At 39.2% G+C, this 72,089-nt stretch overlaps 2 protein-coding genes across 3 annotated transcripts; both read right to left on the bottom strand.

Annotated features, from left to right (window-relative positions):
- Positions 1-12,329: 12,329 nt before the first annotated feature.
- Positions 12,330-37,709, bottom strand: LOC148036866 (putative apyrase 2). The gene is made up of 9 exons (XM_087675787.1): positions 36,899-37,709; positions 32,071-32,199; positions 31,930-31,986; positions 31,731-31,820; positions 13,699-13,904; positions 13,497-13,591; positions 13,152-13,366; positions 12,885-13,074; positions 12,330-12,789 (listed from the first exon to the last, which is right to left on the bottom strand). Exons 1-9 carry the CDS (start codon positions 37,217-37,219, stop codon positions 12,683-12,685), a joined length of 1,410 nt encoding a protein of 469 aa, XP_087531913.1. The 5' UTR covers positions 37,220-37,709; the 3' UTR covers positions 12,330-12,682.
- Positions 37,710-49,402: 11,693 nt separating this feature from the next.
- Positions 49,403-52,167, bottom strand: LOC148036867 (uncharacterized). 2 transcript variants are annotated; one of them, XM_087677197.1, is made up of 3 exons: positions 51,726-52,167; positions 51,371-51,443; positions 49,403-49,640 (listed from the first exon to the last, which is right to left on the bottom strand). In XM_087677197.1, the coding sequence occupies exons 1-3, from the start codon at positions 51,775-51,777 to the stop codon at positions 49,571-49,573; spliced, it is 195 nt and encodes a 64-aa protein (XP_087533323.1). In that variant the 5' UTR covers positions 51,778-52,167; the 3' UTR covers positions 49,403-49,570. The 2 variants fall into 2 exon arrangements, with proteins under 2 accessions (XP_087533323.1, XP_087533322.1); XM_087677196.1 differs by lacking the exon at positions 49,403-49,640 and adding an exon at positions 50,407-51,278.
- Positions 52,168-72,089: the final 19,922 nt, after the last annotated feature.

A 72,089-nucleotide genomic window follows, 5' to 3' on the forward strand; every position in this document is an offset into this window, starting at 1 on the left:
AGGCATAGGTCTACAAACATCAAAATGAACAAGTGCAAGAGGCTCACCCATGCGTATAATGCCAAACTTCTTGTGTGGGCTATGAGTCTACTTGCCATAAAGACAATGATCACAATAATCGGAATACTTATAGTCAAGGGGTAGAAGGTATCACAAACATGTAAGTATTTTCATTCCCTTTAATATCTGATGGAGGTGGAGAATATATATCCAAAGAGTTTGACAGGTATCTTGCTAAATATGGCATAAAAAAGCAGCTCACATGCAGTTACACACCTCAGTAGAATGGTGTAGCAGGGAGAAAAAATCAGGTGCTTATGGAAGCTGCTAGGGCAATGCTTAATGAAAAGAATTTGCCAAATTCTTATTAGACTGAAGCAGTGGTTACTGCAGTTTATCTGCTGAATCGAACACCTACAACTGGGATTCATGATTTGACTACGTATGAGAAATTGTATGGGCACAAGCCTGACATTAGTCACCTAAAATTATTTGGCTACATTTCCTACATACATGTGCCTAATGAAAAGAGGAAGAAGTTAGACCCGAAAGCTATCAAAAGTGTTTTCATTGGCTATGCACAGGAGAGAAAGGCTTACAAATGATGATGATGCCATAATGATACATGTGGTAATATAGCCATTGCCAAAATATGGTTGATAAATCTAGGTACAAGTAAGGGGTAAAGAGTACCAGACTTGGCATTGTGTGCAAGATTCCTATGGGTATGCTTCCATGAGGAATCACCAAAACAGATAGTATACCTTCAATCATCCAACTATATACTTGAAAGTAGGCTTTTAGTCAAAGCCAGAACATGGCGTACATTATGCAAACTAAACATATAACCTAAAGGAAATTGGAGCTAGACATCTCCAATAGCAACAATATCCAATGTCAGATCATTACCCAATTTGACAGATCTTGTCATTCTGAGATAGGAGTGGAACCACTCTCAATGAGGGATGATATGAAATGAAGCCCTTGAATCAAGCAACCAACATTAAGCAAAGGTAGAGGAGGCATCAATCAATTGTGAAACATCAAGAGAAGAAGTTGCAAGTATGTAGTCATCATCAGAAGCCATCTACGTGACATTAATCTCTTCAATCTTAACATTGGACTTGCTAGGGATAATGCTGCGATCATCATTCTTTTCCTACAATTTATCATTTTTTCTTTACGCTTGTCATCATGCATTTTATGGCATTGCGGCCAAATATGGCATTGCTTTCCACAATAGTGACAAGTCAATGCGGACTTACGGTCATGGGACTTGTTGCGAGACTATCCACGTGACTAAGAATGAGACTTCAAAGAGAGTCTCTCCCTCCTATGATAGTCATTATTGTTCCTATCATTATTTCCCTTTAACTGTCAAATCATGAGAGGTGTAGGAAACATCGATATTCTTTCTAGTAACCTCTTCATTCAAGAGTGCACTCTCTACACCCTATAATTTCAGTTTGTCAATAGACATATTTGTACACATAGCAATACAGAATGTATCCCATGTCTCAAGTAATATAACTTGCAAGAACAATGGAGGAAGATTGCCCTCAAATTCAATTCCTTGCAAAGATAAGTAGCTAAAAATATAATGAAACTCATTCAATTGTTTAGATATGGAGGTCCTCTTCTTGATACTACCAAGGTCCATGAGTTACTTCAACCAATACATTTGAAAGGAAAGGCTCTACTTATCATAAACATTGCAAATCTTATCCCATAACTACCAAGATGTTTGCCCGTTGGAGAAACATTATAGTAGACCTACTTAGAGAGTAACAAAATGATTGTAGATTCACATAACTCATCTAGTTCAACCCAATCCTTTGCGTCAAAGCATTCGGGTTTTACATCCTCATGTCTCAATAGCTTTATCTGTAATTTTTGCACTAGAACCTACCATATTTGTGCCTTCCAATAGCTATGATTTGTGCCATCCAACTTCTCAATGTTAAAGATAGCACTATCATTTGACCTACCAGCCATAATTAAAGAGATGAAAGCACAATCCAAGACAGACACGTTGCTATAAATGATTGCAAAACAGTCATAAAAATGAAATGACAAGCTGTTGTAATAAACTGCAACAATATGCCAACAACCATGTATGCAACCAGGAAAGAAAGACTAGGAACGATCAATACTGAAGAGGCTGTCACAGCTGTAGTACATCAGTAACCATACATGCGGTAGACATAGATATCATGCACATAGGAGATCTCAAGGTAAAGAGAGGAGATTTGCCAAATGCATAACCCATTGAGCAAATCTCAATACATAACCTAGAAGCTTATAAATATTAATGACAACACACTAATAGACATAAGTGCCAAGTTCAAAATAAGTAATTAAATCAGCCCACTGTAGGATAATTGCATCCAATACATATCAAGAGAGCATGTATTTGAAGTAAGTGTCCCACGAACTCAGTGAAAGTAAGCTCAAGCTCAACTGCATAAATCCAAAGCTCTATGGAACATTCAACATAGTATAGGTAACTCCCACTAAAACAAAATTGAATGCCAAATGAGCAATGCAAGCTCAAAACGTTAAGGACATGACATTCGAGTATCTACAATACATGAAGCATAAGTCGGGAGCATAAAACCTAATAGATTCTTTGATCTTGAAATAGCGTAAGCCATTGAAGTGACCAAAGCATATAACCATAGCCAAGATTAATGTAACGGAGCCCAAATCTCAGCTCAAAAGCATATCATTGCATATCGAGAAGTATACATAATAATTGAAGTAGCGGTACATCCATTGAGTATCTCGTAAAGCATTAATAAGCATTAGGCATAAGCTTTTCGCTGATAAATTCTTGATGACATGTTATTGAAGCAGTGAAATGACAATGAAATTTGAGTTATTTCAAGCTTAAATTAGTCCCAAAAGCATAACCATACCATCCATGCACCAATAATAGCATTCTCGAAGCATCAAACATGCATTATGGAATTTACTATTTGATGTCTATCCTGTTTTGTGTAAAACAAAGAATAGAAAATTTCATAGAATCAACTTGATGAGTACTCAATCTTGTAGCTCTCATTGAGCTCTTTGTTTCTAGCTGTAGAATGCATGAATCTGATACCATATGCAAAAGTTATGGCCAAAATACAATAGTACTGTCAAGCTACCATAGTTGTCCACGACTTCTACAACATGCTCTGTATCCACTCAAAATGGATAAAATTCTTTCTCCTCAGCTTAGGTTGCACTCAACAAGGCTTAGATAAGCCTTGGGAAGCTCCTCAACAAGCGTGGAGAGAGTTTGAATAAGCCGGAAGAAGGAACGACTTAATGCATACCTCGAGGAGGAAGAAACAATGGCTCCCATCAATAAATTCGAGCTTATGAAAATGATGAAGAAGCTCCTTGAATGGTTAGCTCTGATACAAGTCAAAAGGTAGAGCACGAGTGGAAGCACACAAGCGAAAGCAAGAGTAAAGCAAGAGCTATGATAGAGAGAGAGAGAGAGAGAGAGAGAGAGAGAGAGAGAGAGTGTGTGTGTGTGTGTGTGTGTGTGTGTGTGTGTGTGTGTGTGTGTGTGTGAGTGTGTGTGTGTGTGTGTGTGTGTGTGTGTGTGTGTGTGTGTGTGTGAACTCCAACAGTCACAATGTGTGACCAACCTTCCCTTATTCAAATGTCAATGAAAGAATAAAGAATGAAGTGATAGTAATGGGCACCCACCACCTACAGTGTACATGTGTGCGGGTACAATCTATGTAATGAAAACATGGGTAGTTAGGCATAGGTACATTTAGCCCCAACACATACTGATGCTTGTGCCACCTGCTATATTCTCGCCTTCTTTCTCTTTCTTTTACCATGGCTAAGATGAGTTAAGAAGGTTCAAAAGCTACTCGTCAATCCGCATTGTTAGTAGCATGATGATATTGGTGACCTTGATTGGAGCAATAGTCCGTTGGATTGATCCCTTCAAGACATGATGATCTTTCAACTCCAAAATTAGTCCAAATAGTGATCAGCATACACCTTTTCTAGATTGTACCATTTATATTGATACTAATGATGCGATTATCCAAGCTTGCCTTATGCAAAGGCCTTCTTCATTATGCAGCATTGCAATGGAGCCAATGGTCCAACAATTCTTATGTCATAGCTCAAATGGATATGTTAAGAAAGATAGGGAAGGTGGGTAGAAACTTGAATTTACCCCTTCAATTGTTGGTGCTATTTTTCATCTTGTATTCAATGGTAATGTTAAATGTTAGTGCTATATTGAAGATGCAATCATAATTCAGGTAGCTTGTAAGTACAAGGAATCAATACATGCTTTGTCAGGTTGATCCTCTCTCTGCAAGCATCACATAAAATAGTTTATGGAAAGTTTCCTTCTCTTCATAAATACTAATGCTATTGCTCAAGATACCTATGGTATTCTATGGTTTGTAAGAAAACATGGATGTGTCTAATTAGGTTGAAAATTTGCATGATAGACTTATGGCTAAGATCTATGTGCCTACAGTCAAGAGAATGCATCAAAAGAGTAAGATTGGTCATGTTCTTGTAGCCTTTTATGCTTGTCTTGTTGACATGTATCCAAAGGTAAGAAAAAATCTATGGGAAGGACAAAGTAGTGATATTCATAATGTTCATGCTAAGCAGGGGAAAATAAGCTAAGAATGTTATTGTGGATGCAATTGGGAGTCAAGGTGAAGAATTGCAAGTTATGCATGATGGAAATAGTGATTATGATGCACATAAGCAATTGGCATGCTATGATTAAGATATGCATGGCCCAAACATGGTTTTGGATGCCTCTTTGTAGGATGATGTTTCTCAATGGTTGGATATGGATTCAACAGAACAGGAGGAATAGGATGTAATCATTATTGTTATACAAAAGAAAGGCTATTTTTCAAAGACAAAGATATAGTCTTCTCTAGGGGAATGAATGAGGCTTCCATTTATACTATCTCCATTATGTCTACTATGCATGAGAGTACAATGCCTTCAAATTCTTCTATGCCATTGGGCATTTTATTATAAATTGTTGGAATCGTATGAAGTGTAGATATCAAGCTCTTTGAAACTAGCAAATATTATCTATGTATGATGTATCTTACCATACTAGTCCTACAAATTTTAGCATATTTCCACACCATGGCCATAACAATGTGCACGAGACTATCATATTTTCCAATGACATAGGCTTAAGAGCTAACAAATGAAACATCTTATATATGCCTCTTTCCAAATTGGTTATCTTTAGATGAGACATCTCGTATGTCTAGCCTTATTAAGTATATCTTTTGGTTTGTGAAGCTAATGCTTTGGTTGATTCATAGGATTGTTGCATTGGAGTTGTCTTTTTAGTTTGGCAAGAGTAAACTGTCAACGCCTATAATGTTCAAGTCAAACATACCTACGAAGATTCTATTGCTTTTGTTATGTGTATCTTATTCTAGCAGGAAACATTTGATTAAACTTTGTAACAGCAAGGTTTCTTGATCTTTAGTCTAAAGTAGATTAAGAACATCAAGAAGAAACCTTAACAACAATATTTTGGTGTAGCATTGCATAAAACAAAAAGAAGGCTTACAATATTTTGATGCACCATGATGATGACGTGGCCAGAGGGTTGTGAAGATTTGAGGAGGCACAGAATCTATTTTCTTTGTAAAACTATCGATGTTTTGCATCAATCCTAGAATAGAGTGGGAAAGAAAGTGAAATCTTTCTTGAATCTTTGTTGGGAAAATGTACACCTTTCATGCTAAGTATTTTTTTCTCAAGCTCTTCTTATTCTATTCTTTTCATGAAATTAGGTCCTTATAAATATTTTTTAAAGTAGCTATTAACATTTTTCAATAGTTCTAAGAATAGGTCCTCACATAGCATCCATCAATTATGGGGTTTGACTTTCAAAGCTCAAGGTTGAATGTTCTTGTATGTGGTAGTGATTTTTTATAGAAACTTAAGACATTAATTAGAGATAAACATTTGTTTACACATGTTGATAGTGGGCACACAGTAGTAGCACCACATGGGATGTAAAATGTGAACACCAAGTGGAAATGTGTAAGTGATTGCAAGCTTTAGTTCATCAAAGTGCCTTATTCCATCTGACACTCATTCTTTCTAGAGTAATGTTGAGATGACTAGTCTTCACTCATTCTTTCTAGAGTAATGTTGAGATGACTAGCCTTCACTTGTACTTTTGACTAGTGTTCTCTATTTTAACATTCTTGTATGGCGCTCAAACCAACATTAAATGTTTTCGCTTGTATTAGCTCCTCAAAATTACTTTAGCAACTATGTTTCTAAGAGTTTTGGCTTGTTTTAGCTTATATATACCCTTTTATTGATAAACTTTATTTTGTGCAATTATTTGTTGATTGCGCCATATGTGATAACTTTTTATTCAATCCTTTTATTGTTTGAAACATTTTTTTTGAATATATGTATTCGTTGTGCAGAGTGTAAGGTCTCTATATATAATATAGCATGGAAACATTCATAGAGTGGATGCTTAAGGAAAGTGACAATTGCACATGGAGAAAATGGGAGGATGGATATCATGTTATCTAATGAACATTGCTTGCCAAAAGTTATATTGTATTGCACAGATTTCTATAGAAGTGATAGAAACCACTTACTTTGATGGATGCACAAGCATCTAATTTGAAAGGGGACCAAGTTACTTTTGCTACATATCTATCGTGTAGTTTTCTCCATGTTAGGCACATTACATCCTTAGGTGAACCATAAAGCCATTAAGATGTACTAAATTAGAGTGGTATGGTTTATTGACATGCAAACTTGTTCAACTTGTTTACGCATCATATATGTGAATATTAAAATTCATCTAGATGTGCGAAGTGTGTCTTGAAGTATATATTCAATAATAGCCGCAATCATAATCGTATTGGTCATGGCATAGAAAAATTGCACATTTGTAATAAAATTTACTTTAGACTTTGTTAGTGGCTATCATAATCATTTAAACCTTGTTGTACTCATCTCCGATGAATGTATTATCTTGTTACAACTCTACAATCACAATTATAGCTGATGTCCATTGAAAGTCTAGATCGTAGTAGTATATGTGCTACAAGTAGATTATCCTTACAAGGGGGAGAAACCCCAATAACTCTTCTTTGCCCTGGCAAGTGGATCTCTTATTTTTCAATAAATCTTTTGACTTGAAAATCCAATGGTTATAGACATGCAAACCGAGCTTCTCTGTTCTACCACTAAAAAGAGCTCCATCTTCTCTCTCCTCTCGAGATTGATAGCATAATTCTAGTCTACACCTACACGTAGTCTCATCACCACCAGTTGTCAACTAGAAGACAAAAAATAGTCTTCTTAGGAACAATTAGTCATCAACATATTCTTCTATCTTGATACCTAAGGAATTAGCTCCTCATCACCACCATGGTGGCTAGAATACCAACATCAAATTACAGCTTAATTATTATTTCATGAGAAATAGTCTAATAGACCTAATTGAAGCAATATCAACACTTCATCAATGATCTTCAATAATTACACCTACCTTCAAGCCCACTAGCATGGACTATTTATAGCTTTTTTACCACCATAAACTTTTAGTAAGTAAAGCAATATGAACATGTCAACTATGATGTTTAATGATTAAGGCCTTCAAGAACACTAGCATTGTGACTACTCATAGCTTCTTTACCACCATGGAATCATAGATGACATGTTGATATTACTTCAACTAGTTATTTTGAACTGATTATCATGCAAGGACTCTGTGCATAAATAAGGTGTAATTATGATATTGGTATCATAGTCACATGATCGTGGTGAGATGGACTGATTCCTTAGACACAAAGAACAATAAAATTTAGAGACTTGAGTTAGCGTGACTCAAAATTTGTGAGTTTTTTGGATTCTTTTAAGAGTTGGAGACTCTATATCCTACTGGGACTTAACTTGCATCTTGTAATGCTCATGAAAGTAAGTGAAGAAGCATTCGATAGAAAAGGTTTATAGTCAGTAACACAAAGATAAGTGATGAATATAAATGGAACAACATGGGTCATCACACTTTAGATAACAAGAACGAGCATCATGAAAATGAAAATCCCTTTTGTCGCATGCTGCTTCACTTCCTTCTACATGTAGGATATTTAATCATAAAAACTCGCAGTTTTTTGTCATCATGACTCAAGTCTCTATATACAAATTTGAAAACTGTTGAATTTACAACTTCCACAATGTGGGAAGACAATTATTGAATTTAATAACTTATATAATTATTTAGAGCATCTACAAAGTTTAGAGAAGGCTGTAAAATATGTTGTAATGATAAAGACAACTCTATTAGCTCTCGTAACACATGAAACTATGATGAATAGTATTACTATTGGCTATGTTGAAAAAAGTAATTGTCTATTGACCTTGAGACCTAGCTTTGAGACCTTCAAACCTTATGTTGAGATCTTGATGGCTTAACACTTTCCATCAAAGAGATGTTGATCAATCTATAGAACATATTGATTTTTTGAGCACGTTGTTGCATCTTTTGCTTTGCTCCTTCTACCTATGTTACTAGCCTGTATGCCACCATTCGATATCCTTTATAATCACGTGCCTACTTTATCTATCCCTTAAGTAATGCAATATGAATAGTGATATTTTTGTCAAATAATCAACCATAAGGCACTAGAACAGTCCCAACAACAATGCTATAACAAATGAGATTGTTGTCTATATAAGAGCACACACTGAGAACATCGCAAGTGTGTAACTTGTGGAAGCACCTTCATTACTACTTTGTTATTATCAACCATCTAACAAAAATATCATAGTTCATCGTACATTATTTGATGGTTGATGAAGAGGGACACCCAATGGTGCCTTATTGTGCTAGTAACCTATATAGAAGGGGAAAGCCATAGATGTGGTGGTGTGCTAAGGAAACTAGCACAACTTATAGATCGATCAATATCTACACACGAACCTAGTCTACACCTACACTTAGCCTATGTCTATATCTACACTTAGTAAAAATAGATTTGGAGATTTGAGTTAGCACATCACAAAATCTATGATTTGTTATTTTTCTTTTGAGAAGTTGAGGCTCTATATCCTTATGAAATTGAGCTTACGTCTAGCAGTGCTTGTTGAAGAAGGCAAAGAAGCATTCGACAAATGAGATTTATAGTTAGCAACATAAAGGCATACTGTGAATCTAGATGGAATAACATGGGGCATTGCACTTCGGATCAGGAAAACAAGCATCATGGAAATGCAAATCCCTTATGCCACACGCTTTTGTGCTTCCTTCCATGTGTAGGATATTGAATCATGAGAACACATGGTTTTTCAAAAAATCATCATGACTTGAGTCTCTATATATTTTTTCTTCTAAAAAATATATACTATTTTGTAGAATGTGTACTATAGCAAATATGTATAATATTGTGCAATAATCTTCATATATACTTACAATTGATTTTTTAAGTAATGCTTGAAGTTACAACTTTTGATGTGTGCAAAGACAACTTGCAAATTGCAAGGAATGACCTTCCACACAAAAAGTGACATAATGGGGAAAGAAAGGAATTGATGATTTAGTCTTGCTTATAGAGGGTGATGTGTAGACCCTAAGAAGTTGTGCATCTATCATGATGACAATACCTTATATGGCACAGTAGATGCCATTAAAAAGCTTACATAATTGTTTGATTGCCTAACTCATGCAACCCATGATGGAAAATTTTACATCCTAACCTTGAGTATTTTCCCTCCTCACAACATTCTGATCTTGGGCTAGCCATATTTAGAATGTTGGGATTGAGAGAGATACTCAAGTTAAGTTGTAGGTTTTCGAGGCATGGATTGGCACAGCTTATGTTTCCATATAGCAATCCACTATGCCATACAAAGTATACCTGGTGATACAAATGTATAACTTCCTTAGGTCTACACACTTCTACGAGCCGAACCTATCAAGGCATCCAACTATATCACAAGCCTATGGTAGAATGGCTTTATAGTCAACAACACATTGGGACATGACAAAGGCAAATGGAATGGCTTGGATCATTACACAAAAGAATCTATAGGACGAACATTATTGAAAGCTCACTCTACAAGTATTTAAGATCTAATTGAGTAAGCTTGTGTTTTTCAAATGTTAGGCATTGTTTTTCTTTTTGCCAATATATCAAATATCCCTTTTGTGTAGACACAAGACAATAAAGAGGAAGAAAACAAAGTGAGAACAAGCAAGTCTAATAAGGCTAATGCATGACATGGGGCACCTGAGGTTAAATTGTTCTACTTTCTAATGCAAGCCAAAATTTGCATTTCAAATGGTTAAGTATACTAATTGTTATTTGTGCTGTAACAAGAGAGATTGTTTATATTCCCTTGTCTTATTATTCAAGCCAAAATTTGGCTTCTGAAGCTTCATGTACACCCTCGTATATTTATAATGCAATAAAAACTACTATTTGGTCATTCTCATTCTTCTTTTACTCACATTGTACATTTTATATTGTCAATGCATATTCTTTCTTGTAGTTTGTGGACTCAATTCATATAAACGATGCTTAATGTATATGCAAGAAGCAACAAAAAGAAACCTGGTTGTGCAAAATTGTGGCTCTAACCATAGTCATGTAATCAATGCTCCCTTTTTTTTTTCTATAAATGCCATGTTTGTTTTACAAAAGTTTGCATTCAATAATCCATAACAATTGCAAGTACGACATGCCTAAATTGACATTTAATATAATATGAATACACCAAATAAAGCTAGTTTAAATTGGTGTTTAATGCCATGTAAAATTTATAATTAAAATATTTTTAAATATTTAAAACCATGCTTATTGTTCACAAAATACACACAAATTTAGTCATAGGTCACTTGGTGCACAACTTGAGATCACTTAGTGCCTACAAGTCTTTTAAAGTCCTCAAACTACATCTATTTGCCCACCTATGAGCCTAATCCGTTGTAATGAGTAGGGAAAATGGGTAGTTTATCATGATGGAAAACCATCGTAGAGAGGTTGGGAAAGCCCACGTATTGACCTAGTCTCGTAACATGATCTATTAGTAGCATTTACAAGTTTAGCAATTGGTTCGCTTTTTATGCCTATTGCACCTTGAGGTGGGTTTCTTTTTGTACCAATCGCACCCTAAAAACATAAGATTGTTCCACATGTTATAAAGGCCTAATAACATATTTATAACTTGCCCTAAGAATTTGAAAATCCCTCGCCATCCACACACCTTGACCTATATTCAACCATGTATCCATATAAGCTTTTGATCATAGATATACCCTTATACCCTTGCACAAATGCTCAAATGTTGCAAAAACACCCAATCTATAGAAATATGCACACACAATTTGAACATAGATGCCACAAACTACACATTTCCACAATGTATGAATGACAATTGTACATATCAAACTTAGATTACATTAGCAAGTCCTTAAATAGGTCTTAAGTTGGTTTCACTTGGATAAGTAATGTAGATTGAGTAATATAGATCAATGGCCAGCATATTAATTCAAGCATGATTTTTTACTTCAAAGAGTATTTGATTATGGCTTCTAGGAAAATGTGAGATGCAATATGGATCCTATAATGGGTAGGATTTACATTATCTTAGAGGGTTGGTGGAGGGCTATGCGAGTGCAAGTGTGGGGGTGTGTGTGTGACAAGAACCAATATTGATGAAGCCAACTTGGTGTAACTTCATGAGTGCAACACATTGAAAAAGAGGGGTCTAGTCCCAAGGAGTGGGTTGTACAAGTGAATTGTGCCATATCCACTATCTAAGTTTAACCTCCATGGGAAAGAAACAACCCTAAAGCGATGCAAATGCTACGACCAAGAGTGCAAATCAAATATTACAACATGCTACTTATGGCAAGTGTGGACTTGCATGCGCTAGAGCAATGCCCTGTTGTTTCCAATGATTCCAGGATTTTTCATTTTAAAAAAAAGGAGTTAAGGCAACAAAAAAAGGGAGCTTAATTTCTACTAAATAGCTTCTAACTCAATAAGACCAACACTAATTTGTGAGTGGCGATTTACCATGCCATCACACCATTGTAAGAGCATACGCCCTAAAGGGCAAATGCCAAAAGAGCGAATGCAAGTGTTTTCAAGAAACAAAGAATACATAATATTCCTGGTGGTGATGTTTGGGGCTTCTATTACGAGATTTGTAGTAACATCTCAAAAATTGCAATGCATGCGATCGTATTTTGTTTGTTATCAGGGACTCAATTTAAATGGTAGAACTTAGCAGTTCGATGCAGAGCAGATAAGCAACTGGAAAGAAACAGGAAACAAGCCAATTACTCTTCGTAATGTATCAGACCAGCGGAAGATAATTCTCTGTAGAAATGAGCTTCAGCCACCTCGTAAACATTGCCACTTCCAGAGAAGAATTGCTCTGGTTCCGGCACACTGCCTCAACATCGCATCATGAGACAGTCGAACACTGAGGAACAATCGAAAATGCCTCTGATATTTTAGGCAATCCCAATTGCAGAGCGAGTATCCAGCCTGTGCATTTCACCATCATCGCAGCCTCTCATATAACCTCTGTGCTGCTGAATGGAGATCGACAGCAGGCTTTGTCGATATTACAAAATTTCAGTTTCCTACTACAGATCCCGATGAAGAGCCTAAGACTACACTCAAGATATGACTTCAATTGCACTACCCAGAGGCCATGCTGCCTCAACAAATGAGCTCTTGTACTTCAATTTTTTAACAAGTGTGATATCCTGATCTTTCTGAACACCTGGTCAATCAAAACAAAAGATTGAGAAGAAATGCAGTCATCTGAGGAAGCAAATCATGGTGCCTAGAAGTGTGAAAGAGCTAGGAGAAGCTCACCAAATCCATCCACAAGAAGAGTGTACTCATATGTAAGATCCAAACAGAAATAAGCACGGTCGCGCTCTGTGTTCGGGTATTTCTCACCAATCTCCTGCTCAGTTAATCTGCACACTCTTTTTCCCACCGTTTCAAAGTCTGAAGCCTTAAGCTTCGCTTCTACAGCCTCTGGATCACGAACTATACCGGCCTGCAATTCAATTTAAGTCAAAACACTGAATATATGCTACACACTTCAACACAGAAATCCACCCCAGTGACACTCACTTGTAAAGCGCGATCAAAAAAGAACGAAGCTACAAAGAGCTGCTTTTGACCATCGCCAGCACCCCCATTCCAAACACCACCGAATGTGCACTGCATATGATCGCATGCATGATCCTTATTCAAAGCCTTCACAACCAACCTTCGGCACTCATTAAAGTCACCACCAGATGAGACCCCCACAGCTTTGAATGTATCAGACCCATATTCGTATTTTCCTGCAAAGATGATTTGATTCATGAGCTTTACCAAACATTTACGAAGTTACCTCTAAAAGATTTGCAGTTCAACAAAGTAAGATATCAATGGATCTGTTTGTTAGCTTCATACAATGCTACAACTTCTTACCTTCAAATCCCTTGGCTAAGCAAGGGCAGCTCTCATCTTTATTGACAAGTTTGAGAACCTCTGCTCGAGCTGCCAATAAACCATAATGCAAATAACTGCAATAATGAAAGAGGTAAAAAGCTTGAACCTGCTGTTCCTTTCGTCAAGTTTACAACACAAACACAGAAGTATATCATACACAACCTTGCAAAATGAGTCATACCTGTGCACATACAAATGGTAAGACTTGCCCAACAGGGTCAAATCTTTAATATAATGATCCTCTCCAGCCACTGGCATGGGAGCATTTCTAGCCTCTTCGTCTGAGATAGCATATGCCATTTGCACTGAACCTCCTCCAAGATCCACAACACCCACCGTTCTACCATATTCTTGCCCAATATTTCCCAACAAATAGTTTATAGTTACCTAAAAAGCAGAAAACAGAGTCAGCAAGGTGTATATGTAACTGCTTGCTTTGGCACAAGCAAATAAAGCCTTAAAGAAACAAAGCAGGCTTGGTGTGAAACAAAATACATCAAAGCGGAATGATCTGCTTATTGTGTGAGTCATGAAGGGGAAAATTCCCATCACAACACATACATGTGTAAGGTGGTCCTCCTACAACATGTTATAAATATGAGACGAGTAGTTTTTGGAATGTACAGTACTCAATGGCTCAATGCCTGGCTTTGAGCTACAAAGATTCCTTGCAGCCACCCAGAATCAGCAAAGATAATGATATTGCTAGTGCAAGAGCTAGCAAAGAACCAACAGCAAAGCTGTCATCTGTCACCACAGAAATGGAAAGGGATCTCTTGCAAGGTCCATAGTTCTGTAACAAGGAGAGAACTCAGAAGACCCTGAGGCTTGAGACATATATATTGGGATGCCTGGTAGTCCTAAAGACAAAATCCCTCTGGCAGCATTTTAAGGATAATAGGGACCAGGTGGCAAAGTAATGAGGATGTATCAACAAAGCTGTCTATGCAAAACCATCAAGTTTAACTGACAGCAAGATAATGATTAATTCTACGTGCCAGTAATTACATAATGTAACGCGATCTGACTTGACTTAGCTGATTCAGTTGCTCATCATCTGCTGCACATTGGGGTATTCTAAGTACTGGCATGATTTCAAACTGCTTGATGAGAGGCTTTGCATGACACGACATCATTCTTGTAAACTAGTAGACTAACCAACTGGATAGTTATTATGCAAAAGAGCTTAGATTGCCTAACACTGTAAGTGGCAGATGCAACAATGGGCAACAACCAAAAAATGAAGGATTCAAATAGCAAACGTATCAAATTTCTAAGTAGCTCGCTTTCCAATGTATTGAATTCCTAAGTGGCCCAGATGACACACAGTTTGCAGTCAAACCACACAACTTGACTGCTTTGATTCTTATGTTTGCTCAAATTGAAGAGTAAGGCTGATGGTAGTGTTGATTATAACAAAGCCCATCTTGTTGCCAATGGTTATGCTCAGCAGCAAGGCATCGACTTTGAGGAAACATTTGCTCCCACACCTCGCATTACTCCCATTTAGTGTCATAGGTATTTGTTGCTCATATGCATTGGGCTATTCATTATCTTGACCGAGATCTTGACATGGAGACTCCATCTCTTCATGATGACTTGATTGAGGAAGTTTATGTCACTCAACCTTCAAGTTTTGAGGCCTTTGCTTTTGAAACTAAGGTATGGCAGCTGTGCATAAGGCCCTCTATGGCTTAAAGTAGGCACCTCATGAATAGCATGCAAATATACATGCCTATTTGCTCAGCATCGGGTTTTACAGTAGTCCTTTAGAGCCTACCCTGTATGTCCGGAAGGACACAGCAGATTTACTCCCTTCAATTTTATATGTAGATGGCATACTTTTGATTGGCAATTCTACTGAGCTGGTTGCTCATTTTAAGGAAATCTCCAACAATCTTTTGCCATGATAGATATAAGATTATTGCACTATTACCTTGGCATACGGTTTGTTCACATTCAAGGGGGCATTATAATGAGTCAGTCCAAGGATATTGGACAGCTTTTACATCATTCTCAGTCTAAGGATTGTAAACCAATTCAAGACATTTGGACTTTGGCTGCCATTTCTCCTCAAAAGTTGACAATGCCATCAGAGCCAATCTCTAACAATTCAAGACCTAGTATGCGGCATTGGCAACATAGTCACCAAGGATGGGATGGGGGGACAAGGGAACTGGGACAAGGACCTAAAAACTATATGTTTTCTAGACATAATTGGAATATCCATAAATAAACTAAACAAATACAATAGCTTAACTCAAAAACCTTCTAAAAATATCCATAAAAGTTTAAAACAATACATGAACCATAAAAGTTGAAACATAAATAAATAATGTATCAGCAAAGTGCGCAAGGATCGAGACACGCAATTCGGTGGTTCGCACAATAAGAGAGAGTGACATAACACAGGTTCCTATCCTCCACTGTGATAGTTGGAGTGCTATCATGCTAGCACGGAATCCTGTCTTTCATGCAAAGACAAAGCACATACAGGTGAAGTATCATTTTATCGGTATGTACCTGAGCTTGTCAAGGTACATACCGATAAAATGATACTTCACCTGTATGTGCTTTGTCTTTGCATGAAAGACAGGATTCCGTGCTAGCATGATAGCACTCCGACTATCACAGTGGAGGATAGGAACCTTTGTAATGCTAAGCTCTCTCATCAGACGTGAAAGCCATAAAGCCTCCTTGCATGCCTCAATGGAAGCCACATCCTCTACCTCCGTAGTAGACAATGCAACAAACTTCTACATCCTGGATATCCAAGAGTCTGCTCCCCCTGTGAACGTGAACACATATCCTGATGTAGTCTTCCTGCAGTCAGAATGACCAATATAGTTTGCATTCGTGAAGCCAACAACAAATGACTTTTGCTTCCCAAAGCACATGCATAAGTCCTTTGTGCCCTTAAGGTGTCTCATGATATCCTTCACTGCTTCCCAATGCTTTTTTCCAGGATATCTCGTGTACCTGCTAACCACTCCCACCGCAAATGCAATGTCAAGACGTGTAGCAACCATAGCATGCATCAAGCTACCAACAGCTGAAGCATAAGGAATCTTGGCCATCTCAGCCTTTCCATCATCAGATGTAGGGCTGCCATCTACACTAAGTTTCACATATGGAGGCAACGGTACACCAATGGCTTTCCCCCCATCCATATTGAAATGCTACAAAACCTTAGTAACATACTCCTGTTGTGACAAATAGAGAAGACCCTACAATCTGTCCTTGAGTATATGCATGCCAAGAATATGATTTCAATTAGCATGTCATCCATATACAAAACCAAGAGAATAAGGCTGCCATCTGTTGCCTTCTTGGTGTATAAGCAATGATCAACTTGAGATCTATGGAATCCCTGAGATTACATAAATGTATCAAATTTATGATACCATTCTTGTGGTGTCTGTTTTAGGCCATATAAACTCTTGTTGAGTTTACATAACATGTGCTCTTTCCCCTTCGCAACAAAAGCCTGAAGCTGCTAAATATAGATCTCCTCATGCAGATCACCATGTAAGAAAGTTGTTTTTACATCCATCTATATGAGTTCCATATCTTCAAATGCAACCAAGCCCAAAATGGTTCGCAAATTAGTCATTTTGATACAAGATTAAAAAATTCATCAAAATCAATTCCATGTTCCTGATTATACTCTTTAGCAACCGGTCGTACTTTCTACCTTGGCAAAGAACCAAAAGTGACTCTCATTTTGTAAACCCATTTGCATGGTAGCAATTTCTACCCTTTAGGCAAATGTACCAAATCCCAAGTGTCATTCTTCATGAGAGATTCCATCTCTGACAGCATAGCTTTATGCCATTTCTTGCTGTCTTTTCTGTCCATTGCTTCCTTAAAGCAGAACGGCTCACCACATTCTGTCAACATGACATAATCAGCCACGACACCAAGAACAAACCTATTTGGCTATCTTTGCATTCTGGTCGATCTACAGACCCAATGATTAAGATTTGTTGGCTGTTCAATCTACAAATCTGCATTAACAGCTTGTTGTTCTGCAAGTTCAACATGCTGTACAGCCAGTTCTAGTTGTTTCAAAGGCATCTGTTCTTGCTGAAATTGTAGTACATCATGGACAATATCTTGCTTATCATTTTCAGCATCATTCCCTGCATTTTCAAGGCCATTTACAACCAGTATTTGCTGCTGTCCAACGGGCATTCTTTGCTGTCCTATCGGTACATCTTCCCAGAATACAACCCTTTTGACTTCCTCACTCTTGTCAAGCTGTTTGTGCATGCGATCTTCCCAAAAGATGACATCATTGCTGCATACAATTTTCATTTTTTTGGGATCCCATAACCTATACCCCATTTCACCCTCATCACCATATCCTAGGAAAATACATTTGCAAGACTTTGGCTCAAGTTTGTTGCGTTCTTCCTTGGGAATGTGCACAAATACCTCGCAGCTAAACACTCTCAAGTGAGTATACGAAAGTGGCTTGCCCAACCACGTTTGCAAATGTTCTGAAAAGAGAGCACGCAACAAGTCTTCTGGCAAAAATGTGGAGTGTTATCATTGTGGTAGGAAAGGGCACTACAAACGAGACTGTTTTGAAGAAAGAGAATGCAAAATAAAAAACATTGAAGACGACAAGGCTGAGAAAAAGGATAGCCAACCTGCAAAGAAAAACAGTGTAAAGATAGAGGAGGTAAATGTAGTCACTCATGAGAATGACAGTGACGGTAATGTACTCCTTGCTTCTTCTTTGAGTACACATGCATTGATTACAGATTCTGATGATGACATGCACACTTGGATACTTGATTCAGGTGTATCTTTTCACATCACAACACATCATGAGTGGTTTTTTTACTATAATGGTAGTACATGTGGTGTTGTCCACTTCGAGGATAACTATGCATGTAAACTTTGCACGTATTGGCAGCGTGAAATTGAAATTTCAGCATGACTACGTGTTTGTTTTGCATAATGTGAGGCATGTACCTCAGCTCAAGAAGAGCTTGATAAGCACAAGGCAACTAGATGATGAAGGCTATCATACCACCTTTGGGGATAGCAAATGGAAAATTTGTAAGGGGTCTCGCATTGTTGCCAAGTGCTCTAAAAGTGATACTTTGTATTCTTTATATGTGTCTAGGGTACACTATTGTGCCGCTACGCGGACACAATGTGAACAACTCTAGAGTGCATCATCATTCGGCTTTCTTATTAATCTAGAGAGTCAATGCAATATTAGTCATTAGTGTCAATGCCCGTAGTGTGGATGGTTCAAAAATACTAGATTTTTGGATAAGTTTAGCTTCTTTTTTTTATATTGAATATTATTTCTTGTAAATATCCAAAAGCTGTAGACAACTTCTAGAATAGGATGACATGTAAAAAAAACAAGTGGCTTTCAGCCATTTTTGGAGGATTTTATGCAAAAAGAAGGATTGGAGAAATTACGCGATGCGCGATCGCAGTTTACAGGCAATAAGCAATACTTCGAACTAGGAGAAAAAGGAGTGATCTCCGAGAATTCTGACCAAGTGTTCGAATATTTTACCCCCCTTTCAAAGCCAACGGAAGCATCAGATTGGCGGTCTGGGGGCAGCACAGAAGAAGCTATTGCTTAATGCATGTTTTTGGTCTACAAGGAATTTATCTTCTTAGGATGCAAAAATAAATTGACAAGCTTCACCTCTATGAGTATTTTCCTATATCTTCTATTTCTACAAACCCCTTCTCTTTTATCAGTTGCTCTCCCTAAATCTCCCTTCACCCTACGGTCTCTTATCCCTGTGGTAGACTTTCGACCCCAAATGCTCCAATAGTGGTGAACCCGAAGTGAAAGTCGGTAACAAGCATGTAAAGATGGGGGATTCTGCAAGTTCAAGAGGTGGTGATGCTTTACAACAGATGATTGCTTTGTTGCAACAACAATTGTTGTTACAACAACATATGCAAACTCAGCACGAAGCATAAAGAATTGATTCCTTAGCTGTGAATGCATTGCGGGCAGTGAAATAGGAATTGAAGCACTCTAAGGGTCAAAATGTTTCAACCTTCATCTGGTTGTATGAAGAAAAGATATTATTTCATGGGATACCGTAGTATGCATGGAGTCGGTATTTCTCCCGTTTGGCCATGCATGCATTGCATGATCAGATTGATGAGTTACATAGAAGAGATGCTAATTGGGCAACTTTTAAGAAAGCTTTGAGAGAAGAGATTTTCTTGAAAAATGTAAGAATGGTAGCTAAAAAGACATTTACAAATTGGATTCAAAAGCCTAATAAAGGATTGGCTGCTACAGCTTTGCTCCGTTAATTTAAAAGTCAGTATGCACAATTGGATGCCAATGAGCAGCAATCATTGGAAAGTCAGAAAATTGATTTGTTTCTGAAGGCTGCAAATCTTGTCTTGCAGGAGAAGCTGATTGATCATTTAGAAAATGCCTCTTCTAAAATGGAGCCAAAATCAAATTGGGCTAATGTAATTGAGGCAGTGCATATGTTGGTAAAGAGAGAGCAGATGAAATTAAGATGGGGTATAGGCACCACACCTGCCAATGCTCAAAAGGGAGACTGAAATTGCAACTAAGGCGCTTGTGACTATGGCAGACCAACTGGCTATACCTATTGGTCCAGCTCTTAAAGGTAATGCTGTGGATGAATTAATCAAAGACATGCGTGATTTGAGACTGAATTTGACAGAAATCTATGCAAAGGTCGAAAAGTTGGATGTTAAGGTAGAAGAGAAGGATCGAGTAACAGCCCAAAGACCGTACAAAGAAGGATACAAGTGTCAGAGTACAGTGATGCGGAAGCATAGGACAAAGACTGAGAGAGAGTGAACACAGAGGGAAGAGAGAGAGAGAGAGAGGAGACAGTGAAACGCAGAAAATCTGCAATATAGTATATTGTATAGGAGTGCAGAAATATACTCAGTTGCACAGAAAATATCTGCGCTTGTCTCTGCCTTGAGGACCTCGATCTCCATCAGCCCACGTGCCGTCAGTCACAACAGAGACTCTCTATCAGATCTCAAGATTAGAATGTGATCAAAGTGTTGGACTGGAACTACTATAAATAGTAGTGGAAAAATACCACGAAAATGATCAAAAAACAGGTCGGCTGCATAAAATAGTCTGACTACTCTTGTCCCTATCCACCGACTATGCTAACGTGGCACCTGTCCGACTGTACTGCGTACTGACGTGGCTCCTTTGCATTGTCTGTACTACTAACATGGCACTTTGATGTCCAAGAAATGACTCTCTAACACCCTTTCTCAGATCTTGGACAAGGCAAAAGACTCAAGGATCTGGCATGTCTCCAAAAAAGAGCCAGAGAAGCCAATTCTTGAAGTGGAAGAAAGTCTCCGACTTCAATGTCGAGAAATAGGCCCAAGTCACCCTGCTGTAGTCATCTACGATCAACATGAACTACAAGCTCCGCTTCAGAGACTCGGTCCTCATCGGACCACAAAGATCCATAGATACAACCTCCATAGGTAAAGTAGACTGCCTCGAAGCTTTGCCGGGAATCGCATCCCGATGCAGTTTCCCACGAATGCAGGAGACACATGGCTAATGACTCACCACTATGTCCGGCAAACCTTGGACAAACAATCCTCGCAACGCCTTCCGAAGGTGCTCATAGTTCAAGTGGCCAAATCGAGCATAACATAGCTCTCGACTATGTCTAAGAGGTAAGAGCTATAGAAGACTTCAATTTATAGATGCCATTCTCCTCATACCTTGCAGAGAGCACCTGCCTCGATCCACGATCAAGAACTCAAACAACATCACTGTCAAATTCCACAGAGACCAAGAGAACAAATCTTATGGACTGAAAGTAAATGATAGCCCAAGCCTAGCACATGCAACTGTTGAGCTAAAATATGCATCACTTGCTGATTAGCCTCTTAAACAGCCCCAAAACACACTAAAAATGCTCTTTTAGAGTAAAACCCTAAAATGGAGAGCGGTTCAAGAGAGTTTAGTGAAAACCCTAAAACGAGGAGCGGTTTGAGAAAGTTTAGTGGAAACCCTAATTTTTGGGGTGCCCTTCCACATCTATAAATAGACAGGCTGCCCCCATTCAGTAATCATCCTTGTTTGCAGATTACACTAGTCCACACACCCTTTGCTGCTATTGGCGCCTAGTTTCCAGCCTGCAGCCCGCCTCCATCTGCTGTCCAGCCATTATCGCCTACAGCCTACCTCCATCTGCTGTCTAGCCATCATCGACTGCAGCCACATCATCTTCAGCCTGTCCATTGCTGTAGGCAACAGCTCTCAGCTGCTGGCGACTGCTCCAAACTATCCCAAACTGCTGTTCAGCCTACTGTCCATCATCTCCAAGGTCAGCCAGCCTACGCTTTCAGCATTGCAAGCCCTACCACTCTCAAACATTGTTTCAGCCTGTTGTTTACAGCAGATTGTGCCCAATTTCCAGCCCTCGATAGGTGGTACACTGATGCGTTTACCAGTTTCCAGCCTCCAGACTGCTGCGTTTTGGTGGCCAGCCTACTGCCATTCACTATTCAGCACTCCTACACTCCGACTGGTGGTCACAGACTTGGGATCCATCTTTGGTGGAAGTCACACTCCAACATTGCTCTGCCCTTGAGCACATTGTAGACTCTTACATTCATTTACAGCATTCATTCACTTCAAAGTTGTGTTCTCTCTCTCCCTTCTTCTATTTGTGTTTGAGTTTTGAGTCTTGCGTTTAGGGTTTGAGTTTTGCCCTGTGTCTGTGTCTGCGTCTTTGTGTCTCTATTGTGGTCGTACACTCTGTGTGTCCTCAGTGCAAACCCTAGCAATCTTCTTAACATGGTATCAGAGCCGGTGCTCTTGTAAAGAGTATCCTGCGGATATTGTTGAGAGCTAGTCTTTGTGCGAGGCACACAATACGACTTGTAACCGAATCACAATGTCCCAAACACCTTCTTCTCCAGTTCTTATGATGTCTTATCAGGCTTCTCCATCATTGGAGGCCTTGAGACGGTATTATGGACTCAGTGAAGAGGACGACACTCCACCTTCACCAGATTTCACTAACATGACAGAGGAGGACTTTGAGAAGTACTATCACAACAAGTACGGTGATGTTTACACCCCTCCTACCAGTTTTGTTACCACATCCAGACCGATTAGTGAAGCTGACCACCTCTCCGATCATGGAGGACATACGGCATTCGGAACATTTGGCGATCCATCTTCATCATCTCAGCCAAGTCCAATGTCAGGTTTGTACAACTCTTTTGTGTTACATGAATCAAAACCCTCACCTGTTTCTTCTTTTGAGGTACAGAATCCAGATGGCTTTGCGTATGTGAACTTCAATAGAGGGGGCTCACGAAGGAGACGGAATTCAGATACATCTACAGCTTCTGTTTCATTTGAGCATATTACACACACTTCTCACTTCCCTCCCATCCCACCCTCTTCTATATCATACCTTGATCATCTCTCATCATCTTTCCAAAATCTTGGATTATACTCCACATCTGCATCAGACACCCTAGGGGTTGGATCTACATCTCCGCTCCTAGCACCTTTTCCTTCTCCACCCCATTCTCTACCTCTTTGCACCATGGTACTTCGTTAGGGGGAATGCCACCCTTTAACACAGTGCCTCTCACCTTTCAGGAAATGAGCACACCCATCACTCCTAGGTCGACTGTGATGGACATCCCCCTCACTATCCCCATCTTCACATCTCCCATGACCACTCATACGCAGGGGTTTCCATCCTCAGCTTACGATGCGTCTTCACACTCTCCTTGGGTTACACCTACGCAGGGATTCCCATCTTCTGCTCCCCCTGTTCCCATCCCATCTCCTTGGGTTACTCATGTGGCTACCATGCCCATGCCTAGTCAGCCCATCCCTACCTATAGATCCACCTTGCACACTACCCGCATGCCTGGTGGGCACTCTGGGGCCCATTCCCAAGTGTACTCCACTCCCCCATCCTACCCCCACTACACTTTTTCACACTATCCATCTCCGAACACTACCACTCCTATTGCAACGGCCAAGAATGCCTTCACGAAAAAGACACATTTTAACGGGTCAAATTTCACTACTTGGTCGAATTTCATGCAACAAGTGCTTGAGTCTCAAGGTCTTTGGAACCTCGTCATTGGTCTAAAGCCGATGTCGGACCCTTAACTAGCTCACCCTGACTACATCCGTCAATGGAGAGTCCGCAATGCTACAACCAATGTTGAGCTGATGCAAGGATTGCTTCCTGAGTTTCACTCTCAGTTGCGGCACTTCCCGCTCGCGTCAGAGCGTTGGAGTCACCTTCTCGACCGCTATGCGGCTGTTGAGCTAAAATATGCATTACTTGCTGATTAGCCTCTTAAACAACCCCAAAACACACTTAAATCTCTATATGCAAATGATACTTGGGATCTTATGTCATTGCCAAAGGGAAGGAAGCTTCAAGCCACTTCCAAACAAATGGGTGTACAAAGTCAAGACCGTTGATGGGAAATCCAAGTACAAGGCAAGGCTAATTGCCAAAGGTTATGCACAAAAAGAAGGGATTGACTTCCAAGAGGTCTTCTCACCTGTTGTGAAGATGACCACTTTACGTGTGCTTTTTGCTCTTACTATTGTTTTGGATTTAGAGTTGTATCAAATGGATGTAAAAACAGCTTTCTTGCATGGTGACATTGATGAGAAAATCTACATGAAACAGTCTGAGGGCTTTGTAGTTCTTGGAAAAGAGCAAATGGTGTGTAAGCTAAAACGCAGCCTATATGGGCTGAAACAAGCACCACGGCAGTGATACAAAAAGTTTGACACTTTTATACTATCTCATGAGTTTACACGCAGCCATGCAGAACATTGCTTGTACATGAAAAAGAATACAGATGGCAGCCCCATCATACTTGTTTTGTATGTGGATAATATGTTACTAGCTGGGAAAAGAAAGACTAGCTTGGATGCTCTAAAAAATCAGCTGAAATCAGCTTTCTCCATGAAAGATTTAGGGAATGCATAACATATTTTGGGCATGAGGATTCGTAGAGATAGAATGCAGAAATTGTTGTTTTTATCTCAAGAAAAGTACATCGGAAAGGTACTGGACAGATTTAACATAGCTGAAGCTAAGCCTTTTGGGGTACCCTTACCTCCTTATCTCAAGCTTAGCAAAGCCAACAGCCCGAAAGATGACGTGGAAGCAAATGCTATGAAGGGAGTTCCTTATGCGTCAGCTTGTGGCTCTCTCATGTATGCTATGGTTGCTACTCGTCCAAACATTGCTCATGTATTGGGAGTTGTTAGCAGGTTTATGTCAAATCCTGGCAAAGCACATCGGGAGGCTGTCAAGTGTATTCTTCGATACCTTAAGGGTACACAAAGAAAAACTATTTGCTATGGGCAGGGTGCACTTAGTTTGCAGGGTTATTGTGATGCAGACATGGCAGGTGACTTGGACACTCGTAGGTCCACTAGCGGGTATGTCTTTACAGTTGTTGGTGGGGCTGTTTCTTGGTGTTCCAGGTTGCAGAATATTGTTGCACTGAGTACCACTGAAGCTGAATACATATCAGCTATTGAAGCTTCTAAGGAAGCTATATGGTTGAGCAGACTTGTAGATGATCTCAGCATGTCTATGGGTACTGCAGTTTTGGGATGTGATAGCCAAAGTGATGTGTATCTGGCTAAGAATGCCATGTATCATTCACACACAAAGCATATAGATGTGCGATATCACTTCATCAGACAGATTCTAGAAGATGGTCAAATCACATTGACCAAAATTAAAACACAAGATAACCATGCATTTGTTCTCACTAAAAGTCTAAGCAAAGCTCAGCACGAGCATTGCATTTGACTAGTGGGAGTTGGTTAGCTAGAGGTTCATATCAGACCTTTAAGTGGGAGGTTGTTGGGATATAAAGGCCCAGTTACCTCCGTGTATAGTACACGACATTGTACATGTGAACGCACCCTTTACATGCTCTTAAGTATAAATACATTTTATTATTTGTGTACCAACACATTGTTGGTACACTCTTATCATCTCGTACTTTCACTCTGCTCACACTCTCTCAAGTCGTCACACTCACTCATTCACTCCTGCTCGAGCTGCGTCCCTATCGCTTTTAATAATAGTGAGACAATCTGGCTTTTTATGCCCTTTACGTCCACATTGATAGCAAGTAACATCATGTTGTTTACCCTTGCATTTACTCCTGCTTTTGCCTTTATTTCTTGCATTACCCCTCTTTTTTGAGTTGCCTCTAAGATGATAAGCTGAACTACTGCTTTCTCCACCGAACTTTCTTCTAATCTTCTCATTGAGAATAGAGCCCCTAACACCATCAAAGGTTAAAGCAGGGTTGTTGCTCAATGAAACAACCAAAGACTCCCAGCTATCAAGCAAAGTCATCAACAAGAAAATGGCCTTCAATTTATCATTGAAGGGTTGCAAACCAAAGTCCTACAACTGGCTCAAAATCCCTGTGAAAGCCCTCAAATGCTCCGATGCTAGCTTAGACTCATCTAACTCCATGTTTATAAGCTTGCGCATGAGATGCACTTGATTTATTGGAGTTATATTTTCATAAGTGTCCATTAACTCTTTCCGTATGGCATAAGCTATATCAAGACACTTAATGTCCGTAAGTACATCATCAGATACAGCCATTTTAATGTATGCAATGGCCGCCTTGTTGAGTCTAGCCCAATCCTCATCTGTCATAGCTGTAGGCTTGACTTCAAAAAGAATATCATCATAATCCTTGAGAAACAAAATGCCTTGTATCTTGTCCTTCCACAAGTCGAAACCAATGCCATCAAATCTCTTGATTTCAAGAAGGGATTTAGTGTCACTGTTGCTTGAAGCATTTGCAGCCATTTTTCAGCAATGTATCCAAAGAACAATACTGCAATTTATAACAGCAAACAATGAGCTGAATATTCAATTAATATCAGCCCAAAACTTTAAGTCAATGAGAGTAAGGTTTAGTCCAAGTACATGCACAACAGTAGAACTAATGACTTTCAGCAGTATAACTGAAATTTCAACATATACTCAAAGCATACATCACTGCCAGGTAACCCCCACTTCAGCAGCATCACCAAAAGTACATCTGCAATAATCCCAGATCTACAAATGATAACTAAGACTACTGTCATGAGGAGGTGAAAATTTTATGCTTTGCTTATGTTTAATTGACATTTGATTTAAGGATTAATCAAATGTGCAATTAAAAGATGCACATGTGAGATGCAAGCTACTTTTTCACAGTTGAAGGCCGAAGGACCCTGTGAAAAAGATGGGTGTCAAAGGCAAAAGTTGTAACAAGTTACACTTATTAGATTCTAGGTGAATTTTGGTGTCAGTTTGTCCCTAGGACCATTAACATTAAGTGTCAATGGTGACACTAGGGACTAGGCATTAATTAATGAATTAATGCTTGTCCAAGGGTCAATTAATGCATGGGACCACTTTGGGTTGCAAATGGCCTAGCCAATTAATTTTGGGATAGGCAAGGTCAATTTTCTGGGCATGGATTAAGGACTGAATTAATTTTCAGAATTAATTAATTCTGAAAATTAATTAAATTGCTGAAAATTGATTAAGAAAGCTGCCACTTGGCAAAACTTTCCCATGCAAGTGGGGGAAAGGCTAAATAGGGCTGAAGGGAGAGGGAAATCTCGTTTTTTCATTTTGGAGCTGTTGGGAAGAGGTGTTGGACTATTGCAGCCAGCTTTTGGGGCCATTTCCCAATCATTGGAGACCATTTTGGTGATGGAGATTGCATATTCTTGACCTTGGGAAGCTGGCAATTGCTGCTGATGCACTTTCTCCTGAAGATCACAATTGCTAATGCTCCTATTGTTGTTGGTGCATCCGTTTGGGGCTAGTACAATAGGGCAGCAGCTGATTTTGATCAGTTCTTCGCGACAAATCTTAGAATTTTCTCTCTCTACAGCATTCTCTTATCTCCGTCAGCCTATGCTCAGCCATTCTCAGCAATTCTTAGCCATTCGGAGGAGATCTCAGCCATTTTTGGTGGGCTGATTTGTAATTTGTACAGTAAACCCTAATTTACAACAGAAATTAGGGTTTAGCAGTCACCTTGGGATCCGTGCTAAAGATTGAAGGCTCAAGGGACTGAAATCAGCAGCTGATAATTGAATATTATCAAGGGATTTCAGGAGCCGGCCCATCCCAAATTGATTTGGGGTAGCATTTGGCCAGCCAAGGGTCAAATTGGAGAATAAGTCTTGGGTGAATCAAGGGGCAAATGACCCAAAAGGCTTGCTGATCATTTATGACAACAAGAGCAATTGGTCAGCAGGAGGTGATTAAAGAATCTCGAGTTGTACTCCTTCCAATTGAATAAAAGCTAAAGAAATACTACAAGGGGCGCCAATTTTGGGGCCAACAGGGTGTCTACTGTCCAAGAATGTTATGGTAAAGTGTGTATTTCATTTTATGTGCATTTATTTATTGCTGTAATTAACTCTTAAATCAGGTTATCACCACCCATTCCAAGAAGGAAGGCTGGTTCCAACTACTGCAAAATGATTGTTCAGCAATGCATCAACTCAATGGGAGCTGCCCAACATATGTACTACATACATATGTGACCAAGTACTTTTGATACACAAAAGAAACCAAGATTCTGTGCAATTTCTTCAAAAGTTCACAAGTGGGAGATGAATCTCGCTGCTTGCAATACCAAGATAGCATAAGCAATGTTTCCAATGTACATTTCAGACATGATTTTTGCCAAAATTCTCAAATTTCAGTAAAAGCCCCAAAATTTTACTGACAAATCTGCATCGATTGCATTAATACATTAGCCCAAGACTATAAAACGGGCAAAATTAGCAAAATTTGTCAAAATCTTGCAAAAGCCCCAAAAATTCTCAGGTCAATTGTGCACCAATGTCAACAAATTTGACTGTGCTAGTCGCTTTTACCTCAACTCGACCTGCTGCACGTTATTCTGATCTACCTCATGTGTCGAGTGCTGTCTGTCAATTGGATCCTGTCCCGCCACCTGTGACACTCTTGGGAAGCGCGAACGCTATAACCAACAACTCTGATACCAATTTGTTGAGCTGGAGTGCTGAGTGAATGCGAGACTCGAATGAGCAGTGATGGAGCTGAGAGCTAAGAGAATCTTGTAAGAGTGTACAAGTGTGTTGCACGGTACACAAAGTATAAAAATGCTTTTACATGTTAGGATACAAGTAAAGGATGTGTTCACACCGTAAGTTTATACACATGGGATAAATGGGAGTTTACACCCAAAGGGGCTTTACACCCAACAAAGGCAACCCAGACACCAAGCCTAGTAAGCCCATAAACTGAGAGTAGTGGAAAGCCCAAGTCTAAAACATAAAGGGTCTATGAAAGGGAGTTCAAAGCGCAGTTGGGAAACAAAGGCAAAGTGCCAACACCACTAATAGGCACCGAAACGATGTCACCAACAGTGACGGAACCCTCAGAAGGGCATAGATCTTGCAACAAATCACCTCGTGGAGTCATATGACTAGAAGCTCCACTATCAACCAACCAAGGCCTCTCAAAAGACGAGGCAATCATTGAAGAATACTCCTCCAACTCAACAATATGAAGAAACATTGACTCATGGGTAACTGTTGGAGTAGAGGTACAAGGCTCAAATGTTGTAGCTCCATCCTTCGCTCCCTGAGGAAGGTGAGGCTACTTCTTCCAACATTTTTTGGATGTGTCCCCTTCCCACAATATGGGCATTTAGGCCTCTCTGAATCGGAGTCAGAGCTTGAAGTACTCTCCTGTCTCTTAGCCTTTGACTTCCCTTTCTTCTTTTTGCCCCCTCCCAAACCTGCTACAAAAGCTTTGGTGAGGTGGATCCACTAGCTCTCTCTTTAGTACGCTCGTCATGCTCCAAAACAAGCAAAGCAAGCTCCTCCCCTAAAAGCTTCTCACCGGCCCTCGATGTAAGAAGACTGGTGTAAAGGACATCAAACCTGGGAGATGGTAGCTGAGTCAAAGGAACCATAGCCATATCCTCTAAAGAGATCATCCTACCAAAGGATACAAGCTCATCCCTTATATCCTTCAGCCTATTGATATGATCCTTCATGGAAGAAGAGTCATCAACAACAAGCATCCGTAATTTCTTCTCAAGAGTAATCCGGTGGGCAAATGTCTTTTGATAGTACAAAGAAGCAAGCTTTGTCCACACTTCTGTTGCTTTCCGCAACCTATGCACATGGACTAGGATAGAATCTTGTAAGCTCATAAAGAGGAAAGATTGGGCTCTAGAGTTAAGCCAATCCCATAAGGCCGCACGATCCATCGATGATCCAATGTTGGGATCCTCCACTAGACACGGAAAAGAGTGGGTGACAAACTCCCAAAGATCAAAGATACCAAGGATACATTCCACCTTACACAACCACAGTGAGTAGTTCGAACCATCAAGCCAGTCTTCTTTGGGTAGAAAAGGGAGCACATGCACCTATATGGAGGGTGCCATAGAGGGCATTTTGAGGCCAGAACAATTGACCTTCTAAGAAATATGAAGAGGACGGGGAGGAGAGGATTCCCAAACAAACGAGCTAGGTGACCTCGATTCTTCACGATTTGCGCAATAGTTTTCACGATAATCTCGCCGCCATTCGAAGGAGTGTTGAGAAGACTCCTTATCTATATCATCAAAGCCGTGAAATTGATTGTAAGACATCTTCGAAATCTTGCAAGATACCACAAGAAATTTGTGTTTTAGCTGTAGACAGTCCCAAAACAGGAGGAAACGGCTACAGGATCACAAGGAAGTTGGCATAGAGGATCCACCTGGGGGAGAAATACTATCACTTGCGTAAAGAAGTTGCCGCCTTCAAGAAGAAAGCTGCATTTTGAGCAAAATGTTGATGTAGCAAGGCTGCCTGGTAGTTTGGGGTGGTCTCCTCCGCAAGAAATCAGCTCTCTCTCTTAGGCAATGATACCATGTGAGTGTGCAATGGAAGAAAAAACACGAACATAGAGACAAAGGAACAGAGAGACTGCAAGAAAAGAAGAAAGAAATCTACACTAAACAAGGAAAGAATGCCGAATACAGGAGGGCTAATCAGTCCTTGCATGCAGCCCACAATGTCAGTGAGGGCACCAGATTAAGATAATGATGACAGTAGCACCGGAGACAAAGGAAGATGACGGAGTCGAAGTGTGCACCTGCTAAGGAAGGAGGAAGATATATGTCTACTAGGTGGGAGAAATGCCAAATAAATAGGCACAAACCATAAAAAATGGGCGACTATAATCTGGGGCCAAAAAATGGCCAACAAACATTTAATGCTGGTAAAATGACAAAAAATCTCCAAAAAAATCATGGAAAAGGTGGACAATGTCCAGTATGTGAGACAGACTAACGTATGTAGAAACTACCCAGGAAACGCACACAAAATCTCGACTAGAGGAAAAAATGCATTGGAAGGCAATAAACTAAGTGCTCTAGAATGAGCTACCTCCTCCGTCAAAACAAGTGACAAACAAGTCAGAGCTCCTAAAGTCCTCGTTTGACTCAAACTACAGCTCACAAACAGGAGATGACAAGGCATGACAATCACAACTGCGAACACACTTTGCATTACCCCTTCTATCACCCATGCATTGGCATTGTGTGTGTAAAATGGAGCACTTTGGATGGGGAAAAACTGGCTGCCCATCATCTTGGCCCCAGCCATGTCCACTGCTGGTTGGTCATCCCTCAGTCAAAACTTTAGTAACCCTCATGTGTGTATCTGCCCCCATGTCTAGCTGCATCTCCAAGTGGTCGCAAAGATACTACAAGCCATGCAGATGTCATGCTGCAAATTTGTGTCGAAGTTTGTATGCACTTTGAACAGAGATACCCAATATGTCACAAACAGCATGTGTGACATATGACCCCTCTTACACACAAACGACTGGAGGTCAATGTGATCTTATAGCTAGAATCTCCAAAGTAAGTAGTAAAGAACGATGCAAACCTCAGTGCACCTTTTTCCATGTTTACTTTACCATTCAAAGATAGATAGGCTTTTCTGAAACATGCAGGCATAAACATGTTTTATATATTTTCTGTCACTATTGGCAGAACAAATTCAAAGCAGTAACTTGGAAAGATACAATATTTGCAGATGAGCAAACAAGAACACAACCAGGCAAATGGACTTGTGAATCTGGATGCCAAAACCAAGAGCAGCCACACACTTACCCACTCAAATGCACCTTCTTGAGTTCCATCCAGTATGCTAACCCAACTTGGAATGAACTTGAAAGGGCTTTTTGTAAGAAACGTTGTCACCTGTAATCAACAAAGGTTTAAAACATTAGACATGTGCTTACCAATGCAAGTAACATCAAGAATCATAATGAATATCACGGAGCTGTTTGATAAGTGCCAATGCACAAACCGCATCTAGTAAATGTTTTGCTGAATCTCCTGGTAAGGTTCTCAGGCCTGCTGTAGCCTTCACAAGAGAAGTGACAATAAGCCCAGACTATCAAGAATAAAACAATGATTGTAGAAAACATAAACGTGAGTGCATACATACCCCCAAACGGACAGGTGTTTTAGAGCGTTGGTCCTTTGGCACTGCACTAATCGCATCATTAAGCAGAGATATCAAAGACTCAGCACCTTCATCAGCATTTGCATGATAATGACTTAACCCGGGGCTTTTCTGCATTGAAGCAAAAAAGCTTTGTCCATGAGAAGGGCAAACAGAAATATTGGCAGGTCAGTCTTCCTGATTTAAGCATTACTTTAATATTGCACATGTATCTGCAAGAAAAGGTCTTGAAGTTGATTAGCAAGCCATCACTTAAAATCTGCAGAGCTGCATACAGTTCTACAGGCATGTAGACAAAAGGACCACTTTGCTTAAAATATGGTCCGTCCAAAAGTGAAGGTACATCAAGTGAGCAAATCAATTAGGGGAAGCAAAAAATCTTCTAAGCTTGAGAGAAAAATCACCCACCTTGACATACTGATAATCATAGCTGCTTAGAGAAAACATGCATAAACCACAGCCAAAATCCCCAACCAAGTCAAAAACATATGAAGCTAATAGCTATCAATTAGAGAACTCTCAGGTGCACACATGGCATGTGGATAGAAATGTCAGATCGCTCTCTCATATCTGAAAATGCTATCTTTACATCAGTGGGCTCAAAGTTAAAATCAATCAATGCAACAAGTCATTTTCAAAGAAAGGAAATCCCTAGAGTCCCCATTCAGCATGTTCTAGGAGAAAATGGTCCAACTCGAGTTTCCTTAACTAGAATTTCTGCACTACACAAAGCCCATACTTACTACAACCATAGTGGAAAGAGTAGAGGGATTATCTAACAAAGTGTTGCCACTACACAACTGTTGTGTGATTGCTAAGCCTGAGTCTTCTTGGTGCAACTGCATGGCACTGTAAAGACCTTATCTCATTTTGGGACTGTTCGCACTACTCAAAGGTTGAGAACTCCAAGGATGCCTACTCCTACTCAAAGGTTGCACTACTCAAAGGTTGAGAACTCCAAGCAGCCATCATTATAGAGAGATTACAGCATCTTCTTCATGAGTCATGACCGACAACTCCTAAGGACCGTGTTTCGCTCCTTCTACTGCTGTCCTTCATCACTTGGTGTCTTCTTCGACATCCCCTTGGAGGATAGCATTTCACTCCATCCATACAACATTCCCTTTACAGGTGCTGCTGCTTGATCAGCCAAGACAATGCAATCATCTTTGAGCTTTGATTGGTGTCATTGACTTGACTCAACTCACATAAATTGGTTCCTCAATACTTGACTCTGCTCACCTCAATACTGATTCCAAAGACACAGAACCTTAAGGTGCTCCCCATTGTATCAGCACTATTCATGATACGTTATTTCCTTCATTTTTATGTCTCTGAGGTTTGTGTCATAGTGTTTGTTGTACACACTCTTTGTTCCTCTCTGCAAACCCTACCAATTCTTTACAAGATGATAATGACGATGAAGGCGATGTCCTTATATCAGGGATTTTTGGGCATTTCTCCTATTGCCAAAAAACAGAATACCTTTTTAATGAATAATTGGGGTAGTTTTTGTGGAGTCAAATTAGGCCAAAATGCATGATGTCGTAGCATTGATTAAGGCCTTTAATTTAGCTTGCTCGAATCTTGGGTAAGCAAGGAGTAATTAAGAATTGCTCCACTCGATGAGGTAAAAGAGAATCATGCTACATAGTGCATGGGTTTTCATTTGGAGGATGGCTACAATTGTAGGTTTTCATCCATTCCAAATGCCCAACATATATACACAATGCAAATGCAAAGGTGTAATTCAATAGGGGCATGCTCATGTAGCAAGGTGCCACTTGGACATGTTAGCCATGAAACCTCTAGGATGGGTTGTGGGCAGGGCAGCCTTCAAGCGCAAGCAGGGAAGATTGACATTGGGTAGGCAAAAGGGCAGCTTGCAGCGGGCAAGACACCTGGGCATAGTTGGGCAGTGCACATGCAGTATGTCAGGGTAGGTTGTCGGTGAGTACCACTTGTTAGCCAGTCAACTAATCTATTGGCTGACCTGGTCATTTTCCTTCCCCTTTGGCTACCTACTCATGTGTGTTCCAGCCAATGTGGTCCTGCATTATCTTGTATCTCTAATCTACAATGAGAGTGAGGTTTTGGCTGATTGGATGCACACACACTAGCCCCCTTGTACATATCTCTTTCAGATTTCAGCTCTCTCTCTCTCTCTCTCTCTCTCTCTCTCTCTCTCTCTCTGTGTGTGATTGCGTTCATCTCTTTCACTCAGCCCATGCATCTACTTTTCCTGTGAGAGCCCACAATGGAAGAGCAACACAGACACGGAGATAGAAGGGAAGAGAAAAATTGCAATGAAAGAAGAGAATGGAAGGAGAAAATCTGCACTGAACTTTGGATGAAAATATGAATACAAAGGTGGATGATCAGTCCCTACACACTATCCGAGGTGTCAGTGAGGGCACTAGAAGGCTAATGACAAATGGCAACATTGGAGTGGGAGGAGAATTCCAAACGTTGAAATGTGTTGAAAACCTGCAAAGTTGAATGAATGACCAGCCAATTGCGGGGTAGCTACAAATAGCCAAAACCCCAAAAAATTGGCTGACTCCATGTCTAATCACGCCAAAAAGCTGGTCGACCTGCAAATAAATAATAAAATAATGCAAGCAACAATAGAAAATGCTGATCATTGCATAATAATGCTGGTTGCCTCTTGTGAATAGACTCTCCGGCCACTAAAAAGGAAATGCAAAGGGTTTGGAAATAAGTTATAACCATCAGCTAGTGTGAACACACATAAAACCAATTGAAAAAGAAATGCATGCTGTAAATCAAGTTGCCTCCTCAATCAAAACACATGACATGACCGGTAGAGAGAATGTCAGAGCTCCTAATGTCCCCATCTAACTTAGACAAAGGTTCACAGGTAGGAAATGAGTGTGCAAGACACATAGGATTGCTAACACCCGCTCTCAAATCTTGGATGGAGCTGAAGGCAAAGAAGACAGAATGGATCCAAGGGTTGCAGAAGAAGTGTGAGAGTGCGCAACGGAAGAGAATCACAAACACAGAGAGAAAAGGAGAGGAGAAGAGAAAGTAGGAAGAGAAGAACGATCTACACTGAACGATGAAGGAAAGCTAAATACAATGACGATTGATCAGTCCTTGCATGTAGCCCAAGGCATTAGTGAGGGCACAGGATCAGGCTGAATAATGATGACAGCCACTTGACGGTGATGGTGACGGATATGGAGTGTGTGCAGCCTGCAGTCCACAATGGAGACAGAGACAACTGCAGCCACTTGAGGAAGCTGGCAAATTGCTGCAACAGATTGCATAAAATGCAGTCCGATTGCATTTAATGCAGCCGCGAAATGCTGATGTGGCAATCACAAGCAGTCCGGGAAAAATTGCAAGTAGTTTGGGGTTGAATATCATCTGACAGGGCAGCACAAGTTGATAGACACACAAAACTAAGAAGAAAACATGGCTAGAGCTCCAAATGTTCTGTCAGACCCAAACTAGGGTCCCACAACCAAGAGATGACAAATTGACAAAATAAGGCAAGCTAACACCCCCTCTCAGATCCTAGGAGCATCTAAAGACCTAACAAAGCTGGTCGGCCAGTGGGTGTCCAATAAATAGGCCAACTGAGTGCACAACTCACACACCCTATTAGTCATAAATATTCTATAGACACACATGAACTGTAACTTGCTAGCAGTCAAGACCGATAGATACCTACTGTGTTATTCCTTGACTGAAATACAAGCCCAACATGTAAGTACCAGAAGAGACTAAAATCTGCATACTGAGGATGAATGAGCATTAGCTAGAGAAAGAGCAGGATCATCAATTTTTGAACTTAACTGGCCCTGTGCTCGTCTACAGACATGAGAGAGAGCACCAGACGTACATTGCAATGTGCAGCATTGCTGCTGTTACCAGTCTTTGAGAGGGCGAGGCTTTTTTCCATCAATTTGAACTACCTTTTCTGTTCCCAAATAGGTTGCTGGCAGTCTACAGGTCATCTGATTTTAGCTGCTTGTAGAACAAACTCTTCAAAGTAAGAGGAAACAAGAGGAACCATATGGTCTCATGTGCCTTATTGCTAGCCCATTTGAAAAACAGCAGTATTGAACCCTTTAGGGGTGTTTGATTAAAAAAAGAAGTGTCAACGATGAGTATGAGATGTGAGCTGAATTCAGCTGTGAGGAACAAGAAAGGGACTGTCACCCTATTTTGGACATGCCTATGCAGCTTTTGGTTCAGGGTACTGTGTTTCCGCATCTGGAGGGTTTGGAATGGTGGTAACCTATAACTATGGGGCTCACGTGAAAGTGGCAAGCATTTAATTTGTTGTAAATCAAGTTCAAACATTTGTGCTTCAAGACAAGCAGCAGGTACAGCTTTGCCAAAAATGTAGGTGGCTCTTTTCAAACGAGTATAGCTAAGTCAATGGGCATTGCCTTCTTTAAGTTTGACAGTGGGATCCAGGGGCTGACCCGACAACGGCTACTTAACATCACTATTCAAGAGTAGAAGCAACATTACACTGGAAGATCTTATCTTGCAGAACAGCCCTGGGTTACTCCTCACTGCAAGCTTAAAATTGTGTTTTGTTCCAATGACAACTTTTCAACAAGTAACTGATAGGCACATGAATGTTGCAGCAGCGCATGACCTCAAAGCCACTCTTCTAACACCTTCCACGTTGATTGGGGTTAATGGACAAAACACCCAGACTGCTAAAATCCTGAATGTTGCAGCAGGACATGAACTGCTCTTCTACTTTTTTTCACATAATGGGCAGCCTGAAAATAAGTTAAGGGCAGTAGCAATCACAGACTGATACCTGATTGAAAACCTCCATTTTATCTCCCATTGGTAAAAGCTCCAGGTTCTTGCCAAAGCAGTAAACATGTACTCTGCTTCCTGAGCTGCCAGCATCAAAAATGACAGCATACTTCTTTGAATCAGTTTCCTGCTTAATGTTTCGAGACGAGGATGATTGGTGCTCGAGTATGTCATTCCCAAGCGAGGATGGATCAACCGCTGTCCGAGGCATTGTCAGGAGCACAAACATGATGAGAAGGAGAGGAACTGAGACCACGAAAATCACACCGCGATAGCGGTAGGCCTTCTCAGGTAAGGTTTCCTGTCGTATGCGCCGCATTTCATCTGCTGTTGCTTCGCCGTTGATCCCAACAGCTTGATCTGCCAGTTCTAGCGATGTTGTCGAAGCACGGTGTCGAATAGACCTGTCTAGGGACTCCAGCTCGGCTTCTGATAAGGAACGGTGGAGGCCAAGCTTTCTTGTCAATCTACGTCCTCCTTTTCCTGCTGCTTCTTCTTCTTGGTTAAGGATCGGGTATAGTTCTTCTTCTTCTTCTTCTTCTTCTTCTTCTTCTTAAGACAATGAGGCCTCAAGGGAACTGATGCCCGATGCGTCAGGCTGGATCAAGCAATCAGAGAACTTCCAACGCGAATATCGGAATAATTCATTTGGTTAGTGGAATGTGCAGATCTTGTGCGGAAGCAGGGTCGGGAGGAGACCCGCAAAGAGAAGCGACGAGGCTGCTTCTCCACCCTCTTTCTCTCTCCAATTGAATCCACGCCTTGTGAGTGAGGCATCAAGTACGACTTTTTGCTGTGAGAGTTGTGAACCCGGCGCCCTCTTTTTCCGAGTCACTTCTTTCGTTAAGACCCAAATCACATGGTCCGACCAAGCCTTCTTCCTTTGCAAGCAACATGTAGACCAATTAGTAAAATAGATGTGTAAGTTCTAATAATACCCTTTGTATTAAGTCATATTCACAACATCACCACCAAAAGAGGGATGATTCATGGCGGTGGATCTCATCACCCCCACTAAGGGACTAAGCATAGCACGTACATCCTCTTTACACTTAGCATAGCCCCAGAAAGAAGGATGGTTCATGGGGGTGGATCTCATCGCCCTAACTCATCGCCCTAACTGAAGGACTAAGCATAGCAAGTACATCCTCTTTACACTTACCATAGCCCCAAAATGAGGGATGATTCATGGGAGTGGATCTCATAGCCCCAATTAAAGGACTAAACATGGCAAGTACATCTTGCTTTCACTTACTAACAACACCAGCTAGTTGTACACATGCATAGGGCTTTCCACAAAGCTTGTCATTCCTACAAAGCCAAATGAACCTAATGGCAACTGCCTTTACTGGATTCCAAAGTTTGAAGTTGTATCCATTCAAGTTGCCTTGCTCAACAAAGAGGCAATATTGACTTTAGATTGATCGTACTATGAAAGCATGCCAAGCCCAACTGCACCCCAAAGAACTTTGGATTCATTGCAATTCCAAAACAAATGTAGCATCATCGATTCTTCCTCTCTCCCACAAAGCATGCGTAAAGGTCAATGGGTATTTGTTCATAATGCATTTCTTGAAAGTCGAGTTTAACTTTAAACCAAGCATGGCAAGACCAAGCAAAGATACAAACTCGTCAATTATTTTTCATTTCAATGCCATGGATAGATAGAAGGATGAAGAAATCTAGCAGTATTAAAACAACACAAAGACAAAGACAAGGTGGGATTATGAAGTATTATTTTTTGTAAAGGTTATTACATGTCAATTTTTTTTGCAATGTAACATAACACGAGGTGCCTTTCTTTAAGAGCACGCTAACGTAAGGAAGCATCCTTGCTCTCATTGTCTATATACTTTTGGCCTAGCTTGTGTTTGTTTCTAGACATCTATTGATTGTCTCGTAGTAGACATCCATGCTCATCATGATCACGACTATCTTGGCATAGCAAGGCAATGCATTGGAGGAATATTGGCAAAGTGTCCAAGTTATAAACCTTATGCATACTTGTAAGCAAATTGATGTCACAAAAATGATATGCATACCAACACATTGATGGATGAGATGATATCTTTTACTAGAAATCTATGTGATGATGCATCTATGGATGAGACAATCCAAAAAAGCAATTGAGGGCCCAACACCAAAGCAATCAAAAGGAAACTTGAGAAGCATACCTCTATTAATTCTCTTGTATAAAGAGGCATCTTCAACCACAAGGAGCATGTCCATTCAATAAATTTATGTCTCTCAATTAGCAACACATAAGGTAGAAGCATGTTCAACCACCATGGACAGTTCTCAATATCATAGCAAGAAAGTCCATCCATGTCATCCCCATACATGGTGGATTCCTTGTTTGTAATGCCCACCCATGGCCTACAAGCTATTGGCAAATTCACTATCAACTTGAGATCCCTCAACTGAAGGAAATACCTATCATTGAAATATAGAAGAAAGGTACACATTCACATCGGCATACATATTGAGCAAACAAACATAGCTAATAGTAACAATGACTTGCCCTTGCATTTTCTACTTGTAAAGTAAGCAAGAACAACCTACAACTAGTTGAGATTATGCAATACCATCATCCCTCTTTTTGGTCTTTTCCTTTAAGCCAGTTTCTGTGATAGTTTCATAAATGTGTTTTTTTTCCTTCATACAGAATCTAAAAGATATAATCATGCAGAGAGGGTCCAGCAATCAAGATCAAAGGATTCCTCTAAAATTTGCACTGCAAAGTTTATCTATCATATCTAGCAAAACCTCCCTAAACACCCACCTACACTCAAGCAAACTTCAAGTAGCATATGCAAAGTGCACACACATAATCTATATTTAAAACTGCTAAGTCAAATATATGCTAGGCATTCTATACACATATGACATTACCATTGGATTGACACTAGTCTTATTCATTAGATAGGCTACTCTACACCTTAGGATATATATTCTTGATATAAACCTAGTCTTTGAAATGGTCAACCTACCACTTACTTAAAGGATCTAGGGCCTTTACCACTCTTGACCAATATAAAGGAACCCCTAATCACTCCACCATAGCCATTTTGCAAAAAACTCTTCTATATGTGATGATTGTGCTCGTTTTGGCTAGATTTTTGACTTGAGGGCTTCCAACCTTATAGAACATTAATAGCATTGTTTTGACTCACAATACTAAACTCATAGTAGATTTTCTTTTCTCTTGTCCACAATTTCCCTATCCTTTCCATTGCCTTTTCACAAGCATTGTTCATGATCATGTGATGATACTCTGCATGTGTAGGCACATGCACATGCGCACGCACACACAAATACATACACAGAGGTAGTGAAGGTGATATTTTGCAGCAATGGAATGCGTTTGATTGCACATTGACATGAGGATTTTTGTTTAGCATTGAAACCCTCCAACCATAGCATGAATTAGAGCCTTATGAGTTCATAGTTTTTGAGCTCATAGCTCTTGGTGTAGATGCACTCTTAAGTGCTTATAAGAAAATGCACTAGCAAGTGCTTGGGATAATAATCATGCTTCTTGGAGTCTAAAGAGGAAGATTCGAGGACTTAGCCTTTTCATGTGTTTGGGCCTTAGAGACTTGGGTCTCTTGGTTCGTTTGCCAAGACACTTTGCCCTCATTGCCAAGTCAAGTACTTGGGCTGTTTTCTTTGGCCTCTTTGCCAGATCTTTCTTGCTTGCTTTGTATTTAGACAAGTTGGTTGGTTCAGCTTGCCTTATCGCACGGAAGGTGCGATCTTGGTGCATGGCACCTCTTTGGCTCTTCTTAGCCCCATTTGGAGTTGACGTTCTTGGTGGGGAATGGACTAAGTCGTCACACTTAGATAAAAATTTGGGTTTATTTCCTATGAAATCCTTCACTTTGTCTAAAAGGCCGGTAAGATTCATGGAAAGGTGAACAAGCATGTGTTTTTGGAGAAAAGGAGAGGGGGAAAGACTATTTTTGCGTAGGGAAAGACCAGTCTTATGAGCTTGCATGGAAGAGGCTATTTTGGTGGTTAGGGATGAATTTTTATGGGGGGCTTCTTAATGAAGACATTGACAAGGGATTCATGGTGCAATAAATGCAAAAGAGGGGATACTAGTGCAAGGGTTGCTTTTGCTTCATTGCTCCTTGATTTATCGAGCCTTCCAAGCAATAACGGCCTATTGTGAACATCAAGTGACATAAGTAGAGCATGGAAGAGGCATACATTCGATTCAAGCCATGTGACATCTATGAAGTAGTAGAAGGCAACAACAATATTGAGATCATTTGATTTCCTAGTCTAAGCAGACCTATCACAACTAATAAAGCTCATCATGATTGTCATCAACCAGTATTGCACATTGATGCGAACATAATTGTGGGCTAAGGGAGCCAAATATGGAGGAAGCTGATCATTGTTGCAGGCAAGTTTAAGGAAGAAGGCTGTCGAACATAAAACTATATGAGGAAGAGTGGAGGGTTGAGACCTATAGAATTGAGAATCTAAAATGACACAAGGCATCTTAATTGTCCTCATTGGAGACCTATTGTCAACATGGAGGATTATCATGATTGCAAGCTTTAGTGGAGGTAAGAGGAGGATGACAAGAAAAAGCACCTATAATTTTGATTTTTGAGGAAGGCATTGTTGATCATGAAGAGTTTCCAATCCTAGGGTGCTAACATGGAGATGCTGTGTGCAAAGCTGTGTAATTCATTCACTACAAGCTAACATGTCGATGATTGATTGACATGGAAGTGATGTCATATTGCAAAGTCATCAGAAATTTATGCATGGTGGTCGCTCTAAAAGCAAAGGATGGTGATATTTAGTCAAGCTGTACACTAAATTGATAGAAGTCTAGCTATTGTTCTCCATGTGATGATTGATAAAACATGGAAGCGATGATGTAATGCAAAGTCACCAATAATTTATGCCTACTGGTTGCTCTAAAAGCAAAGGATGATGATATTCAGTCAAGCTGTACACTAAATTGATAGAAGTCCATCCATTGCTCTCCATGTGATGATTGATAAGACGGCTATTTGCATCCATTGCAATAAGTTGTTGTCCTACTCTAGACTATGATGGCCATCTTTATAACCATTGATAGCATGACCAATGTTTCAACATCATACTACTGGCTTGATTGTGAAGAACAAACTCTAATCATTAGTTTCGTGAAGCGTAATCAATTTCATGTTGCAACCTATTCAAAGGTCCTTGTTCCATTGAAGCAAGTTTGATTGGATGTGAAGAAGCATTCAAACATTCAAGATAAGATGGTGGTATAATTGCATGAACAGATGTTGAGTTTTGTCCTTATCAAGCCTTCAGAATCCTCTTCTTCATAATACTTTTACCTATGATTTAGCTTGTATATGTACCTAAGAATTCACTTAACTATAGGAACTACCCTCCTTCATGTTCTATATGACGAAATCTTATGAAAGAACCCTTTTCTTATGAAAGTTGTTGGATATGTAAGAGCCTTAGAGTGAACTCCAGAGTAGAAGGTAAAGACTTCATACAAGATCTTTGAGTCAATGTGGCTCATTGTGTTAGAGAGGATAGCTACGCAAATAAGGAGGGCTAATTGCTAGGAGAAGAGTAGAGTTAAAGGCTAATTGCCTAGAGTCATTTATCCGAGTTTTGAATTGAAGTTCACAGGATTTGACACATGATATAATCTAGAATGTTTCTAGCTTTCCTTCCCGAATTACACAAGTACTAGCTCTTGCCTTGGCATACCTCCTTCATGAGATCTCGCATCTTTTTGACCATCGTGCACACATCTCTTTGACAATGTGTGTCTTCTTGCCTTTACAACATGAATACAATACTTGACCCCCTTTTTTCCATAAATCTCTTTTTATTTTATTGCTTGGCTATCTCTTATACCTTAATCTTGAAGTTTATTTTTTGAGTATTAGTAAAGCATGTGTTTATCCATTGATTTTCTAAGCTACAGGTTAGATGTGGTTTGAATTTACCCTTAGCACTAGGGTTTAGGTTAGTCCATTCCTATTTAATCTAATGGCTTAAGCTTTGACCTTCTCTATTTTTTGTGTTCTTTTCTTGCCGCACATAATGCCTTGGCTATTTCATTAACTCCCTATGCATGGCAAACTTGTTGGTAATTATTCATACTCTCTTCCCCGTCTGTTGATTTAGTCTTTTCTTGATGCTTGTGGCATGTTGTTGTAGCATGTGATTGTCTAGTTGGTAATTATGGGTGTAGATGGCACCGCCCTAGCTTTATCTCCTTGTGCCCAATCTATTATGACTAACTACATGCCCCTTTACTCAGTAGATTTGCCTCAACTTATGGCAAATTTGAGCCTAGCCATACTAGGTATTCCTTGTCTCCTCCATCTACCTCTTTATGGCAATCACAAATTTGCTAATTATACTTTGTTCCTAGCTTTGGCATAAGTTGCTTTGAATCTATTCAATTATGTCATGGCATTTTGTTAGCTTGGTTACAAGTTGCTTTTATGTAAACATGGCTTTGTAAACTAGTGGTGTACAAAAAGAGATAAAATGCATCCCTACCATAGTCCCTTCATTGATCTACCTGCATAGAGGTCATATATGTTAAACAGGTTTCCTTTAAACAATAATTTCAGAATGTTATCGTAAAAAATTTGCATATCTATATTTTCCTCCTTTTATGTTTTACTTTTAGAATTTATTAAGTATCACAGCCATAATCAATTTCTCCTTTTAATTTTTAAGACATAATGTATGTTAATGAGATTCATTTGTACTTAATCCTCCCATTTTTCCCCTTTTTTCTTTCATTTCATAGTTACAATATGTGGATATTATTAGTAATAATAGGGGATTCCATGTGCCTTTCAATATTGGCATTTGATGTGCAATACATAGTTAAAAATAACTTGGTTCTCCTTTATTTTGAATTTTGTAGCAATATATTTTCCTAGACCCGTTAAGTGCAAATTATTATAGTCTAAATAGGTTTTAGCTCTCTTCTTATTAGTGTGTGTTGTTACATAACTCTTTGGGAAACACTCATTTTTAATAATTTATTTCATTGGGCAATGATAGTAGTTCTATGACCACTTTCTTGGTCACTCTACTTAGCCCCTCAATAAACCTTTTCCAAGTTTTATACTTTGAAGGATGTCTTTAAACCTTTGCACCTTGTTTGTGATTCTTTTTAAATTTGGAAAAAAAAAGTTGTTATGGTTAATGTTTACCTTTCTGCATTGATAATGATATTCTTGTACCCATTTAATCTTTAATGCTATAGTTTATTTTTCATAGTAGCACTTGTTGACTGTTAGGACATAGGTATCAACAATTCTATCCATCTTCTTTATGCTGAGCTGTTTTTAATAATATTCCTTCATAAGCAGTAAAATGATGTCGACATAATCCTTCTCATTGTTGTGTTCAACCTCTCTAAAATAGCATTTTATTGTTTCATATCCCCTTAAGAATCCTTCATTTTATTTGATATTTCAATGGGCAATGATAGTATATTTTAAACCTTTTCTTAGGTCATTTTTCATAGCCCCTTAATCACATATAACTCTTGCAAGAAGCCCTTAAACCTTTGTAGATAATGTTTATTAGACTTTGAAGTTGTATGGATATCATGACATGTACTTAATCCTAAAATAGGAGCTTTTGGTTAAATTCTACCTTCTTAGCTTTAAAGAAAAATTGTAATGGTTCCATTGATTTGCTGCTTTATGGAATTCTATTCTTCACTCTCATACATATGAGGTTCTTATAACATTAGTAAGTGTTTTTGGGCTTTTCTTTGATACCTCCCCTATGCCTTTTTTCTTGGTCTCTTGCATGGTACCTTATCCTTTCCAATGTATAGCCTATAGCTTATTCACTTGTTTGTCTTTTCTCTTGTATGAGGCAAAGTTCCAAACCAATGGGTCCTTTAGTTAGCCCCCAAGTTGTACTTCCTAGTTTGCAAGTCGACTGGGAATGTGAGACACTTGATTTTACTTTCTAGTAACCAATTCTCCTTTGGGATCTACCCTTTTGAAAATAAAGTTCCTTAGTATCCCTCTAGTTGGAGGTTACTAATGAAAGGTAAGAATTGCATCTAGTTCAGTTCTTAGCCAAAGGCCTTTAAATACACATGCCTCTTTATTGTTATGCTATATCCTTGGCTGTGTTCCACTTCTATATTGCTCTTTAGCTTTTATAACAGTTGTTGTTCTACAAGTCTCAATCTTTGGATTAATCCCCTTGGACATATAAACGGATGGGCATGAGCAAGGTAACTTGTGGTACCCCTTCTTCGTGAACATTTTTTCTTTGTTATACCTTGGCTATTCCTTGAAAAGTGGGTTCTAATGTCGCTAGATTTAGCATGTTGTACATGATTGAAAATGGAATTTTCCATTTGTTCTTGCAAGTTATTCTTTGCAATATTTTGAATTACTATTGATGCATTAGCTCTTTGGCTATGCTTTGTTCATGCGCGTGCACGCACGTGCACACACGCACACGTGCACACACGCACGCACACACGTGCACGCGCGTGCACGCACACACACACACACACACACACACACACACACACACACACACACACACACACACACACACACACACACACACACACACACACACACACACACACACACACACACACACACACACACACACACACACACACACACACACACGTGTTCAAGTCATGGAGGATACAAAAAGAGAAGTGATAAAATAAGATCCATCATTACTAAGAAACTCACACAAACCCTAAGAGAGCTTCACACTAGAGTACTTACCCAATCAATAGAGTCTACTTTTGTTTACTTTCCATTTGGAAAAGGCTAGGCAACTTAGCACCTACCAAATCTCATTTTTAAAAGATAAGAGGCCCTTGACCATGAGATCTAGATTTCACCACAATCAATCAGTAAAATGTGGCCCTAACTCATACAAAGGAGTAACTAGAATTTTCCTCTTCAAGAATATATAAGTTTGTCAATACTATTAAAGAGGAAACTATCAAGTTAGTGAAACATAAGCTATTTAAGCAAGTAATGAAGAGCAACCAAGGCTTGGTCATGTAGATCACAATAGATCTCGCCACACCTCCATGAGGGAACTATTAGAACACACATGCTACTGTGGAGAGCTTGTCCACTTGAGGGAACAATGCCACAATCCATCAATTCTCAAACTATGTTACATTGCCCAAAAGGTGAAATCAAATGATTTGTATTTATAATGTGATTTGGAAGAATTTATGAAAGATAAATTTTAAAGTTTTTGCAAACTTTGAAGAGTTATAAATGTTATTCTACATCTTTGTCATCAAACTTTTCAATAACCAACAATCAAGAATGGGATATTCAATAGAGTTGAATGAGAGGCAATGAAGTAATTTGATGAGTGAGATATGGGTTTCTATATAGACACTAGATATTTATGCTTGTAAAAGAATATTTTTGGTATAAGAAAAGTTTGACAGCTTTTGGCCATTATAGTCTCACCTGCAATAGCAACATGAAGTGTTTTGTACATTGCAATTAAAACTTGTTATTAGGAGATGATTTATGTTAATTCCAAAAGAAAAAGGCTTCATAACTTTTTAAGGATGTTTATTGTATAAGTAAATTGGATATTTCATTGAGAATTTGGCTCCCACCCATAGAAATTGTATCAAATTGAGCAACACCATAAGACTAGGATGTGCACTATATAATTTTTTTGAATTGAAACTAAGTTCTAGCTGCATGCAAAAGAAGGGAATACTAGTCATTTGGCCACAAAGAGGGCTTGATACCCAAGGGGATTGGGGAAAATCTACCCTAAATATCATGTATAAAGGGATGAAAAAGAATAGAACAAGCTATTCATGTCTGTCCTAACTTTGCTTCCTATTTGAGAATGAAAATTGATGTAGCTTAAATATTTATGGGCTAGTTCACTTTGTGCTCCCCCTATCACATTGTATGCTAGTCTTTGGGAAGTCCGATGAGGAGAATCCTTCACAACTTTGAGTATATATGCAAGTCTAATGATGATAACCCTTCATAACTTGAACTAGTTTTAATTATTGATAGTAGTGTGTAGGCATATAAACTTTAATCTTGACGTCTACATGTTTGTCAAGCTTGGAGCCTTCAACACTTAAATATGGTGCTTGCATTTTCTCAAGAAAGATCTCACTTTTAATTTGTATTAGTAAAAATATAAAAAAAACATACATTAAGAAGCAACATTTAGGCATATGATGACCAAGAAGAGTTCAATTTATCTCTTGACCCATATTTCCACAAGTAGAAAAAAGGGTTTGATCTTAAACTCATTTTCTACAAAACTTTTATCACAACAAAAATCCAAAATTATGTATTGCCAAATTTTTGTACAAACCTAAGATTTAAAAAAAACATACATAAAGTATGGCCAAAGAATCCTAAGCTAAGGTCCACTTTGTATCCACATATTACATGCTAATCAAACTTGTTACGCTTGTGAACCACCATGGGCAAAAGTGACCAATACACCAAACTCTCTTTTGCTATCGGTATGAGAAAAATAACTTGGTTATTGAGCTATGGGTTGATCGATTTTTCACCTATGGTACCACATATCCACAATTCCATATATGTACCTTAAAAATAAAGGGTCATAGTCTTATAATTCAAAGGTACATCTTTCTCCAATATACAATTTAGGCAAAAACCTAGAAACACAAGTTGATATGCATAAAACCTCAAGCTTGATGCTCTTAATTAGCCTAGTGTATTGTTTGACATAGAAGGAAAGAGCTAGTAGTGTGTTAAAAAAGGTTGTAGAATGAAGCTATCAAAAGCCAAGCAATCTTTACGCAAGTTCATTTTCCAATAAAATGAGGAGTAACTTTTAAGTAGCCATAATAGTTTTGACAATCCAAAACTTATTCGATATCTCACAAGCACTACTTCATATAGAATACATGGATCACATAAATCCAAGAATACCATAGGAGGGATCTAATCATCAAAGTAGATCAATCTGATTTAACTTTCATGGATCACATAAATCCAAGAATACCATAGGAGGGATCTCATCATCAAAGTAGATCAATCTAATTTAACTTTCATATTAGTATAAAGACTAACTTTGATAAAATTTAATGAACTCCAAACTAGCATAAGAATCCATTCCTCTCTTCCATCTAGGCGTTGTTTCACATTCGCATGAGGTTAAAGCCATTTTAGGCACATTGTAGGTAATCATCAAAGTAGATCAATCTAATTTAACTTTCGTGTTAGTATAAAGACTAACCTTGATAAAATTTAATGAACTGCAAACTAACATAAGAATCCAGTCCTCTCTTCCATCTAGGCTTTGTTTCCCATTTGCATGAGGTTAAAGCCATTTCAGGCACATTGTAGGTATGATACAAAAAATCAAATTTCTCTTCCATCTATGTTTTAATTTTTTTGCCAATAGTTTTTTAATGGTCATTTATGATCAATTCAACTGTCAACTGAAAGTTTTCATTCACTTCTAGTGTTTCTCTTAGACTATTAATATATCTAGCTATACCTCTTCATGGATTCAAGTCCTTAACCTTCATCGATTCCTCAAGCGTATCCTAGTTTTTAATTGGTCTTATCTTAGCTTAAAATTTTGGCCAAATCCTAAATGGCATCATTTTCATAATGAGCTTTGTGATCTCTTTCTGTTACTCTTTTTGGGGGGTCATAATATTTAGAGTATGATATCTATTAGGGGCCTGAAGCTACAATTTAAATTATATACTTCGAAAAAATTTTGGGGTATGTTTATGACCACATGCAATGCATGGTGACCAAGATCACATGGTAATAAGCATCATTATTGGACAACCCACAAGTGTGTACGACCAATCAATGTCCTATATGTGTAGTGGCATCTAGGAATATTCAAAGCTAGCTTCCTTACCCAACTTACTCATAACCTAGATTAAGATCATAGAAACTAAGATTAGCATAAAATTTTATTCTATTAGCATGCAAAATTTTACAAATTTAAAAGTCCATCTTGATCTAATGTTTCACTATAGAACAAATATTTGAGTATCAATTTGGATAGCATGTTAAGTTGATCATATTCAATGTGAGTTACCAATGAAAGCTTGGGGTAGTTTGCACCTTCTCTTTATAACCTCATTATTGATCAACACACTTGAGATAATATGTAGATATGCTTCTAGTCCCTTTCTCAATAATGTTTAGTCCCTTTCTCAATAACTTCTAGTCCCTTTCTAAATAAGTCCTAGTCCCTTTGAGAGTAACTCCTCAAGCAATGCTTCTTGAGCAGTAAGTAATAAGACACCTTAAATCACATATCTCCCAATTTACATTTAGTTTCAAATGTAAACAAATATATATCCTAGTTTGCATAAATTATGAGATGTGAATAAATTCAACATACTTATTCCTAAGGAAATCGAAGCTATATGAAGTGTAAATTAGTTTTCCTCCTATGTAGATCACAAATCTATGTGCAAAGGTAGAAAAATAAAAAACTTCTATGAGAAGGCCTTTTTGGGCAACATCATCATCATGGTTATTTGATCATCATCTTATTTGGTAGAATGTTTCTTATTCCTAACTTATGCTATCAAAACCCATAGGATACACATGTTTTAAAGTATGAACCAAAGAAGAGCCAAACAATAGATGCTTACATTATAGGCAAATGTTTAAAGCATGCATCCATCTTCTTCATCATAAGACTCTTGAAGCAAGAAGTTTGGAATTGGGAAAGTAAACCTAGAGGAAACATACAAAATAAATAACTTGGTAAATTCGTTCCACATCATCTATATGTTAGTAGCTAAACCATTATGAGCCTTCCATGTTACAATAAAAAAGACTTTCCTAGAGAAGACCTTTTACCTCATAATTATTTCACAAAAAGTTATGATATGTGCATGTTGCTTAGCCTTATGACCTAGGAAAACATACAAAAGAAATAGCTTTACAAATTTGCTCCAGGATAGTCTATATTAGTAGCTAAACCTTCGTGAGCCTTCCATATTGCTACAATAAAAAAGACTTCTCTCAAAGAAGACCTTTACCTCAATTATTTCACAAGCACTTATGATATGTGCATGCCGATTAGCCTAATGAATTTGGCACATTATTAATTTACATAGAACACTTGAAAAAGAATTAGATTTATGCAATTTCTCATTTAGTCAGTCATGACTATCATGTCACATGAATCAAGAACAACTTATCATGACTAATTTGTGAAATCATGTCATTAGTGGGCAAAATGAATACGTCCTATGGAAGCCAATAAATGTATTCATATTAGCATCATAGATGACAAAAAGTCCAAGGATTTCTATAAGATATGTTATATTTTAAGTAAGACAATGGATTATAGAGTTAGAAATGTATCTAAAAACTATGTTTGTGGAAAGCAAAATAAGCTTGCCTTAATTTTATCTCGAAGAAAGTCCCATGGAGCCAATTCAATGAATGCAAGAATAGTTTGCAAAAATTTACCTTGTGAACTATCATCATAAGACATGTGATTTGAATATTGATTGATAAGAATGCCTATACAAAGATCATATATCTTGGGGATGTGAAAAAATTTTGAATGCAAACGAATAATTGAAAGCGAGCTCTAACTCAAAGTAAGACACACAAGGCATTAAATTTCAAAATGGTGGATCAAGGAAGATTGAAATGGGGTTTGATCATGCGATAAGGGTTGTTTCATAGTGTGCGGTGGGTAGGACCATGCAGGGAGAGGGCATGGTTGACACCCCAGGAGGGGTGGGCTCCTCGGGCTCATGGCAAGGGTCCCAAGACTGATGGAGGGTGTTAGGGGAGGGGGGTAGTTGACAGGGAGGGGGGATAGAAGGGGGGCCGAAAGCGTCGACACTGATTGGGTAGGTAGTTAGGTGGGGTTGCAGGTTCGAGTAGTAGGAGTGATAATCAGGGTAGGGAGCTTCTAGGGTGGACATCATGGGACAAGTGGAAGGAATGGTAGTAGGGCTAGGGACACTATTGGTAGAGCTAGTAGAAGGAGGGTTAGGGCTACTGATGGTGGGGGTAGAATGATTAAGGTAGTAAATTATGTAGGTGCTAGACTTGGGCCTGAGTTCGGCCTCCCCGTGGGCAAAATGGCAGCCAGCGCCAAAGCGGCAGCCTTCCGGGGTGGTAAAGCGGTTGCAGAGGCGCGTCTTGTAGCCGTTGATGGGTCCTGCAGCAGGCTCCATGGCGGGATTGATCATGGACGTCGAGCTGCTGCCATGGTAGCTATGGTGGCCAGCTGCTGCTTGACTCATTAATATTGGCCCCCTCGCATTAGCTGCCGCCCCTGCAGTGTTCATATTCCTGTCCAGGTAGTGCAGGAAATGGCAGCTTTCCCCAAACGGGCAGCCCGCCGTGCTGCATCATTATCGATTTGTAACATATTATCTCGTGCCTCTCATCGATTGATTCTCGATGGTATGATGTTTAACCTTAATATTACTGCTTACCTGAAAAATTTGCTGCAGGGCTTTGTCTTCACCGCAGGTGTATTGCAGCTACCGCTGGACTGGGCGCTATATTCTGTTCAAAGTACAGATTAATCAGCACTATTAGGGAAGCCAGACACAGGTGATCGATCAGAGCCTAATCCCTCAATACTGCCAGCCAATCGATTATCTGCGTATCTAATCCAGAACTTCTCTTTTGATTACAGTCCACAACCGAATCAAGCAAACCATTACCATAGTCGAACAATCGACCAACACAACAGCTAATTATCCGATTATACCCAACAGCCCACAACCAAATCAAGCGAGAATTAATTATCGTATTCCAACTCTCGATCAATCCAAGTATACTTACCAGACGCAATTAGGGTACTGTCGGAATTAGAAGAAGGAAATGGAGTCGCCATGGTGCGGCTGCAGTGGACGTCAACCACGTTGCAGAATCAATTAGGCCCTGTGAGAAGAAGGATGATAATGATGGTGGAGATGAGGAATTATATGATCGTGATCGGAGGGAGACGATCATGTGAATTAACGTGAACATGACAACAAGCGAGATAATGGGATAATGTAACGGCCGGCAATGGTTAAGCTTTAATTAGCTAGTTAAGGAATAAAATGTTGGCTGTTCGATAAGACGAAGGCGAAAAGAAAGAGAAGCAGGAAAGGAAGAGGAAAGCCATGGAAGAGAAAGGTCTCGTCAAGATCGAGATCGAGAGAGAGAGAGAGCGGTTTTGCGAGTCTTGGTGTATGTTCCTTACGAAGTGTCCAACCCGTGAAGTGAAAGCCTTCTCCATTCCAATGAGCCTTTTGTGGACCGTGCCAAAAGCTTAGGACTCCGGGTAAAGGGGTCCTCAATACAATGACAAGTGTCTCCATATGGTACATCTTTTGTGCCAAATTGTCATTCACTTGGGATGGGTTGCATTTTGCTTTTGGCAAGAGTCACAATGCACATGCCTTAGCCCCTTTACCTTAGGTCTAGGATAGCCTAAGGAGGAAGCACTTCCAATTCCCCATAATAATTGCTGCTCTTTTTACCTTCCTAAGACCATCTCAAGTTGCACTACATATGAAAGTGCTGAATTTCCTTGAAGTTCTTTAGGACAAAAGATTTAAAAGAGAACATATTACACAAAGTACATATCGTAATTTACAAAAAACTCTCAATTGTATGCTCAGGTTATAAATACAATGCCAAGTTATACTAAATATAAATAGGGTGGCACTATATTGAACGAGCAAAAAGCTCATTGGTTCACTACTAAGAAAATCTATATATCATGTATGTTCAAGAGGTACTCTAAAACCCGCTTACATATTCATACTATCATGAACCAAATGACCTCTTTTTCTCAATAAAAGTGTGGGTTTTTTAAAAAGCTAGTGAATGTAAAATGACTAAATTAAAGGAGCTTTCTTATGTTATAAGTCTACCTATTTTTTTCTAAAATACAAATGAAATAGCTTTCTTGATATACTCATGTGATACACTTAGATATTGTGAGATATACCCCTCAAGAGTAAGAGGATTCCAAGTGTAGTTGCTCATCTATATGTACATGAACTACAATATCCCATCACTCCTCATTATTGAAAAAGGTAAATCTCATATATATATATATATGAGGTCCTCTAAATTCTTAAACATCATCACATTTCAAGATAAAACCCCACTACTTGTAGGACAAACCTCAAAACCATGTCTTGGAGAGTAAGAAACATCTCATTCCTAAGACCTAACTAAACCCAACCCACCTTAAAGAAATATACCTATCTATGTCTCTTCTCATTCCTAAGACCTAACTGAACCCAAGACACCTTAAAGCAAAATACCTATTTGTGTCTCTTCTTCATGGCTTGTAGTTGTGTCACTATGTTCTCTTTAGCTCATTTGAATTTGATAGAAACTCTTCACATAGTTAGTCACTCCTAAATCTATTAAAGAATTCATAGCTATTGAACAAAAAGATAAGCTAGGTACATGATTAGATCCTCCTCCTTTTTATAAGTATGATACTCTTAAATTTCTAGGTTTTATAAATTGCAAGCATCCTTGCTTCATACCTTGTCAAACCATATTTGCTTGATATTTTTGAATAAAGTCTCATCCAATCCTTGCTTACTCATTTTAAAAGGGCAATCAATATAAGAACTTGAAACTTCTTTTGGAAAGTATGATCTAACTTGTTTTTATACCTAATTGCCAAAGTCCCCCTTCTAAACCCTTATCATTGAAGTCCCTATTCATTTGAGTTATTCCCTTCTTTTGCACATTCATGTAATCCTCATAGACTTTAAATGTAATCCTCATAAGCTAAAATATTATTCGAATGCATCTCTTGTAACTATGATAACTTACTTTTGTTGCTACACTAAAGCTTATCACTAGATTGCTTCCTCATTGTTCATTTAAGTGAAATTTCAATAATTTGTCTTTACAGAGCTATTCTAAAGTTTTGTGATTATTTATCTTCAATGAAGAAATATGAACTTGGTTGGGAAGTAGATCCTTTTCTTTATAAAATCAAATGAAGACAATAAAACATGTGCAAGCTTTGACCACCATTCTGTATGCGAACAATGCACATGGAGGCTTGAAATTCCAAGTCTATGGATTTTCCAACATCATATTTGTAGCATAGAAATCAACTATCCATTGAACATTAAATTCATGTCATTACATTGAGGATACTATGGGACTATTGCACATGTAGTGATCCCCATCTCTTCTCACACATAATCTACTAAATCTCCTCTAAATCTTGGATCTCAATTTGACAACATCTCTAAAGAAAAAATGTACTTACAACAAAATTTTCATATATACAACTCCCCATGTCTTGCTTTGTAATGTGATAGCAATTTAGCTCTAACTCTTCCCATATATTGACTCTACTTGAATAGAATGTTGGAAAGTTTTTCCTTTCTACAAGATAATAGCTCCAATTCACAATGAAGAACCAAAGAGATATAGAAATTGTACTAAATATTTGGATAGATATTCCAAGATAAAAAGGAAAGATAAAGTTTACCCTTCTTTGAAACCATGATGGGTCACCATAGTAGAGAGACAAGGAGGCATCTCTCAAAATTATGGGAGCCTCCCCCTTCATACATGCTAAGAGAACTAGTACTACAATAATTATAACCCTAATAATAACAAGAAATGTATCTCCCTCATGATTGATAAGGAGGAAAAATGGAGGTTCATTGGCCTCTATGGCTCTCACATGCTCCCTAATATTGGTTCTTTTTTACTCAAATGAAATAGGGAAAGTTCCTCTAATCTCACCTCAAAGAGCTTGAATTAGGCTAAACTTTTTTCTAGATTGGTATAATCTAAGAAAAGGGGTTGAGAGAAATTCTTGATATTATGTTTTGAGAGCTTAGGGCAAAGCTACATGTGGCAACACTAGCTTCTTACCCTAGAGCAATGAAAAGGAAGAACTTGATTAAAGTTTCAGGTAAGTTACTCATGAATATATGTGTGCATCATGGGGGTTCAAAATAAGGTATCTTTAAAATACTACACACACACACACACACACACCAATATAAATGGGTTATTTACAGATTGAATAGAAAAGGGTTATGTTTTATTCACAAAAAATTCATAGATAAGGATATTTATAAATAGGCATTGAATGCATGTAATGTAGAGGATACACACATAACAACTTCCTCTAGTTATTAATGGAAGCATCCTCAAGGTGTAATGAAGGTGGTGTTTTGGTATGATGGAAAATTGAAAGCAACTAAAATAGCCCTTCTAAAGACTTTAGCTCTCATCCCTTGCAACCTATCCAAAACTAAGTCTATTTATGTTGTAGTGCTATGGTCGTTGATGGGTTTGAATTGTACACACATTCTCCAAGTACCAACCTTACACCCTAAAGCTCCCCATGATAGATGAATTTAGCCTTTAAAAGATTATTCACTTTTTCATTCAACAACATAGTGTGTTCATCTAATATAGATCTCCATTGTTGGGGTAAAGGCCAATGACCAATAGCTAATTGGGCATCCCTAGTATAAGTACACACTATACAATCATATTTATGTGAAAATAACAAATAATAATGGTACTTGTCATGCATGCATGGGTGCCTTGCCTTTAGAGAGCACAAAAGTTCTGTTAACCTCCAACTACTCAAGATAATAGCCTCTTTTAGAACCACATTGGTATCTTTAGGAAAATCCATGGATTATTTATGAATTAACTTTTAGTAAGCCCATTTAGACTGATCACCTAGCCTTTGAAACTTTGGTTCATAATCCCTTGTGCCATAATGTAAGCTTGTTGCCTGCTATTAGTGCTACAATCGAGCTATCCTATGGATTGTGTGCACTCATGATCCTTGTCCCGATAGTACCATCCATTCTGCCCACAAAACTCTCTTATGTGCTCCTCTCTCTCAACCCTCTTGCACTCCATAGCTTCTTCCTTACCATCCTACCATTGCTTTCCTCTCAGTTAGTATACTCATGGGAGCTCATGCTTGGAGCAAGGAGTGTAAGGAGTGAAGCTTTTCCAACAAAGATGTAGGATTCATGCTTTTCTTATGACATTCATGTTAAAATGAATAGTGCTATAGGCTATGCTACAAGCACATATAAACCATTGTATCCCATAAGCAAAGTGAGGGGAGTGTGTCCAAGTTATAAATCTATAAAAGAATGTACTTGTAACCATAAAATCAATCGTCTTTTCCATGCCACTATGGTTTCATTCTTGTACTTCTACTTTCCTCCATAGTCTACTCTTATCTTCTTGTATAAACCATGTTTTACAACATGGTATTAGAGCCTCTTACCTAGAGGTTGTGAGGTTGTGGGAGCTTCCAAACCTACCACCCAAAGTCATTAAGAAGACAAGAAGATCATCATCCATTAAGTTAGAGCTCTCTATTGTGCTCACTTTAGAGGTTTCCATTATCAATAGAAGGAAGAAGGAAAGCCATTGGAGTGTTTATACAAGGTCTATTTTGTCAAGCTTCTTATATCATCCACCATCTACAAGGGGCTTGCTTAAAGTGGCCACTTAATAAGCTACTTGCACCAAGCACATGGCTTGCTTAAGTTGAGGCTTAGCTTGAAGTAGTTGCAGGTCTACATTTGGAACAAGAAAAGGCAAAGAAGAAAGAAGATCTCAAGTGTATATTGGCATGTGAACCCTTAGAGCTCCAACTCCACATCACCACATCACTAATAACTTGGTATGTGATTGCATCAATTTTAGTGTCAACAAATCTACATTTTGTGACTATTCTAAATTGATTGAAAAGTTTGATAGAGCATCCCTAACATGAAAAAGTGCATTACGTTCATTCACTTTGCTTGAGAAAGAATTGAAAGCTTGCTTGTGCATCATTCACCTATTAACTACATTCGATATGAAAGGGATTATCTATTGTTGAAAGAAGTGGATGTAGTGTCAAGTCATTAAATATGGGAGGAAAAATAATCAACCAATCACAATAAGCCAAATGAGAAAATGAAACTCAAAAAAGACATTAAATTGAACCATAATAATACCGAGATGAGGGGAAAAGGTGACAAAGCAAACTCATGGATTACCTAGTGAGACAGGACAGGCACCTAGAAAAAGTGTCTTTAACCAAGGAATCCACTACTCTACTAAACCTCATTAGCATCATCAAAACATTAGTCGCATAAGAACAAAAAGTGACCATGTTAGCATCAGGATCAAATGTTGATGACCTAGGAATTGACCCTTGAGAGTTTCTAGCTAAAATCCAATAGCTCTTGGTATAATAAGAGCAAAAAGCACAAGTGGTGCATATGGGTAGACTGACACAAAAATTATAACTCAAATAAACGAAGAAAAAAGATTGGGGGAATGACCTACCTATAACAAGTTGTGAGATTTACACAAGTGCAAAGGGCCAATAGGCAAATGAAAGACACCAAGCTTAACCAAATGCAAGACATCTTGGTATTCACAAGGTGCATTGTAAAAACAAACAAGAGGGGAGGGAGGTGAAGCACTCAAGAGTACACACACATACACACAAAATCAATGGAGACTTGAGAAAATAGAGATATAGGGTTGAAATCTTCTCGTTCTTCTTTCTTCTTCTTTCACACAAAAGAACTAAGTCTACAATATGATAAAGTACTAATATGAAAGTACCACAATGTATTTACACGTGGTCACTAAGTGTAAACATGCTAGGAAGTAAGAGGTGGCACAATAAATGTGCCATGACTAAGGATGTACTATGTGAGTGTAGTCCAACTGTAGAATCACTAGCGTATCCTCATGTCGATCACCTAACATGCTAGTGAATAATATAATACCACATCACTAAGACATGTAGTGGATGCTAGCTCATGTAGAGCTCAACATATTAACACTCCCCCTCAAGCTTAGCATGAGCTTGTGAACTCCAAACATAGTCTTGGAGCATTGAAGCTTTTGAGCTCCCGAGTTCTTGGTAAAAATATCACTAGTTTGACCCTATATGCTTACATAAACCAAGTTAATATCACATGCTAGAACTTGCTCCTAAAGAAAATGGTAATGAACCTCATGCGTTTCATCCGTGTATGATAGACTAGGTTCCTAGCCATTTTAATGCTACTAAGATTATCACAATAGATGAGAACCTTCTTATCCACCTGTATCCCCAAAGGACTTGCTTGCTAAATTATTTTGCCTATTAAGTTCTTTCATTAGCAAAGAACTCTCCATATCATAATATAATAGCTAAGAATTTGAGTTACTCAAAGCTAACCTGAAAGTATCCTAACTTTCAGGCAAAGTGCATATCAAGAAAGTAGCTTTGAACTCATCATCAATTTGAAACTCCAAAGCAATCAATTGACTAAAAATTAAGTTGAACTCGTTCAAATGTATAGACATGATGCAGAATTCAATTTCTCAATGTTAAAGAGCAAGTTATTTGAGACTGAGAGCTCTCTGTGGTAGAGTATGCAAGCTCATCCAAATCATCCCACTCCTCTTTTTCCATACCTATTGGTCTTATTCCCTTCGCTTTGATGGGCTTCACCTATTTCTTTTGCACCAAGATATTGTAGTATTGTTTTTGCCATATTGCAAAATTGTGTGCACCCTCAAGGTTCTTGATGTGCAAAAGGTTGATGATGTCACTATTTCCAACCATGATTTGTAGCACTAAATTGACTCAAGTGTTAGCAAGAATTAGAGAATGTCTTCTACTGCACCCCACAATTAATCATAGCTAGATTTATAGGCCAATCACTACAAGGATATGGAGGTATAGCGACGGCGGTTTCTGACGCAAAATAGTGGCGTCGCTATTAACGATGGTACTCAGACAAATAAAACACAGGCCGAAACCCAAGCACGTTATTTTGTGCACATACACGAAAGAGAGAGCGAACATCTTGCATTTGAGAGGGAGAGGGAGAGAAAGAGAGAAGAGGGAGAACGAAAGCTTCTCACCGCCACTGCCACAGTTCGCGAAGAAGAGGAGGAAGTGTACAGAGGGCGAAGAGGAGCCGCCAAACCCTTCTCGAGCCTTTACAGTGAGTGCATTGTTCCTTCTTGCTTTGCTTTTGTGTTTTCTCTTTCTCTTTTACTTGTTTTTGTTAAAATTCATGTGTATTGAGAGAGGGAGAGGGAGGGAGAGGAAATGAGAGAGGGAGAGAAAGAGGAAGAGAGAAAAAACATTAAACATAATAGGGAAAAACATTAAACATAATAGGGAAAGGGAGAGGGAGAGGGAGAGGGAGAGGGAGAGAGGGAGAGGAAGAGATAAAAGGAAATGAGAGAGGGAGAGGAATAGAAAAAAAACATTAAACATAGTAGGGAAAGAGAGAAAGAGAGAGAGAGGAAGATGGAGAGAGAGGGAGAGGAAAGAGAGGGAAACATTAAACATAATAGGGAAAGAGAGAGGGAGAGAAAGAGAGAAAATAGATTAAACATAATAGGAAAAGAGAAAAAGAGAGGGTGAGGGTGAGGGAGGGAGAGGAAATGAGAGAGGGAGAGGAATGAAAAAACATAAAACATAATTTGGAAAGAGAGAAAGAGAGGGAGAGGGAGAGAAAATGAGAGAGGGAGAGGAAGAGAGAAAAGGAAATGAGAGAGGGAGAGGAGAGAGAACAAACATAAAACATAATAGGGAAAGAGAGAAAGAGAGGGAGAGGGTGAGGGAGGGAGAGGAAATGAGAGAGGGAGAGGGAGGGAGAGGAAAGAGAGGGAAGCATTAAACATAATAGGGAAAGAGAGAGGGAGAGGAAGAGACAAAAACATTAAACATAATAAGGAAAGAGAGAAAGAGAGGGAGAGGGTGAGGAAGGGAGAGGAAATGAGATAGGGAGAGAAAGAGAGAAAAGGAAATGAGAGAGGGAGAGGAGAGAGAAAAAGCAATAAACATAATAGGGAAAGAGAGAAAGAGAGGGAGAGGGTGAGGGAGGGAGAGGAGATAAGAGAAAAAACATTAAATATAATAGGGAAAGAGAGAAAGAGAGGGAGAGGGTGAGGGTGAGGGAGGGAGAGGAAATGAGAGAGGGAGAGGAAGAGAGAAAAGGAAAGAAAGAACGAGAAAGAGAGGGAGAAAACATTAAACATAATAGGAAAAGAGAGAAAGAGAGGGAGAGGGAGAGGAAGGGAGAGAGAGAAGGAGGGAGAGGTTGTTGTTTTCTTGTTTGTTGTAGTAGTAGTAGTAGTTTTTTTTTCTTTTCTTGTTTATTATTGTTTAGTTTTCTTGTTTTTTGTAGTAGTAATAGTAGTAGTTTTTTCTTCTTTTCTTGTTTATTGTAGTAGTAGTAGTAGTTGTTTTTTTTTTCTTCTTTTCTTGTTAATTATAGTGGTAGTGGTAGTGGTAGTCACGGTCACAGTTGTGGTCGTGGTCGTGGTTGTGGTCAGGGTCATGGTTGTGGTCATAGTCATAATCGTAGTCGTCGTAGTCGTGGTTGTAGTAGTAGTAGTAGTGGTTTTCTTGTTTGTTATTGTTGTTGTTGTTGTTGTCGTAGTAGTAATGGTTTTTTTTAAATTTCTTGTTTTTTGTTGTCTAGTTTTCTTATTTGTTGTCGTTGTAGTAGTGGTAGTAATATTAGTTTTTCTTTTCTTTTCTTGTTTGTTAGTAGTAGTAGTAGTAGTAGTGATATATATTTTGTTAAAGAAAATGAGAGAGGGGGAGAAAGAGAAAAAAGAAGAAGGAACGAGAGAGAGGGAATAAACATACAACATAATAAAGAAAGAGAAAGAGAGAGAGAGATGGAAGGAGAGGAGATAATGAATCGATCGCAGGAGAGGGAATAAACATACAACATAATAAAGAAAGAGAAAAAGAGAGATGGCTGTAACATTTCGGTCATTAAAATAGCCTCCCCGTGCTTACCCGCTTCTTGGCACATGAACCCCGCTCTCAAAGGCAAAATTTTATTTATTTATTTATTTTACAAATGAATGTAAATTTTTTACCTCTCTCTCTCCCGGTCAACTCGATAAGATATATATATAGAGAGAGAGAGAGAGAGAGAGAGAGAAAATGGGTGCACCACCTGTGTGGGAGAGGGAGCCATGTGGCCCCTCCTTAAAGGCCTCCCCCCTCCCCATGGTAGCCAAGTGGGGGGCGGCATGGCTACCCGCCCCTCCACCTGGCATATAGCCTCCCCCCTCCTCACCTTATAAAGGCACCCCCCCAGGCTGAGACAGCCATTGCCTCCCCTCCTTCATCACTACTATCTTCATCGTCGTCCTGCTCCCCTCCTTCTCAGCGATCAGTAGCATTATCATCATCCCCTACGAGTTCGTCATCTACAATTCGTGGGGAGAAATACGAAAAAAAAAATCGTTCCAGAAGAGAGAGAGAGAGAGAGAGAGAGAGAGAGAGAGAGAGATTTTTGGAAGGTTCTAGGAACCTTCCAAGCATCCCTAGCTTAAAGGGAGTTTTCCCCTCCTTCCCGGGATTCGCAATTTGGATTGCCGAAGGTATTGCAGGCCGCGGGAGATTTTGGAGAAAATTTTATGCGAAGCCTAAGCAAATTTTACCTCGTATGGGGCCGCTAATTTCCTGCAAAATATGGCACCTAAGAGGCGCGTGTTCGGCAACCATGCGAGTAAGTCCAATCGGGACAGGGCCGTCACCACTGATTGGATCTCAACCGATGGGAACCAAGTTCCAAACTCATATCTTCTCACTGAATTTAAGCTCGTAATTTGACTTCGTAATTTGCTTTTAACTTGTAAAAATATTAGTTGCAAGAGTAGATTGCATCGATTAAAATGATAATAATAATAATAAGTTCAAGGAAGGTTGCATTGATAAAAGTTGTAAATTTTGTCACACTCAATGCATGGAAAGGAATAGGTTATTGCATCATGCTTTTTACACATTCTCTTGATGGATCAATAGAAGTTCTTCTCAATTCTGTTGTCCTACCAATTAGGGCACACTATGCCGAAATAAGGGAATTAAGGTTTCGACCAATTCCCGATTTAAGCGGATCGTCAATTGCCAATTTGCAATTGTGGTTTCAAAGTTGTGCAACACAACTTGGGACGGAAAAATTCTCTTGTAAGGGGAGACTTACACACTAGGGTAAGGACATCCTAGTGGACTCAATGCGCAACAACATTTAGGAGTTAGATAGGTAAAGTATCTAGGGAAAAATTCCTATGAAGACCTAGTTGATGCTTAGGTCGTTGGAACGGGCGAATCACCAGTCCATAACTCGAAAAGCACGAGTTGAATTGGCATTCGACTATGTAGATTCTTGTTCCTTACAAGCAAATGTGAACTTAGGAAAATCCCTAATTCCCAAGGTATTGGATCTTGCGAGTTGCAATCGACCTAAGGAAGAATGCTAAGGGTATTCAGGAAAGGAACTTCACCTTAACAGGAATGTTGTATAAACCACCAAACTTGTCTATGTTTGAAACAATAGGACACATGTTAGCCTTGATCAAATTAGGATCAAGGGGAAGACCACTTAGATCATTTAAAGGATCTGGAAGGAATTTGTTAAATTAACCTTGCGAAGTCCTAACCCAAGGGGGAGAGCGAACTTTATGGTAGTTGATTTATGCTAAGCATGTTGCTTGGAACTGTTGAAATGGTTTTAACGAAGGTTGATCTTGTTAAAGATGGAAAAATTGATTGCTAGGCAGAGTGGTTACTTGTGCTGGATTAGGAAATGATGTTTTTCTAGTTAAAGGATGTTAGGCTGGTTGTTTCAACTTGATTGTTTCCGAAAGGATACCTAAGGATTGGTCGTGGTTTTGGATGAATATCCTGATAAATATCCAAGTGATTATATTTTCATGGCGGGAACTATAAGGATAAATTGCCATGGGAACAAAAGGGATGTTTTTTCTAGTAAATGTTATTAGGCTGATTGCTTCAGCTATGGATGATTTCCTAAAGGGACAATTAAGGAAGGATGGCGCTAGCTACCCCCCGCAAACCGCCAAACCCTAACCAAGGGGGTTATGAATCTGCGCCGGGAAAGTGGACCGAACCCGCCGCGAGAGGTCTCTCCGTGGAAATTACTTGGCGTAGGAGGACGCTTGGGTGCTAGGGGGGGCTCTGGCTATAAATCCCAATGCCTCCGAACCCTACATAAGTGTTCTACGTGACTCAGATAGGATCTCGAGGCCTTGATACTAGTTACAAGGCAGAATCTTAGTAGGATAAACCTTCGGGTTTTTATTTTCGGAGACGGAAGGTTATTTCTACAAAGGCAGAAAGGGACACTTAATTATCTTGTATGGGCGCTGGAGACAAACATTAATCTAAAGATAAGTTAAGGAAGTGTTTGATCTTGTTTTATCATGTCTTCATGTCTGTGCCTTAAATTATGTAAAGGAACCTGTGATTAACGGGTTAGTTAATGAAGTTGCTTTTATGTATCAAGCATAATGTGGTAGGTAATTAGATAACTAAAACAACCCCCAAGGGAAGCGTGGTGTATGTGACTGTTGGGTCCATCCTACAGCAGGGTGGTCTCGGTTAGCTGAGAGCTTTCCTCAATGGAATTTATTTGATGTGAACGTTAGATAGACAAGGACCTTAGAACTTGTAAGTTAAAAACCTGATTCATGCTGTTTTAGGGGACCAGAATGGGACTATGCCTTACGGGCAGAGAGGTTGAGCGATGTATCCCTCTCGTTTCCCATTCTCTTTGAACCAAGTGCGGTATGAGTTTGCCTTGGTCTAGTTGTATCTATGCAAAGTGGAGTGGCTGTCGACCGATGCCAGAAGGCTGTTAGGAAGACCCGACTGCTAGGAACCTGGACTTTAGGTCGATCCTACTGGGAATGGTCGGATAAGTTCCGTTGCTAGTGTCTGAGGCGCTAGTGCATATTTCACAATGGCTAGCAACAGTGGATCCAGACAACAATATGCTATGGTCGGTGAAGGACGATGATAGACTGACCGGAGATGTGGTGGTTGGAAATGGGGTACAAAAAAGAATGGATGCTGCAATGGAGGAGAAAGTGAAGCGCTTTTGTATGTTGCACCATGCCTCTATGGGGACGTGGCTCGCCAGGTACCAGCAAGCTAGGCAAGATCGAGAGGAAGCGCGATCTGAATTTTGACGTAGTACGCGCCATCGATCGATTCGATATCCCAAGGTTATGGAAGAGATGCCACAGTTTATGTCAACGCGATGGTTGCATGGAGCTTTGACCGCAGCGTGTCGCGAAGGGGCGGAGGTCTCAACCGAGGAGTGGGAATTCTTGAGGGGATGTAGTCCAAAGGTGATGAGGTGTTTAGGATTTGTCGTATCTATATTTTATATGCGACAACTAATTGAGTGTTTCAATGTACAATACAAAATATATAGTGCATTATGGTCGCACGGACGACATTTTCACGTGGAGCGTATTGACAAAATGCACTCCATAGCAGACTGCAGTATCATGGCAAGGTTCGAGCAAGAGAGCTGACGATGAGCAACGGATCCAAACACGGTTATAGATGAGATGGAGTATTTTGGGAACTTGCAAAGTATTGTTACGTTGATTACTATAGCTTCTCCATGATACTATTCGATGTGCAGTGGTTCAAAGTGATACTTGAAAGAGTTGGAGCAACAGTTCAACGAGGTCCATCTAGATTTCTCGAAATAGATTTAAAAAAAAAAAGGACAGATTTGCACGACACCTTTGTGTTGTCGGCCCATTCTGAACAGGTGCACGAACTCATTTGTTTGTTAATTGTATTACAACATGGTACATATTACAATAGTTAAATCTCTCTTGTACGTGTTTGTGAACATGTAATCTTCTATCCAAACCCTCAACAACCTCGATGGTGGTATGTTATACCTTCAGCTCCCTGAAGTGCGAGAGTATATGATCAAAGCGATGTTACGAGCGTAGATGAGGACAATATGCAAATAGGGGAGTCGATATTGCAAGGGGTGGAGACCACCGAAAGCTTGGAGCATGTAGAGGAGCCAGCATCAGGTAACAATGATGAAAATACATGAGTCCAAGAATTCTTTGAAAACAAGGTAGACTCATCCTTTTGTGGTGACATATCTATCGACCTTCCAGTTTATGTCGAGTTGTGTCAGGAGATTGACATGGGACCATAAGATACTTCATACTTGGAGTATCCACTTACTCAATTCGTTAACTAATCACTTATAAGGGTATATAAGATATAAATTTTAAGTAAGATCATTTTTAAAAGATTTATATTATCGTGCTTTGTATGATTTAAATTGATTATGCTAACATCATTTTTTGTCTGTGCAGGTGACCTTTGTGGATACTTAGATCATTAGGATGAGTCAAGGGATGAGCGATGAGGAGTTGCAGGATATCTTCATGCGCATGTCTCCAGGTCAAATGGCGAGATTTAGAGACATGGCAGACTAGGAGCTATCTCGAGCATCGTCAGGCCGCCCTATTAGATCTACTTCGGCACGATCATATGCTTCAGTTTCGAGCAGACGAGGTCGATGCTCCAGACTTGGGCTAGAGGGAGGGAGTGGTTGAGGGTTAGGGGGATGTTGTAGAGATACGGATGTAGTAGCCCGCGGTCAGCTCGGGATACAGGTACTTCTCCTCGCTCTCGTGGCGGTTCTAGAGAGCGTGGCTCAGGTGGTTGCTGTGGAGGCACATACACGGTGTCTCCGTCTCGTCGTTCTGCTGGAGTTGCATCACCTCCAGGATTTATCACACCTGTGGGAACGTCTACTCTAGTTACTTCGGCTTTTGCTCAACCGTCCGCAGGTGGCACCCCTATGGGTGCTACACCAATAGATACTACCCCGGTCGATATACCAAATGTACAGGGGTATCCTGGATATGCCCAAGAGCGTGGTCGCAAGTGGAAGAGGACCCATCTTAGGCATACCCCATAGGGGTATGCCTATCTTGTAGATGATAGGTCAAGAGCCATCATCATGAATGATGAGGGGAGGAGGGTAATGGCTCGCATGAGAGAGTTGTGCCAATAAGTTTTTCGGCACAACATCTTGGATCATTGAAAAAACATACCAGAGGGGAGCAAGGACTACATAGCAGCATCCTTGCATGAGGAGTTCTCGGTTCCAACCACAACAGATAGGTTTTCTATGGGCTAGATGATGAAGTGCATGCATGCATATATGTCACATAGACGATCGGACGCATGCAAGGCACTCAAGAGTGGGGCTGCAAAGCCCGAGTGGCTAGATGTGGATGATTGGCGATGACTGAGGGAGGAGGCTGTCAACAGCGCGAGGCGGCGAGGACACGACTAGAGGCGGGAGTGGTCTATCATCTTGGGAGTGGCGGCCACAGGACATATCTGGAGGACTTTGTAAGTTTTTGTTTTGTTTTGCTTGCTTATTTTTTTGCAATATCCTTTGTATTGACAATCGTGTTTCTAACAGTTAGTATTTTGTTTCCTTTGCAGCACTCCATTACAAATCGTGATCTGACTGGCCTTGAGACTCGATATGCAGAGAGGCACGGTCTCACTTCATTGATCGACCGATTGTATAGATGTGGTGGCCCTGTAAATCACTTATCTTTCTTGTCCGTAGTTACCATGTTTAATTAGAATGCATTATTGTATGGTGGACTGATGTGTAGTTATTTCTTTTTTGCAGAGTCCATTCGATGCTCCTTTGCGGCAGGACGAGCTTTCGGATGGCGAGGATGTATAGCTCGCTCTTGGATCCCTAGAGCTCATACACTCTTCTTTTTTGGTCACCTTATTTGTGTGGATATTTTCTATGTAGTAGTGATATCTTACCATGATTGTACCAGTCGCTTTCATTATGCGATCATGTATTTATTTCATGTATCAGTGTTATGATTTAAGTACACTTTGTCTTTATTTACACGAGCATTGTACATAGTGCAGAAATTGTATGGCCCAAATATATAGCACACAAATTTTTTTTCCATGTTACCGTCACTATTAGCGTCACAAATTTACCTGCATGCATTGTTATTGGCATCGTTATTAGCGTCGCAAAGCATCATTATCATCGTCGCAAAGCATCATTATCAGCGTCATTATTTGCGTCGGTATCAGCGACGATGATAATGATGCTAATACCGACTGTTCTATGGCATCGCCAATAACGATGCTTTTTGCGACGACGGGGGCAAATTTCTTTATTTACAGTTTCGTCGCTTTTAATGTCGGTATAAGGCCTATGTCTTGTAGTGAATGCACAATTTGCATGCAAAATTTCCATGAAATTTCTATTCCAAATGCATTCATGGGTAAAAATCGACGATTGTGATCAAATGCTCTAAATTTTCAAAGGTAAATCTATCCAAATTCCATCAATACATGTAGCCAAGTGCATATACCAAGTAATTCTTGCATAAAATGATGAAATTTTATAAAAGCCCAATTTTGTCGGGTCTGATGTGCACAAATTTAAGTAAAATTGACAAATAAAATGTGAAAAGCTCCAAACTTTTTCAACAAATATGCACAAATTTGCAATTTTTGAGTCAAATTGTCATATTTTGCATCAAAATCTCCAAATATGAGAAAAGCCCCATTTTCGAGTCAAAATTTCATAGTGTGGGGATTCGAACACCCATCTTAGGGGGAGGGGAATAAATTATAAGAAATAAATAAAAAGATGAAAAAAAGGATTGTTGAAAAGTTGACTAGGTGTGATCTCTGCTTGGGCCAAATTGTGGCCTCGTCGCCTATGCTAGCCTGTTGCGTGCCTGACTGTGCCTACTTAGTCTCTTCATCACGAATCTACACTGATTGGACCTGCGTGTCAATTGCCTACATCATTTTTTCCCTATGCTAATGTGGCCTCTCCTACTTGTGTCACCTGCTTGTCACCTGTTCCCATGCTCACGTGACCTTTGTCACCATTGGCATGGCCTCCCCTATCGATTGCAACCTACTCCTGAAACCTACGTGGCTTGTCCTACTGCCTGCATAGAACTTGAAAGGCGAGCAACCTTCAGCTTTGATACCAATTTGTTGTCGTGGGCACTGGGATCAAGATAGAGTACTCTAGTCTGAGATATGCACCGTGAGAGATAGAGTAAGTGCAGAAAGTAGAGAGAGTGAGAGAGAGTGAGAGCACAACTCAATGTGGATACAATCACAAAGTGTACCACTTTAGATTTTTTGATAATATATATAAACTACACGTGTAAGGGTGTGTGCACACCCGAACATCATAGAAAGGCACAATGACCCTTTATCCCCAACAAGAATATCTAACAAATACATATTTTTTTGCTTTGGAATCCAATTTACTATGCAACCCATTAGGAATATGCACATAAGCAATACATCCAAATACCTTCACATGGGACAGATTTGGCTTTCTGCTTGTAAACTTCTCTTTGTGTGTCATATCATCTACAATAATAGTGGGTGTCTTGCTCATAATGTACACTGTAGTAGCAACTGCTTCAGTCCAATAGTAATGGGGTAAGTTTCTTTCTGACATTAATGCATGAGACACCTCTACTACAATATGCATGTTTTTCTGCTCAGCAAGTCCATTTTGCTGTAGAATATATCTACATGTATACTACCTTTGTATACCATTTCTTTGCAAAATATAAACATTGGAGAGATATTCTCCCCTCCATCCAACCTTAGCCATTTAATGTGCAACCCTATCTCCTTAACTAAAGCCTTAAAGCTTTTAAAGTGAGTATACACCTCACTTTTCTCACACATGAAGTAAACCCATACTTTGCAAGTATGACCATCAATGAAGGAAGCATAATACTTGCAACCACTCAAAATTGTAGCCTTTGTAGGACCCCATACATCAAAGTGCATCAATTCAGGTGGCTCATTGAATACATGCTTTGCATGTGGAAACATGTGCGTTCCTTGCTTTCCAAGTTGACATGCTTCACATACTTTGTGTATCTCATCAACTCTAAACTTAGGCAAGCCATCCACAATCTGTTTTGACTGCATGTCTTTCAGCTGCTACACATTCACATGACCAATTCTTTTATGCCAAATTTTATCAACCATAACACTTGAATCTTATGCAAACATGGGAGCTTCCATTTTAGGTAGATTTACATCAAGAGTAAACAATCTACCAGTACATTTCCCTTTTGCAATCAACATGCAATCATTTTTTAGATCTTCTACATAACAACCATTAGACGTGAATCAAACTTGTAATCCTTGTTCTACCATATGACTAACCGAAACCAAAATTTTAGTAATATTTGGTACATGTAGCACATTAGTCAAGTACTTAGTTTTGCCATCCTGTATACTCAAATAATAATTTTCAACATGAGTAATGGGGTAAGTTGTATCATCCCTTGTCTCTACATAGCAGGAGACTCTAGATTGCACCTCTCTAAACCACTCTCCATGAGAAGTCATGTGATTAGAGGCACCTAGATCTACATACCATACATCATTGTTTGATGAACTATTAGCATTCATAGTATTCATAAAGTGTTGCATAACAAATAACTATTTATTTCTATCATCACTGTTTCAACTGGATGCAAAGTTACCTTGCTACTTTTTTCCATTTCTAATTCCAGCCTTCTTTTTGAAACAATCTTTAGAAATATGACATTTTTTACCACAATGCTAGCATTCTCTATTATCATCAAAATTTTGAAGCCTGCTAGAATATGCAACTTGTCCTCTTTGACTCCCCCTTCCTTGGAATTGTCCTCCTCTATTTTTTTGTGCATCATGACCTTGATCACGACAACCACCTTGGCCTCTATCATGACCTCTACTTCTACTAGTAGAGTAAAACACCTTTTTAGACTTGTTCTTGCTTTGAGAAAGAGAGGAATCCAATCCAAAGTTCTTCTCCTCAAGGATCAACATAAAAATCAAGTCTACAAAATTAGGGATATCATCCTTGTATTCATAGATGACTTGAAGCTCTTGTATTCATCTCCAAGTCCATCTAAGCATGCACGCAAAACATCATCATTATTAACTACCACACTAATAGATCCACGAGATTCCACAATACTCTTGATCTTCAAGGCATAATCAATCATTAATGGATATGTTTCCTCTTTTCACTTGATTTAGCTCTGACTTGAGCTGCAACTTTGTAGCCTTTGTATTTACTTTGAATAGCCATGCCAAATTCTTCCATGCAATAGCTCAAGTTTTAGATTCTTGCAAATAGACCATCATGCTATTTGTAACACTGATAGATAGCCAATACATGACTTTAATCTGTGTATGCTCCCAAATAATTATTCTTATCAAGTTTCTCACTAACAATCTAATTGAAGTTATCAGAGCAAGCATAGCCATGACTCAACATTAGCCACAACATGACCATTGGAAATGAGACATTGATGAATATGTACATGAGAAACTAAATGCTAGCTTACTAGCTCCTTTGAGCTCAACACCAACATCCCTACCATTAAGGCTATTATTAAAGCAAAGGCCTTCACTTTGGAATGCATTGAAAAAGTGGATCAAAGGAGCAATGCTGCTGGAAACAACAATCCCCCAAGATCATAGTGCCAATGCACACATACCTAGTCTAACTCTAAATCCCACAAGGGAGAACCTATATGTAAATGCCTTCTAGGAAGGAATGGAGACGTACACATTGGTTATTGTTGTCACTTTGGGAGACCAGCAAAAAAGGAATCGTGGACAGAGGAGTAGGGGTTAGCATCCTTAACCACACAACATTGCAAGCTTGGGGTAACCCACCTATGGAAATTGCACAATTTAATATCACATTGGCCAATGGAACAAAGGTCAGATCATTTGGTGTGTTGAAGGAATGGACTATCAAAATTACAAAAGTCAAATGTTTAGTGAATATTGTCATGAAGGGAGTCGACTATGATATCTTGTTGGATTTTGGCCCTAGATGAGAAGCACTCAAGTGATTGAGGATTGGGGTAATAGCTTGATGTTCTTCAAAACTCACATGAAAGTTGTTAGGATTGAAATGGACACTTGGAAGACCTCACCTATCAACCTAGATGCCATCTCCGCCTTGTTAAAGGAAACATCACAAACCCACACCAAACTATGGTCTACTCATGAAATACATCACCTATCCTAATGACAAGCAAGATTGGATGTATATCATTGCAACCATTGACTTATCTTTCTTAGATGATGAGCATGATTATAAGCAAATAACCACTACAATTGAGAAGCAAGAAGAAACAATGAAAGTAATAAACCACTACATGCCATTAGTCTTAGTATGCATGATGGCAAAAGAAGTGCCAAAATAGCTTCCAACATAGCTTATTAAGTACATGTAAACAAGATGGAGCTGATTAAGATATTGGACTTTTTGAAAAAGAAATTGTACCAAAATCCTAAAGCTAACCGAAGACCACATGAAGAGCATCTAAAAGCTCAATGATGGAAGTGGAACAAGGTGCATGATCTAAACCTCCTCTATAATTGGGCCCTTCCAGGGGAAGAACACCTACTACCAAAAGAGTAGATGCTAGATGATGAGTTTTTAAATAAAGGAGACATGGAAAGTACCTATACTAATTGTGAATCAAGGGACAAAGTCTCAACCACCATGGGACTTGAGAAGATCGACTACAACATTGATGGACAAGCAATTGAACAAATGATTGTTGACTCAAAACCTAAAGACATGCAGGTGTTGCTTGTTGATGGAGTAGTCAAAATGGATTGCGATAGAACTTAGCTAGAGTACTTGGACGTAGTAGATTATCAAGCAAGTAGGACTTAGTCAAGAAAATCCAATGAGTGCATATAAACTTGGGCCATTTTTGAGCTATGACCACCGAGTGAAACACCCTCATCATCGAGCAAATATTATGACTTTAACTCTAGGTCAGAAGTGAGCTTAGATAGAAACCTAAAAATTCCTTTACTAACAAAGACAAAACGCATTAAGAGGGATTTACCAGTCCACTTGCAACACAAACAACTGAAGAGGGAATGAAGAAAGAGTGCAAAAAGTATCAATGCTAAGAAACAAAAGAAACCTCAAGATCTCCCAAAAGAAAGATTAGAAAAAGTATTGATACTAGGAAATAGAAGAAACCTCAAGATCTCCCAAAACATTTTACCAACTTCGAAAAAGTTGATTGGATTAGTGGTGCTATTTGGGGCTAAAATGAGAGAGATAAATCAATGAGCCTACTAAAAGGGTTCGCAGCCAAAGTCAAAGAGATCAACTTAGTTGTTGAAGGCAACAAGCCTAGACCTCTCTTCATTATCGATGACCTTACTAAGGATGAGGAGACTAATCTTGTGCCTCTCTTTCAATAGGTCAAGGATGTGTTTGCATGGTC

The sequence above is a fragment of the Lygodium microphyllum genome, chromosome 4 (assembly GCF_053477565.2).
Source record: "Lygodium microphyllum isolate KBCC chromosome 4, Lygodium_microphyllum_v1.1.10, whole genome shotgun sequence".
NCBI lineage: Eukaryota > Viridiplantae > Streptophyta > Polypodiopsida > Schizaeales > Lygodiaceae > Lygodium > Lygodium microphyllum.

Coding starts and splice junctions, on each gene's coding strand:
- LOC148036866 (XM_087675787.1), bottom strand. CDS start 37,219: ATGCGGCGCATACGACAGGAAACCTTACCTGAGAAGGCCTACCGCTAT. Junction 31,821..31,929: donor CAAAACATTTACTAGATGCG/GTTTGTGCATTG, acceptor TGTTGATTACAG/GTGACAACGTTTCTTACAAA. Junction 13,075..13,151: donor TTTTTGATCGCGCTTTACAA/GTGAGTGTCACT, acceptor ATTGAATTGCAG/GCCGGTATAGTTCGTGATCC.
- LOC148036867 (XM_087677196.1), bottom strand. CDS start 51,777: ATGGCGACTCCATTTCCTTCTTCTAATTCCGACAGTACCCTAATTGCG. Junction 51,444..51,725: donor CAGTACCCTAATTGCGTCTG/GTAAGTATACTT, acceptor TACTTTGAACAG/AATATAGCGCCCAGTCCAGC. Junction 51,279..51,370: donor CCCTGCAGCAAATTTTTCAG/GTAAGCAGTAAT, acceptor ATAATGATGCAG/CACGGCGGGCTGCCCGTTTG.